This window comes from Babylonia areolata, chromosome 12 (assembly GCF_041734735.1).
Source record: "Babylonia areolata isolate BAREFJ2019XMU chromosome 12, ASM4173473v1, whole genome shotgun sequence".
Classification (NCBI taxonomy): Eukaryota; Metazoa; Mollusca; class Gastropoda; order Neogastropoda; family Buccinidae; genus Babylonia; species Babylonia areolata.
Genome location: NC_134887.1, coordinates 9,512,726 through 9,584,814, shown reverse-complemented (window position 1 = coordinate 9,584,814; position 72,089 = coordinate 9,512,726). Strand labels below are relative to the sequence as shown.

The 72,089-nt window shown below is 44.1% G+C and overlaps 1 protein-coding gene across 2 annotated transcripts; it reads right to left on the bottom strand.

The window, feature by feature from the left end:
• Nucleotides 1–17,595: 17,595 nt before the first annotated feature.
• On the bottom strand, nt 17,596–69,083 carry LOC143288378 (transcription elongation factor SPT6-like). Of its 2 annotated transcripts, none has more exons than XM_076596778.1 (37): nt 69,035–69,083; nt 66,337–66,517; nt 65,266–65,474; nt 64,321–64,528; nt 63,718–63,799; nt 62,915–63,008; nt 62,004–62,093; nt 56,224–56,310; nt 55,600–55,701; nt 54,643–54,756; nt 54,107–54,196; nt 53,173–53,312; nt 52,332–52,564; nt 51,287–51,416; nt 49,929–50,079; nt 49,139–49,234; nt 48,754–48,858; nt 46,830–46,973; nt 46,156–46,289; nt 45,282–45,399; nt 42,507–42,719; nt 41,052–41,189; nt 39,893–40,060; nt 39,340–39,467; nt 38,372–38,579; nt 36,809–36,956; nt 35,665–35,813; nt 35,102–35,242; nt 34,526–34,632; nt 32,389–32,477; nt 31,725–31,840; nt 31,115–31,237; nt 29,034–29,191; nt 28,144–28,334; nt 27,358–27,426; nt 20,666–20,808; nt 17,596–19,755 (listed from the first exon to the last, which is right to left on the bottom strand). In XM_076596778.1, the coding sequence occupies exons 2-37, from the start codon at nt 66,506–66,508 to the stop codon at nt 19,165–19,167; spliced, it is 5,379 nt and encodes a 1,792-aa protein (XP_076452893.1). In that variant the 5' UTR covers nt 66,509–66,517; nt 69,035–69,083; the 3' UTR covers nt 17,596–19,164. The 2 variants fall into 2 exon arrangements, with proteins under 2 accessions (XP_076452893.1, XP_076452894.1); XM_076596779.1 differs by lacking the exon at nt 69,035–69,083 and adding an exon at nt 68,829–68,849.
• Nucleotides 69,084–72,089: the final 3,006 nt, after the last annotated feature.

Sequence of the window (72,089 nt, the reverse complement as noted above, 5' to 3'; positions counted from 1 at the left end):
AGCTTTCAATGAAAGATCAGGTTTAAAAAAAAAAGAAGAAGAAAAGAAGCCAAGTTGCCTACCTTGAAGTCCACAGAATCCAGCAGCTTATATCAGATCATTTTTGACTGTTGACGCAACAAAGAGCCTGGTTAAATCCCTTGTTCCCTCACAGTTAGATTACTGCGATTCTCTGTTATCAGGTCTCTCCCAGAAGTACGTTGAAAAAATTCAAAAAGTGATGAATTGTGCTGCCCACATTGTCTTCAAAGAAACGCAAACTTGACCACATCTCTCCCCTCCTTCCAAAACTGCACTGGCTGCCTGTTTCTTTCAGAATTCAGTACAAGATTGCCACTATTTGTTATAATGTTGTCTCTGGCTCTGCTCCTCCTTATCTTCAGGAACTCCTCCAGATTTATGTTCCGTCCCGGTCTCTGCGTTCCTCCTGTGACACTCGCATTTTTCGCATACCATGCAGGTGAAAGAAACTCCATGGGGAACGTGCTTTCTCTTTCATTGGACCTGTCATCTGGAACAAACTCCCTTATTCTGTCCGACACGTTCAGTCTTTGTCCTCATTCAAATCAGCTCTCAAAACTGACCTTTTCCACTGTTGTTATGATAAGTTTTTTTTCCGCCCTGTGTGTCTGCGATTGTTGGTGGGTGGAGAGAGGAATGGGGCTGTATCGGTATGAATGCCTGGTGTGTGTGTGTGTGTGTGTGTGTGTGTGTGTGTGTGTGTGACCTGTTTATTTTGTGATGCGTATAGGTAAAATGAATGTTATGAAGTGTATCTGCATCAATATATGTACGTGTAACTGTATTTGTAAACGCTCTGGGCTCTCTGGAGATAGGGCGTCCAAATATTCATTATTACAAACATTTCGCATCCAGCTCTATAAGACCGTGTTCCGGACGTCCCCCCAAATACTCTTTTTTTCAGTTCCTTCAGGAAATCAGTATCGTACACTGAAATTCTACTTGGGCTGAGCTGAACCAGACGTGGATAAACTGGCGTTTTGCGTTATTTACATACTTTTCACTTCATGTAAATTGTACGTATTGTCAGGTCAGGTCATTAGATTTGCTACTGGTAATCCATTACAACCTGTTCAGGGTCGGGGTGCCGGCGACTAAACCGGCACTCCCACCGCTCCCTTGCGGGACTGGTGAGGCGGGTGGCTAGACACCCTTATGGAATTAAAAACGAGATCCATAAAAGGGCGTCGGCTCAGGAGAGCCACGGACGGCCATCTAGCTCCACCGTACTGTGTGCATGCCACATGCAGTTGGCCCCCGGGGTGTGTCTACTCATGCACGTGAAGTCTGGATCCGGCAGAATCTGCGGAAGAAACCTATCAGTTCAACGGAGAGGAAAGCGGTTACAGCAACGCACTGTGGAGTGCAGAGAGCAAGATGAGACACCGAAAGGATATCTTGGTCATCCACTGCATTCGTGCTCATCCTCCAGTCGTCTCGACTTAGTCTTGCCACTGGAAATTGGTGGACCCGGACGAGAGAGTGAGGTCGACGTTGCGCAACTCCTCTTCACTTTAAACAAACTCATCGTGCAAGTCATCAGTCATCCTTAATGACCTTTCATCCTTCAACCTTACATCACCCCCAAGTCCTGTGGCGACAGGCCAGCGACGAAACGACAGGTGTGGGTACACTGGCAGTCGCAGCCGCAGACTTGCATGCAGGCGGCTCAGGCCATAGGGTCGTTCTTCATCGACAGGAGCAGCGATGGATCTGAGCGTCTGAACAGCCCTCTTTAGGAATGCACTGCTCACCTCCCTGGCATGAGGAAGGGGCTAGAAAAGGTGCCCTAAAAACTGCCTGCTCCATATCACCCTGGCCAGCATACCGCGGCTGGCGGGGACCCTACATCAGCGGTCGAAACAAAGAGAAAGAACAGAAAAAAACAAGGATAGTTCCTCTCACCATTGGTGCTTGGAACATAAGGACTCTCCTGGACAGAGATAACGCGGACAGACCCCAAAGGAGAACGGCACTAGTTGCATCCGAACTCGCCAGATACAACATTGACATCGCAGCCTTGAGTGAGACTCGGCTTGCAGGCGAAGGCGAGCTCATTGAACGGGGATCTGGTTACACCTTCTTCTGGAGTGGACGAGGAAGTGAAGAGCAACGTGAGGCTGGCGTTGGTTTTGCAGTAAAAACAGCATTTGTCAGCAAGCTAGCTGGAATCCCAAAGGGAGTCATCGATAGGCTTATGACCATGAAACTCCCACTGGCATCTGGCCAGAAGCACCTCACCATTGTCAGCGCCTACGCCCCAACCATGACCAACCCGGATGAAGTGAAGGCGAAGTTCTACGAGGACCTTCACTCTGTCATTGCTGCTATCCCGAAAGCAGACAAGCTCATCATTCTTGGGGACTTCAGTGCTAGAGTTGGCTCTGACTACATCTCCTGGGATGGAGTGATTGGAAAGCACGGCGTGGGCCACTGCAACCCAAATGGATTGCTTTTGCTTCAGACCTGTGCAGAGCACGAACTGCTGATAACCAACATAGTTTTCTGCCTCCCTACCCGTAACACGACGTCATGGATGCACCCTCGCTCAAAGCATTGGCATCTCATCGATTACGTCATCGTCAGGAAAAGGGATAGGCAAGATGTACGTGTGACAAAGACCATGTGCGGCGCCGAGTGTTGGACAGACCATCGCCTTGCAGTCTCGAAGCTGAATATTCAAATCCAACCCAAGAGACGCCCCCAAGGGCAGAAGGCTCCAAAACGGCTCAACATCGCTAAGCTGAAAAACATCACCATCAAACAGACCTTTGTGGAGCTGCTGGAAGATCGTCTGGAATCCGCCTCTCTGGACAACCAGAATGTGGAGTCTGACTGGAGGACCCTGCGTGAGCTGATCTATAGTACAGCTTCAGAGACCTTGGGATCCATGACCAGAAAGCACAAAGACTGGTTTGATGAAAACTGTGATGAAATCAAGCAGCTTCTGGATGAGAAACGCCGTCTGCATCAAGCCTACCTGAGCAACCCAAAGTCCACATCAAAAAAGGATGCGTACAATGCCATCCGCAAGACTGTTCAGCAAAAGTTACGTCAGATGCAGGATAAGTGGCTGAGTGACAAAGCTGATGAGATCCAGGGATATGCTGACAGGCACGATATGAAGAGGTTCTATGATGCCTTAAAAGAAGTCTACGGCCCCACATCCTCAGGATCATCCCCCCTCCTCAGTGCAGATGGGAATACCTTGATCACCAAGAAGGAGAAAATTCTCAAATGCTGGGCTGAGCACTTCAACAGTGTCCTAAATCGCCCTTCCTCCATAAATGATGAAGTCATAGACTGTCTCCCACAAGTCCCCATCAACAAAGCACTGGACGATCCGCCAACACTTCTTGAGACCCAGAAAGCAATCCGTCTGCTATCCAGTGGCAAAGCACCTGGCTCAGACTCCATACCAGCAGAGGTCTACAAGGATGGAGGCACTGTGCTGACTGAGAAGCTCCATCAGCTGTATTCACTCATGTGGAAAGAAGAGACGATCCCCCAGGATTTCAAAGATGCATCTATCATTTACTTGTACAAGCGAAAGGGGAACCGGCAAGCCTGTGATAACCATCGGGGCATTTCCTTGCTCTCCATCGCAGGCAAGATACTTGCCAGGATCCTACTAAACTGCCTCACAGCACACCTTGACCAAGGTCATTTGCCTGAGAGCCAATGTGGATTCCGGAAAGAGCGCGGAACCACCGACATGGTGTTTGCTGAAAGGCAGCTGCAAGAGAAATGTCAGGAGCAAAATGCTGATCTGTTCTCCACCTATGTCGACCTCACTAAGGCCTTCGACACCGTGAGTAGAGAGGGACTGTGGAAAATTATGGCCAAGTATGGATGCCCGCGGAAATTTATTTCCTTGGTCAGCCAATTCCATGAAGGCATGCAGGCTCGAGTCCAGGACAATGGCGAAACATCTGCTCCTTTTCCTGTCACAAATGGTGTCAAGCAAGGCTGTGTCCTGGCGCCAACACTGTTCAGCCTCATGTTCTCTGCAATGCTTACTGATGCCTTCAGAGATGGCGATGTTGGAATCAGCCTAAAGTACCGAACAGATGGCAAGCTGTTTAACCTCACAAGGCTTCAAGCAAAAACGAAGGTCATGACAGACATCATCAGAGACTTTTTGTTTGCTGATGATTGTGCCCTCAACGCTGGATCTGAAGCTGACATGCAACTCAGCGTTGACAAGTTTGCCACTGCCAGCAGGAACTTCAGCCTTACCATCAGCACGAGGAAAACTGAAGTTCTCCATCAGCCAGACCCAGGGAAACCCCACGGTGAGCCCAACATCACAGTCAACGGTCAGAGACTCACTGTGACGAAATGCGACCATCGACGATGAAGTGAACGTCAGGATTGCAAGAGCAAGCGCAACCTTTGGCAGACTCTATGCAAATGTCTGGAACAGAAGAGGCATTGGTCTTGAGACCAAGCTAAAGGTCTACAGAGCAGTAGTTCTCCCCACACTACTGTACGCCTGCGAAACTTGGACAGTGTACCAATGACACGCCAAGAAGCTGAACCACTTCTACACAACATGTCTCAGGAAGCTACTGAACATCAGGTGGCAAGACAGGACCCCAGACACGGAGGTGCTTGCAAAAGCCACCCTTCCCAGCATCTTCACCATTCTGATGCAGTCCCAGCTTCGCTGTGCTGGACACGTGGCGCGCATGCCAGACCATCGGCTGCCCAAAAGGCTCTTCTATGGCAACAAGGGAAGAGATCACATGGAGGGCAGAAGAAGCACTTCAGAGATACTCTGAAAGTCTCTCTGAAAGCGTTTGATATCAACCCTGACTCCTGGGAGGAATCTGCAGTGGATCGTGACAAATGGCGTGCTGCTGTGCACAAAGGCGCCATGTTGTGCGAGGCCAACAGGACTGCTGCAGCTGTTCAGAAGAGGCAGGCCAGAAAGTCACGGGCAAACAAGCTCCCTGACAATGATATGCCTGTCTTTGTCTGCCCCAACTGTCAGCGAACATTTCGTGCGCAGATTGGACTATTCAACCATCTGCGCATTCACAGATAGATTCATGAGCATCCCCCCCCACCACCACCCTACCCCCATCCCCCAGCTGGATGACAACGATGGTCATCATCGATCTCGATGGACACGCACCACCACGTGAACTCAGCGAGATGTGGGTGGAATGGTCTTTTCATCGTTTTTTTCATTGATCTTTATCGTTATTTTCGCTTTCTTAACGACACTGAAGATCGGCTGGCCCAGGAGCCTTGATTCAGACAGCAGTTCAGTCAGTTTGATATTAAGTCTTTGCCAATAGGGTAAGTTTTGTGTACATGACATGGAAACTAATAAGACATCTTTTTTAGCACTGTCTGTCCAAGATTTCTCGAATGATCTTTTTGACTCTCCTGCACTCAAAATGTTCATCTCTATGAAAAGACTTGCTTTTGTCGAGCAACTCAATTTAGTTTTGAGAATCTAAGAATATAGTGCAGTTGATTTCATTGAACTTCTACCCAAATTTTGTATCTCTATACATGTAAGTTTCCAAGCACTGTACCCTCTGTCCAGATTTCTTACACAACTAAAGATACAGACATGAGATATAAGAGGCCCCATTCTCCATTCGGCGGGTTCAGAAATATGAATTTGAACGACGATGATTTGCTTGTAATTGTGCTTTTTTCTGTTTTCTATAATGAAAATGCACAAATGATGCAAGCAACGTGAACGTGACACTGCTGTCGAACTACAGGGAACGATAATCATTCTTGGCAATGGTGATAGCCTACTTTTCTATCTAAGACTCTGGTTAGACTGCCAAACTGGTGTGTGTGTGTGTGTGTGTGCGCGTGCGCGTGTGCATGCTGGCATTCCTTGTATGTGTGCAAGAAGAAAGAGTAACATCCGTAGGTGCTGAGGAGGACCCAGAGAAGCACTGTCTCCACCTGCTCTTGGAACAATCCTGCATCACCCTTGGAGGTCTGCGCTGTGTTCACAATGGGTGCAGGCACGCACAGGACACTCCATTAAGAATTCAGGGGACATAACTGCTCCCGAACAGAGGCAAAAGAGACCACAGGATGCAACTCGCGACAGCCTTAAAAGAAGTATCCCCATGGATGTACCAGCCAGTATTTCATGACTGCAGAGCCCACCAGCAAAAGACACCACCTTCCAGCTGCTGAGCACACCCCACAGACCAAACCGCCCCTGTCCGCAGACAAATGAAGACAGTGCCACTCCAGACACAGCCATACAGTCTTGTGTGCTCTCAAGAGAGAATCCCAAGCTGTAGTCTTTCCCACTGTCAACTTTCCCTCTGGTCAGGCATTCCTTGTATTTATGCAGTCTTTCTGTCCGTTTGTTCTTGTGTCTGAATGTAGGTATGCATGTATGACTGTATGTGCACACGAATGTCACATCAGTATGGTCAGCTTGTTATGTGATCATTGTTTTTTAAAACTCACTCCATGCCAAGAGTTTTTGCCCTTGCAAATCCCTGAAAACCCAGGGTTTGAAAAGGATGGGAAAACAATTCTCAAAAAAACAAATAAACACCCAGAGAATTGAAATTTACTATGTGTATTCAGTGTATGTTGTTCCATATTTGTGCAAAAAATTAAATTATTTACTCACCATCTTGTTGTTGATCACGGTATTCATTTTTTGTGTATTTTGCAGCATTTTTGCACCCATCAGAAAGGTATACCAAGTGTCCTTGAACAGCTTACAAATGTTCCACATCACATCCTAACACTATTTGAGGAACTGAAGACCTAGAACATGCAATGAAGTATGAACAGATGGTGGAGAAAGTTGAAAATCACACACACGAAAGAAAATATTGTCTCTACATAAAAAAGGGAGTTCACTGCACACAAAAACCTGATGTATTATCACTGACAATAGTCTTGTCTGGAGTGAAAAAGCTCATGGCAGGTGATGTTGAGTCCTGGGCACAGCTTCACACACAGTGGAACTCCACATTTTGGAGACCAGTTGGCAGTTTGGTGTTTTGGTGTGTTGTGGCGCTTGAACAGGTCTTCACAGACCTTGCACTTGCAGTAGCTGGTCACTCATATCCACTCCAGCCATGTTGATGATGTAGTCATGTACTGCATCTGGCTTCTGTCTTTCAGGACGGTGTCGTGTTGTCACACTGACCATGGTAGTTGGCAGCATGACTGTTGTCAGCACATGAACTGGTTTTTTGTCCTGCCACTTCAGCACAGCAACATGCCCTGCAACCATACACACACACAAATGATCATGCTGGTCTGACTCTTTCTTCTTATTGTTGTTTAAATTATTTGTTTGCTTATTCTCTTGTTTATTCTAAATATTTATGTGAATGGAAGCATAATGTGGTAAGATTTTTTACATGTAGTCATGGAAAACCACTTTAGAATTATTTATTTATTTATTTATTTATTTTACAATATTACAAACAATAATGACAGTATTATCAGTATTAGTACTATTACTGTCATTTCTACAGCACCTTGTTCTACAAATGAACAAGTAAAACAGAAAATAAGTAAACATAATTATGCATGCAATCACACACACACACACAGAGTTGTACACCTGAGCATGTGACATTGTTTTCTTTCACACACACACACACACACACACACACACATATATATATATATATATATATATATATATAATACATACACACTCACCATTTTCAGTCCAATCACTGGTAAAAACACCAGCAAAGTCGTCCGTTTCCTCAGTGATTAAAATTTTCGTTGTCAGTGTCGGTCAGCTGGCCATTGGTCAGCACTCGCTTTCCTCTCCACTGTAAACACCCTCTTCAGCGGCCGAATCTATTTCTAGTTCATCGGGATATGGTTCAAAATCACTGTCCGACGAATCAACATTATCTCCTTCAACATCGGAGCCTTCAGTTTGGATCATTTCCAGAGTAGCTTCAACGCTGTGTTGCGTTTGACCCCTCCAACCGTGTCGAACACTTCGACGCGACGCCATCTTGTCAAACAACTATGCTTCGTTGTCGTCTGCTAATGAGCGTGTCACTGCACACACGCTGTGTGTGTGAATGAAAAGTTGGCCGGAGATAACTTAAGAATCAGTTCTGCTTTTAAATTTCGTATCCGACACGTCACTCCAACAGCGTGACTTTTCAAAATCCAAATCCGCATATGCGGACATTCGCATCGAACGCTTTGTCCGAAGACATCCGCATATACGGACAATGGCAGCGAATGTATGATGTATGTTTTGAAAGAAAAGAGCCTTCTTTACAACTGAGAGAAAAAAAACGACACGTTTTTCTTCAAATAATTTTAAGAACTGACGGATATGAAATGACCAGTTTTGCAGTCGGATGGGTTGCAACCACATGACTTGATTTTCCTCGTGATTCAAGTTTCACAGTGGTAACTATTTAGAAGTACTGTCATTACAATCCACACATTTATGGACCCGGCAGGGGGGAAAATGTAGAGCTTGACATTTTGAAAATCAAACGGTATGTATACCCAGTGGTTTCACTACCAGTTGTGCCGGCGACTTTGTGTGTGTGTGTGTGTGTGTGTGTGTGTGTGTGTGATTCTTCTATACAGGTGAGACACCCGTCGAAAATAATGGCCATGTCCAAAATCGCGGCCATGCCTGTGGGGGCGATAGTGGTTGCCGGGATCGTGTCCATCCCTAACTACAACAGCCTGTTCATCTCCTTGGATGACCAGAAGGCAAAGCATGTCCCTCTCGTTTTCCTGAACACTGAACGGTGCTCGCTCATAGCTGGGTGAGATGGTCTTAGAAAATTGTGTGCCGTTTGAAGGTAGAGGGCCAGTCATTGTGTGCCGTTTGAAGTTAGAGTCCCAACCATTGGGTGCCGTTTGAAGATAGAGCCCCAACCATTGTGTGCCGCTTGAAGATAGATGCCGCAAAAGAATTGAATAGTTGTATGCTTGTGCAAATATGTATGCAGTGTCAAATGAATCAGAATAAGAAATTTGTTTTACAATGTTTGAATTTCAAACATCATGAAATAATTACGTGTAAAGTGTTATATATTATCACATGTATCTCTCTCTCTCTCTCTCTCTCTCTCTCTCTATATATATATATATCTGTGTGTGTGTGTGTGTGTGTGTGTGTGTGTGTGTGTGTGTGTGTGAACTACAAACGTACATTGTTTCAGTTTCATGGAAACAAGCACTCTTGTTGGCAGCATATTTTGAAATTTTGTGGACAGCCAGAAAATTCCTTGATTGTACTTATCAAATGTTAGTTGTTGTTTTTCATGAATCAAAAATGTGGCTACAATCCTCTGTTCCAGGTATGAACATTCTACATTGGTCAGGCTCTATCTGTGGGTTTTCATTACACTGTATTCATCAGCCACTGTACTCACCGTCATAATCTACGTATTTACCTTGAGGAAAATAAAACCGATAGGCACACAGTCATCCAAACCGAGTATTCCCATGTCAGATGCGTGTTCGTTGCGGGTTACTCCCAGTTTCGCGGACTTACAAGAATGCATGCAGACCTTGAGCTCGGAAGATGTTTACAACACCTGGTCGGACGTGCTGGAAAGGAGTGAGACTGAGTGGCACGATCAGGACGCTCCCCCCACCTTCATCGCCAAACGGGGCTCGGAGGAAGAGTGTTTTAAAAGATTGGAAGATAGTTTCCCCAGTGACGTGGATAAGGCAGATCTAGGGTCTGCGGGTCGGGGATCAGGTCAAATGCAGTTTGTAGGAGATGCCACAGACGGTACCGGTTTGCACGAGGAGAACAGTTCTCTTGGAAAATTCTCAGCAAAGCCGTTCTTTAATTTATTTGGCCCAAGCATACAGCAGGTTTCCCAGGAACCTGATGAACATGCAGCCCCCCTGGGAAAAAAGGGTTCATGTGACACTGGCTCCGTCTTCGGTCTGAAACTTGACAAGGCTGAATCTCTGAAGAGTAAAACACGACACTCCGAGGGAAGTTGTATCAGTGTGCCGTCTTTACTCCTCCAAAGGACGTTCACTCCCCAGCACTCTGACACAGACGATGCAAGCTCGACAGACCCAGCAAGGTCAGAGCCAAAGGACAGATCCAACAGTGCCGACAGTGAAGAAAACGACACGCACTGGGCAACAACGAGAAAGAAAAACCAACAGCCCTTGAGCTTATTGCTGGCCACTCCAGAATCAAGAGGTTTGCCTTATGCTTCCCTCACCAGACCCCAAAGGCCTACGTTGGCTGGACGTTGCTCACAACAAGGGCGGCATTATTCTGACAAGATCAACAAAGAAGAACTCAAGTCAACCACCCTGTCGAAACAACTTAGAAGACAGTATCACACAGCACACATACCACGGCACACAAGGTCTTTCACATTCGCTATGGCCCACTGCCCAGAGGATGGGGCGATTCCCGAGGCGATGGCGATGGGAGCAGAGAACAACGATCTGACACAAACAGACTCCCAGCAGCCTGCCAGGCACGCGCGATGTTCCCGAAAGAGAGCCGCCGGGAGAGAAGCCGCCCTTGTGTTGGATCCCACCATTGTGACTCAGAACGTTTCCCAAAACACGAGGACAGGCGAGGAGCCGCCACCCAGCAACGAAGAGGGTCAGGCCTCTGCAAATGTGGACACATTCGACAATGAAAACAAACTTCAGCGCACTGTGAGTTGTTGTCCTTTGTTTGTTTGTTTGTTTTTGTTTGTTACAATACAATACACAATACAATACACACAGCCTTTAGAACAAATTGATGATTAAGTGATTTAGTGTGGACTAGTGAGGGGGGGGGGAGTGGTGGTTAGGAAGTCTGTGAGTAAATGCCAGGTATCTGTGAGTATGAGTGCATGATCGAACGAGTGTGTGTTTATGCGCGCGCGCGCATGTGTGTGTGTGTGTGTGTGTGTGTGAAAACAGGCTGTGCAACAGTGCATCTTTATGACAAGCACATGACTGATACTGGGGGCAAGGGGGGATGGGGCAGAGGGAATAAGAATACTAGTGCTTATCAATCATCCTAAATTTTTTTTTTTTTTTTAAATGTTTTTGCTTTTTGTCATATCTTTTTGTTGTTGTTGTTGTTGTTGTTGTTGTTGTTCTTGCTGGACTGTGTTTCCAGGGCTCCACCAACCGGACGACGAAGGAACAGCCCGCCAGCGAGGCGAAAGGCGAGCACGGTGGGGAGACGTCTGCCAGCACCATGTGGAATGCGGTGAAAAAGGCGCGTCGTGCCAGTCCGCACAAGGCCATATCGTGGCGCTACTCCCTGACCTACCACCAGGAGAGCCGAGGGGTCATGCCCTTCATGCGCTCGCTCCTCTTCTACCTGGGCCAGTCTGTGGGGTTCTTCATCAGCTACATGGCCATCGTCCTCCTGTTTCTCAACGAGGTCTTCGACCTGGAGCTTTCAAGGTTAGTAGTGGTTGGATGTTTTGACAGTGTATTGCTTATAATAATTATTATTAGTAGTAGTAGTAGTAGTTCAGCCGACTGCGCGCATGCACGCACATTGACACGCGCGCTTGCACACACACACACACGCACACACACACACACACACCACAACTTTACACAGGAAATGCGATAGGGAAAGGGGATGAAGGGGGCGGAGGAAGAGAGAGCAAGTGGGGGTAGGGGGGGTAGAACAGAGAGCGAGTGGGGGTAGGGAGGTGGAAGAGAGAGCGAGTGGGGGTAGGGGGGGTGGAAGAGAGAGCGAGTGGGGGTAGGGGGGGTGGAAGAGAGAGCGAGTGGGGGTAGGGGGGGGGGTGGAAGAGAGAGCGAGTGGGGGAGGGGGGTGGAAGAGAGAGCGAGTGGGGGTAGGGGGGGTGGAAGAGAGAGCGAGTGGGGGTAGGGGGGTGGAAGAGAGAGCGAGTGGGGGTAGGGGGGGGGTGGAAGAGAGAGCGAGTGGGGGAGGGGGGTGGAAGAGAGAGCGAGTGGGGGTAGGGGGGGTGGAAGAGAGAGCGAGTGGGGGTAGGGGGGTGGAAGAGAGAGCGAGTGGGGGAGGGGAGGGGGGGGGGAGAGGTTGGAGAGGAGTGGGTATCGATGTCGAGGGTGAGAAGGAAAGAAAAAAGACGGGGCGGGGGGGGAGGATATGAAGTTTAACACCGCAACTCACACCTCGGCGATGATAAACCCAGAAAGAAAAAAAAAGATTACTTGTTACACCCGCAAAGAATGCAAGCAGCAGCACACTGGAGCAATAGACAAAATGTGTACAGTCGTGGAACATTCCTGGATCCCACTCCGCAAGATACCCTCGGGCAAAATTAATGATGCGCCAGATAAAAGGGGGGGAAAAATGAGCGAAAGCTGTTTGTTAATGTGGGTGTGAAGACCGTGGTTAAAGTGTGTTGACAAGTAAAAGAAAGAAAGAGGAAAGTTCGGGGAAAAAAAAAAAGATGCAGCCCCCCCCCCCCCCTCCCAAACAACAAAAACCAAACAGGTCTGTACATACACGCTTGGAGTGTCAAAATAATGCATACAAAATGGCCACCATGAAACACTGTCATAAGTCTGTTATGTTGTTGTTGTTGTTGTTTTTTTGTTGCTTTTTTTTCAAGCTCGTTTTCGTTCTTCGTTCTCGTACTTCATTGTAAGGATACTGCTTTGAAGCCTTTGGGTCGCCTTCATTGGAATATCTCTCCTCTGTGACTCCAGTTTCGTCACCGCTTTGTTCAGCATATCTGACTGATCGGTTACAAGCCCTAAAACATACATAGTAGTCGCTCATTTCAGACTGTAGTTGTCCTCCAAATCAAACCCAATTTCCTGTCACCTCCTTTTCACTTTTATTTCAAGGACTTGCTCCATCTTTGATTACCAGCAGAGAGATACTCGAAGGATTGCCATCTTGCTGTGGTGGGTGTGGGGAGAAGCTTGCGGGCAATAGGATTAAATGTTGGACTTTCAATCTGAGGGTCCCGGGTTCGAATCTCGGTGACGGCGCCTGGTGGGTAAAGGGTGGAGATTTTTCCGATTTCCCAGGTCAACCTGTGTGCAGACCTGCTTGTGCCTAAACCACCTTCGTGTGTATAAGGACGCAGAAGATCAAATACGCACGTTAAAGATCCTGTAATCCATATCAGCGTTCGGTGGGTTATGGAAACAAGAACATACCCAGCATGCACACCCCCGAAAACGGAGTATGGCTGCCCACATGGCGAGGTTAAAAAAAAGAAAGAAAAAAAGGTCATACGCGTAAAATGGTACATGTGTGTCTGAGTGTGTATGTGTGCGTAGCTGAAATCTGATTGAATGGCACAGGAAACGAATGATGAGCGCCTGATGGCAGCTGTCAATCAGCTCTAGCTAGGTATGCAGCCTGCTGTGCAAATGACTTCGTGTTTGTAAAGCGCTTAGAGCTTGGTCTCCGACCAAGGATAGGCGCTATAAGAGAGCCGCCGGGAGTATATAAGTATCCATATCCACATCAATCAATTGGCAATCAATATCATGGTGCTGGCTGTAAAGATTCTGGGATGGGAGTTGGTAGCTAGTGAGAATCAGGGGAAACAGACAGCAGATTTGTTTTCTTGTGTGTATATTAGTCCGTAAAACCGTAGTTCTATTTCTCTCATTTATCGAAAACGCACGGCTCAATTTGAAGAGATTTATTCACTCTCAAGGCCTGACTAAGCGCGTTGGGTTACGCTGCTGGTCAGGCGTCTGCTTGGCAGATGTGGTGTAGCGTATATGGATTTGTCCGAACGCAGTGACGCCTCCTTGAGCTACTGAAACTGAAACTTATTCACTTAGTGATGTGTTCTTCAGCTATATTCATTATGCGGTTTGAATTCAAATATAAATAAACACGCACAGTTTTATAAATGCGAGTGTGTTGTGTGATTTGTAACTTAAAAAAAAAAAAAAAAAAAAAAAGGAGAAAAGATTCAGTATGCGGTTTGAATTCAAATATAAATAAACACGCACAGTTTTATAAATGCGAGTGTGTTGTGTGATTTGTAACTTAAAAAAAAAAAAAAAGGAGAAAAAATTCAGTGTGAGATCATTTGGTCTGCATGTAATCTTTTTTTTTTTTTTTATCTAAATTTAAATTTTCTTTGGGAGAAATCAGCGGATGCGTAAAATTTCTGCAAATGAGCAGGATAGTTTCAGAATTCTTGGAAGGCTCTTTCCCGCTTTTTTTTTTTTTTTTTCTTTTTTTTCCTTTTCTTTCTTTTTTTCCTTCCTTTTTTTCATTTTGTTTTTCTTTTTGTTCCTTCCATCATCATTTTTCTCCTTTCTGTTCTCTTTTAATTTCTTTTTTCTTCTTTCATCTCTTTATTCTGTCTTTTCTCTCTCTTTTTTTTTCCCCATTGTAATCTTGTCTTCTTCCCATTGTCATGCTCAAACATTTTCAAGGCCATGCAACATATAAACACATACATGGTAGTTCCACGCACAATGTCTGAAAGAGGGGAGGTAGACGCGATCTTATTCCCCCCCCCCCCCCCCGGCCCTCTATCTCTGTGGAGGCATTAGTTTTATGCAAGTTCTTTAAGTATGTGTACATTTGATTTTACCACTTTGCGTGTAATCGTTTTGATTTTCTTTCTTTCTTTTTTTTTTTTTTTTTTCCAGTTCAACGATGTACACGTTGTTCTTCAAGGAAATATGTTATTTGCTTTTCTTCACCTGTGATATTGTGCAACCCGCTCTCTTCATCATCTTAAATAAGAGTTTTCGCCGTGAACTGCTCGAGATCCTCTTCGATATTGGTGACAGGCTTTCCCGAAGAAAGACTCCTGACAAACCAAAGGAAGATGCAGAATCATGACGATTTCATTATCTCAGCAAGAAAACTGAAGTGTGGTGAAGTTACTTCAGTTGTGGGTTTTAAATATTGTGCTCAATTAAGATATCGATGATTTTTACATTAAAAGAAAAAAAAAAGTTATGACTCTTTTACATGTTTCTACTTCATCTTATGCGCTTACTCGATTCATCTGAGTACTGGATTTGTAAAGCGCTTGTAGCTTTCTTCTGTTTGTATTATAGTACAACAAAAAATATTATTTGTGCAGATGTCGGTGGTGTGGGCGACTGCGATAGAGAGAGAGAGAGAGAGAGAGAGAATCTCCACAGATACAGAGCTCAAACGGAACAAAAATCTTGATACCAACTGTTGTTTGTGTTTGCTTTGGTTTGGTGCTAATTATTTCCATTTCGGCCTAGTAGTAGTTGTAGTAGTAGTGTAGGAACTGGAACTGGCAAGTTTATCTGCCTAGACCTCTCGGCCGTTTTATGTCCCCATCGAATCTTCATTTCTTCCATCTTATTTTATCTATTTATTTTCTTCTTTTGTTTGTTGTTGTTGGGCTGGGTATGCAAGTACACTTCTGTAAGAAACTTTGTTTTATTCATCATAATCAAAAATTTTTTTTTCCTGAAAGGCATCTTACGTGGCCAGCCAGTTTTCAAGCACCCTGCATTTGATTTTGTTTTTCTCAATGTGGCATTTTCTGGTGTGTTGTTTTAGATGGCGGAGGATAAAATCCAACAATCTCTGGCTCTAGGGAATGGCTGTTATGATGAAGGTTCCACTTACTTTTGTGACAGTCACTGGCTGTGAGGCCTTTCTCCCTATCATTGCTGGTACTGGCTGTAAAAAGTGACTAGGTAGTGGGCATGACCTGTAGGTTTTGCTGGCCGTGGATTTACGATGCATGATCTTAACCTGATACATTGTTTGCCTCAACATCTTGCCATCAAGGGAATACAAGATGTCATGTCTCATTTTGATGGACAGCATGTACAACATGACTTGCCAAGGCCGCTTTCATCTTGCTGTCTTTAACTGTTGGCCCTGTCAGAGTTTCCGTCCGAGGACCCATTTCCCAACAACCAACGTTTGCTTTATGATGGCTGTGGCACCTTTTGTGATCACTTTTCTGTCTATCCTATGCACTCTGCAACTGTCTTTCATGACTCTAGACAACTTCTTGATACTGAACTCCACAGCTCAAGAGAACGCATAACAACAGATCAGATGAACATATCTTATGATCTATTCATCATGTAGAAACACACTGTTTTGGGGAGTGTTTTCTTTCTCTCCTTAGGTCTTTTTTATTTTCTCTGCATGAAATGAGTGTTAATTTTCTAATGAGTGTGCTTTCTTCCTAGAAAAAAAAAATCCACAGGGAGTGTTTTTCCCCCCCCAAGGCACAAAACACTGGGAATGTTGTTTTGTTTTCCCCGAAGTCTTTTATCCTACCATACCTATCAACAGTGATACCACACACAGAGTTCTTGATTTAAATTGTGATTTAAAAAGAAAAAAAGAAATGCTTGCAGATGTGAGCTGCTTCAGATGATATGTGTTCCATTTCCACCATACTGCACTTGGCCTCAGAACTATAAAAAACAAAAAAACAAAAAAAAAAAAACCACATCAAAGATTATAATACTGTTAAAAAACTTCATGTATCTTTCAAAACAAGGTGTTGGCATTTCACAGACTTCCATGCTCAGACTTTTGTGTTTGAAATAATTTTCCAGTTTCTGAACTGTTACTTTTGACTTTCAATTTGCAGTGTTTTGAACTTGTCCAAGTGATTATAAAAAAAAAAAAAAAATGAATACTGTGCCCGACAATGTATTGTGATTTTGTTACAACTTACTGAAGCCTAAAGTCATGATGAAGACAGGGAACGTTTGAGACTTAGAACTATACTGTGACCATAAAACAACAAAAAGCTGATCAATGTGGGCAGCTCAAAGATGGCATTGTTTCACTTCCTGCATTCAAGTTCCTGTTCGACAAACTGGTGAGCAAAAACCTTTGGATTATCTATGAATGTACTGGTAAACATCCCCCCCCCACCCCCCAAGCCAACCCTCTTTCTTCCCCAGGCATTTTCTAGTGGTTTTTTTGTTGTTGTTGTAGTAGCAGGAATCCCATGTGCAGATTGATGCTGACACCTCCAAGTCAGGGGAGTCTGTGGTGTTTACACACACACACACACAAAAAAAACACAAATATTTATCAACTACTCATTGCATGAAAAAAACGTGCACACAAAAACATGCAGCCAAAAAACGCACCTCCACATATGACTTACAGAAGCCAAATAAGCACATTACTAAAAGTAAGAGGTGGATGACAGAATGGAAGAGGTGTGTTTTGAGAGAACTGGGGAATTCATATGACAGACTAAGAAGGGAGTTTGTTCCATACAGTACCACTGGGCCTAGACAGACCTTGGGATTTTTTGTTTCTTTGAGGAACTGTCTGCACTCTACCATCAGCAGCCAAGCGCAAAGATCCAGGGGTGTATAGTGAGTCACAAAGGTGTGAGGGTGCAGTATGATTTATGACAAAAAATTTGGTATCTAGTTTGTAAGCCATCCTGTGTGAGATTGACAGCAAGTGTAGTTTCTCAAGAAGAGGGGTTATATGGGTTTTTCTGCTTGTTATAATGCATAAATACTAGTCTTGCAGCACAGCTCTGGATTTTCTCAGAGTTTCTTTTAAGAAAATTATTAAGGATACCAGCTTGAAGAGATTTTTCTTGATTGAGGTAAGGCTGCACAAGAGACATTACTCTTTTGTTCTCATGTGTACAAAAAACATGCCAAATTCCTATGAAATGTTCAGTTTTTGTTTTATTCATTATCATTTTCACAATGAGATTTCCACAGCTTCAAGTCATTTTCTTCAATATCAATACACTTACACACACACTCATGCAGAAACTGCTGAACATGAACACACACCAAAAGATAAATTACATGCGGATAATAGTGTTACACAATTGAGATACCAATGCATGTTTATAACAGTTTGCACATGAGGCAAAGAGTATACTGCTGCTGTCAAAGAATGACCCGAATCCCTTTGTTCTGCCTTCACATAAAATTTGCTTCAACTTATGCAATACTTATGACCAACTGCAAAATAACAGAGATGATTTTTTTTCTCTGTTGAGAAAGGGTCAGTTATTTCATGCTAGCACCATAGGTCCCCCCCCCCCCCTCCCCTCTGGACTGACTCGTCCTAATCCCCACATCAAACAAACTGACTGGCCTCCCCAGTCTGTGTTCAGATCTGAATGTCTCTCACATTTTCTCCTTTCCCCTCCATACCTTCTCTTTTGTTTTGGAATGTAACATATCTATTCATTCTTTCAGTATTAGCAATAGCATAGCAGTAAAGTCCTTATCGAGTGAGGAATTTAGAGACGAGATCTATCATTGCAAAAAATTATCTGAATATTAAGAATACTAAAATTGTCACGGTTAAGTATGTGTAATTAAAACTAAAATTATCAGAATACTCAGAACCGCAGAGACTGAGGTTGTCCATCTAACAAAGAAGATGCTCCTTAGAACAATACTGTGTATGCACTTGCAACCCAACCATAACCATAATGTTTCTTCTTTTTTAAAAGCTTGAATTAGTGTAACTTCTGATTTCCTACAATCATACACACAAACCTCTGCTTTCCTACAATCATACACACAATCTCCCTTTAGGTTCAGTTAAGCTGGCTGATGTCAGCAGTTCTGTCTAAATGACTCTTCGGCAGCACTAGAAATAGGATAAGCATACTGCTGAGTGGGGACAGACGCCAACTTTCAGACATTATGGATATGCACATCCAACAAACACAGGCACATTCAACACATGCAAACACCAGCACATCCGACACATGCAAACACAAATTCAGATGTCATAGTTTTATGGTAGTAAAGTTGTCCTTTGACATGAAGTGACTATGCTCTGGTAATGCAAATAAGTTGGTCTACAAAACAAGAAAAATGTCTTTGCAGTGCGGGTATCAGAAATGTTACCAATACCTTGTTTAACGTAAGATTTCCCCTCAGCTTCCAGGGGAAAACAAACTCACAAAACAAGTCAAGTTTCAGCAAACCAACCGAGTAGTCCCAATCACATTCTGCACATTTACCAAAGCGTCCTTGACCATTTTAGCCACCAAGTCAGCTGGTCAGTTTCATGCCATCACAAAAAAAAGAAAAAGAAAAAAAGAATCCACATCAGTCACCTTTAACAAAAGAAAAAGAAAGAAAAAACAAAAAAACACACAAAAAACAAACCCACTTACACCATGCACTCTTAGAGCAACACTCGCTTTCGCCTCTCACATTCAATATGCACAATCAATCGCACCCCCATACACACGCACAAGCACACAACTAGCGTTCATCGATGAGCGGCGTGCCGTCCCCTTGCGGCGAGTCCCCTCCGCCGTACTGGCTGTAGGATGTGGACGCCACAGGTGCAGGGGAAGCGGAGGAGGAGGCGCGGGGACTCTTGGAGCGCGGCGTGGAGCGAGGGGTGCCCCGGGGGGTGCCCCTCGGAGTGGCGGAGGAGCCCCGAGGGCTGCTGGTCCCCCCACCCAGCTCCGCCAGCTCACTCTGACGCTGCTTGGCCCACAGCTCGGCTGCACGCGCCCAGTCCGTGCCCGCACCGGATGCGCCCGAGGACGACGATGTCGGCTGCTTGCCCATAGCTGGGGAGACCTCCGGCAGTGGGGTGCGTGAAGGCGTGCGGGCCATGGGGGTGGGCAGGTTGGCCGGGGTGCGTGAGGCGAGGGCTGGGGTGCGGGTGGCTGGCGTGCGGGCGGCCGGAGTGCGAGGGGTGGCCCCAGGCCAGGCGTTGCGGGGGGTGGGCTGGTAGGACGGGGTGGCGGCCGAACCGCCCACCGGGGTGGCCAGGTGACCTCCCCCGGGAGGCACGAAGGATGAGGGGGTCATCATGGGCGTCATCATTGGGGTGGCCACCGGCTGTATGCGCACACAGAGCAACACAGTGAGGATACTGGGTGTCAGTGGTGTTTGTTGATGTCAATCATTGTTGGGTATCGATGGTGTTGGTCTGTGTTGGGTATCCGTGATATTTGTCAATGTCAATCAGTGTTGGGTATCAGTGTGATATTTGTCAATGCCACTGTTGAGTATCAGTGGTGTTTGACAGTGTCAGTGTTGGGTAACCGTCATATTTGTCATGTCAATTGGTGTTGGGTATCAGTGACATTTGTCAGTGTCTGTAAGTGTTGGGTATCAATCAGTGTGATGTCGGTCAGTGTCAATCAGCGCTGGATATCTGTGGTGTGTGTCAGTGTCTGTAAGTGTTGGGTATCAGTGTGATGTCTGTCAGTGTCAATCAGTGCTGGGTATCTGTGGTGTGTGTCAGTGTCTGTAAGTGTTGGGTATCAGTGTGATGTCTGTCAGTGTCAATCAGTGCTGGGTATCTGTGGTGTGTGTCAGTGTCTGTAAGTGTTGGGTATCAGTGTGATGTCTGTCAGTGTCAATCAGTGCTGGGTATCTGTGGTGTGTGTCAGTGTCTGTAAGTGTTGGGTATCAGTGTGATGTCTGTCAGTGTCAATCAGTGCTGGGTATCATCAGTGTGATATTTGTAAATCTAAACCAACGCAAGATTTCAGAATCACTTGTAACTATGTGAAACAGTTTATCATGGTCAATACTTTACTGTTCACTTATTTCTGTTCACATTTTTCTAATTCTACGGACATGTTCTAACAAAACCCACATTGACAAGAAACAATAAAAGTAACACTGAATACATTACAACACAACCAAGAATAAATACAGCAGCATCACGAAACGCACACACTAAAAAAATCACTTCTACACACACACACACATATAAGCAAACAACCAGAGCAGCACTCACCCCTTGGAAGCCTGAGTGGAGGTTGGCGCCGTAGGCCCCTGGGAAGCCGCGGGACGAGAAGGACGGAGTGGCAGCAGCCTGGGGCGTGGCCTGAGGGACACTGCCATACATCTGTCGTCCCTGCGACCGGCCTGGCGTCATTCCTGTCAACAGTTTTCAGTTTCTCACCATCTGTCGCTGTGCTCTTGCAGTTTGTCACCGAGTTCTTTCAGACACACCACAAAACCACATCTGCTTGGCAGATGCCTGACCAGCAGCACAACCCAATGCGCCTATTTAGTCAGGCCTTGAGTGCATGGATATATGTACTTGTGCAACTATCAGAGAGGATCTCTTCCACAGAATTTTGCCAGATGACAACACTGATGTTGCCATGGGTTCTTTTTCAGTGTGCCAAGTAAATGCTGCACATGGGACCTTGAATTATGTCTGATCTGAATGAATAGATGCTCAGTTTGATTTTTCCAGTCAAATTTGGGAAGAAGGGCAAGACCAAGACTTGAACGCAGACCCTCACAGTTGAAAAAAACTTTAAAAAGGCATGCCATTTTTTCTCTCCTTCAAACAAATTCTTAAAAACTGTTAAAAAGGAAATTTTCTATCTAAAATTACGTTTAAATAACATACTTACCGTGACCCAACTAGTGCAGACTCCGGCAGGGGTCTGACATTCCTGTCCTGTGCAAACTACTATCCGCCTATGCGGAGAAAATGAGAGAACTACGGCCGATAACCTCCCGGAAGTAGGTAACGTCCCCTTTGTCCCCCTGGTTATCGCCCTCTTTTGACGGCAATATGCCATCAGCAGCGCAGCGAGCAGGGAGAACAGGAAGCGGGGAGGCCGGGAGGGTCTTAAATTTGGGTCACGGTAAGTATGTTATTTAAACGTAATTTTAGATAGAAAATTTCCTTTTAATCACACATACTTAACCGTGACCCAACTAGTGCAGAATAGCGCGACAAGGTGGCGGGCTAGCCTGTTCTACTGTCTATGTGCTGCGATAGCCTGCTGTGCAACTACCACAGAAGCGATGCCTCTTGAGCCATCATCCCGCAGGCGTGCGACGTCTCTCAGGTAGAAGTCGATGAAGGTGGCAGGATTTTTCCAGTAAGCGGCATCTAAGATGTCTTGTAGCCGTATTGAGTGCGCCAGGGCAAGAGAGGAGGACCACGCTCTGACTTCATGCGCTCTGGCTGAGGAGGCATCGAGTCTCAAACCTACGTCTGCATATGCACCTTTGATCGCATTGACTATCCATCGAGACAGCGACGTTTTGCTAATGTCACGTGGATGGTCTAGGTTCCAGCTAATGAAGAGGCGTCGCTTGGACGCTCGGAAAGGACGCGACCTTTTGAGGTATATGCGCAGGGCCCTGACCGGGCAGAGGAATCTATCCTCGTCATCATGGGCTAGAATGGAAGAGAGCGGTTTGATGAAAAGAATGGGAGAGGGTGTATCGGGAGTCTGATTTTTGGCAAGAAATTCAGGGAGGAACCTAAGTGAGATAGATCCGTCCGGCTCAAAGGCTATATCCTGTGTGACGCCACTGAGGGCATGGACCTCACTACAACGTCTGCCTGAGGCGAGTGAGACGAGAAAGAGTGTCTTCATTGAGAGTAGCTTGAAGGGAGCTATAGCAAGGGGTTCGAAGGGTGCCTTGCGGAGGTATTGTAGTACCAGAAACAGGTCCCAAGAAGGGGACCGAGGGGATGTACGTGTGTGGCTGAGGGAAGCCCCTCGGACTAATGCCCTAAGCAGGGGGTCATCTGAGAAAGAGGGTCCGCCTAGTTGCCGAAGAGTGGAGCTGATTGCAGCGCGATGGACGCGTACTGCAGAGGCGGAGAGGCCTTTGGAGGAGGAGAGGAAAGCGAGAAAGTTGGCGAGGTCCATGTTGGATGGGTGTGTGGGATTGACTGAGTGGGTAGAGCACCAGGAGAGCCAGCGATTCCAGTGTGCAGAGTAAACGCCTTGAGTGCCTTTGCGATGTGACCTGCATACGAGGTCGGCTGTGTCATCAGAGGCGCCTAGTGCTGACAGAGATTCCCGCACAGTAGCCAGGCGTGTAGGTTGAGAACCTCTGGGTTTCCGTGGGGAATGCCTGAGCGGGGCTGAACTAGGGAGTGTCTGCCGATGTGAAGGCGGAGTGGGGGGACGTGAGTGAGGTGGAGAAGGTCGGGAAACCACGGCTGTGCTGGCCAGTGGGGTGCGATGAGAATCAGGACGGCACTCTCCAGCCTTGCCTTTCTGAGGACTTTTCCCATGATTGGCAGTGGGGGGAAGGCGTACCCCGAAAGGTTGGACCAGCTGATCGACAGGGCGTCCACGGCCCAGGCCTGCGGGTCTGGGACTGGGGAGACGTATGTGGGGATGCGGAAGTTGAACCTTGTGGCGAAGAGATCCACATGTGGTTTGTGCCAATGGTCCCAGATCGGCTGAAGTGTTGAGTGTGACAGGGTCCACTCCGTCTGAAGCACTGTGTGGGATCTGCTGAGGTAATCTGCTAGAATGTTGAGCTTGCCTGGGACATGTCGTGCTGTCAGGTGGATGTTGTGCTCCTGACACCAGAGGAGGACTGTCTCCGCATGCAGGGACAGCTGGTGAGAGTGAGCTCCCCCCTGTTTGTTCAGATAACATGCTACCGTCGTGTTGTCTGTGCATAGCAAGATCGACCTGCGCGAAACGTGGGGGAGGAAGTGCTGGAGGGCAAGGGAGACCGCCTCCAGTTCCAGTTTGTTGATGTGCCATGATTGCTGCTGTGGGGACCAAGTCCCCGACGCTGTGTGGTTCTCCATGTGGGCACCCCAGCCCATGTTGGAGGCATCTGTGTATAGTTCTGCATCTGGAGTTGGGTTCGAGATGGGAACCCCGGCGTTGAGCCATTGCATGTCCATCCAGCGCTGGGTCGACTGTGAGAACCATGTGCCTAGAGGAATCTGGGTGTCCCACGTCTGAGAAGACTGGGACCACCTGTTCTGGAAGTGGCGCTGAAATGGGCGTTTGTGTAGTCTGCCCAAGGGGACCAGTGCAGCAAGAGACTCCATGAAGCCCAGTAGAGAGGCAAGCTCCCTGGCTGACGCCGAGGCTGCCTGTGATAGATGAGAAAGGAGGCTGTGTAGCCTGTGGAGGCGAGGCATGGCCGGACGTATGGTCATTGATACCGAATCGATCGCCATACCCAGGAATTCGAACTGTTGAGAGGGCTCCAGTTCCGATTTGTCTGTGTTCATCAGAAAGCCCAGTGCTTGGCACTGGGTCCTGACGAGGTTGAGGTGATGCTGGCAGAGGGCCTTGCTCTCTGCGAGGATCAACCAGTCGTCTAGGTAGACCCTCAGGCGTATGCCCTTGCTCCTGAGGGCCAAACATAGTTCCCTGACCACTCTGGTGAAGACCCACGGGGCTGGAGCCAGGCCGAATGGAAGGGCTCTGAACTGGAAGGACTTGCCTTCCCATGAGAAGCGGAGCCACTTGCGGTCCCTGGGGTGAACGAGGACATGGAAGTAAGCGTCTGTGAGGTCTATGGAGACTGCCCAGTCGCCTTGTCTGATGGAGTCCCTGATTGACGCAGGTGATTCCATGCGGAATGATTTGTGCTGGAGATATCTGTTTAGGGGCGAAAGGTCTAGGACTGGCCGCCATCCGCCGGATGTTTTGGGAACGACGAAAATGCGGCCGAAGAAGCCCGGGGAGAGAGGAGGAGCTTCTTCTATGGCCTCTTTGTGGAGAAGAGAGAGTATTTCGTCCCGCAGGGCTGAGCAGGCTGTGTCGCCCTGAGGGGGGGGGAAGGGAGGAGGAGAGAGAGTGAGAGGTGCCTTGGAGGAGAGCCAAGGCAGGCGGAACCCCGACCCTATCACCCGGAGGACCCACTCGCATGCTGGGAGAGACAGCCACGCTGGCATGTGCCTGGACAGGCTTCCTGCTGGCTGTTGGTGCGCGAGTGGCGGGTGAAGGGCGGGGGCAAGTCATTGGGGGTGGGCCGGAGTGGAGTTGGTTGCTGGCCTGCGTGGAGGGCGGAGTGAGTGCGGCTGGCGCCTGTACGGTCTGGGCTGACCCCTGGGTTGTGGCCTGGGTTGTGCTCTGGCGTTTGAGGTTGTGGATTGGCGCGGGCGCGGTCGGAAGGAGGTAATGTTGCTACGCCTTAAGGTGTAGGGCTGATGCCGTTGAGCATGCCGTGGGTGTGCCTGAGTGCGGAGAGGGCCTGCGCCGAGGGCAAGGTCCCTACCCAAGTCTGCGCGGCGTTTGATGGCCGCAGTGGGGAAGCCTTGACCAAAAAGGGAACCGTCGGCGGGAGGAAGCGCTCTGAGGGAAGCATGTTCTGGCAGAGAACGCACGTATGGAGAGTGGTCGAGCACAGCGTCCCTCCTGGCCAAAATCACGTCCATGTAGGCCTGCGCTTGTATATTGGCAGAGCGCATAAGGAGCTGGGCGATCTGCTGTACGAAGGGAGAGAAGACCGAGATGTCAAGGCCGGCTGGTGGGTCAGCTGGCGTTTCCATCAGTGCTGTGGCAAGGCCCGCCAGGAAGTTGTCTATGGCTGCAGTTGATTCAAGGGACAACCTTGCAGCTTCTTCCAGGTCCATCAAGAATCTGTCTGTCACTGTGACTGAGCGATTGGCCTGCGAATTGTTTGGGAGTAGTAGTAGGTCCTCCTAAGAGGCAGGGGCCTTTGCGGGATAGGACCCGGAGCTAACAGTGGGGGTTTTGAAGTGGGTCTGGGTTGGGTTTTTAAGAATTTGCCTCGACCCATTGCTGCGGGGAAATCGGGTACAGAATCAGAGGGGACCTCGCTGATGGGTTGGCCCCTGATGCGTGCCAGCGTACTATGCAGGGCATCAAGTACCATGGGCGACTGTGTGAGGGCATAGTGAGGGCCATTGGAGGATCTGTGGATGCCCATGATTTCCATAGCACCGCAAGATTGAGGCGTGCCCGGTGCATGAATTGTCTCCACCCTGTCTGGAGTGTAGGAAGCTAGGTGTCCTAGTGCTTCCTGCAGGGAAACCAACTGGTTTTCTTCTGAAGGTGGTTCCTCTGAGTCTGTGTCACCATCAGAAAAAGTCTCTTCAGTGGCATAGGGTGATGGATCAGGCTGTGTGCTGGGCACGTGGCCAGTGTGGCTGTCCTGGGTGCTCTGAGTGTGTCCTGCTGAAGTGGAGGGTAGCTGCTGGTGGGTGGCAGGGGGTGGTGGTATTGCATTAGAAGAAGGAGCAGAAGCAGGAGAAGGTGTGGCACCAGGAAGGACAGTGGAGCATAATTGCTGCAGCAAGCTGATAATGAGCTGCTGATTGTTTGTTTGAGCAGCTTGCTGTGAGACCGTTTGTGGCTGGGAAACAGCAGCAGCTGGAGAAATGGCAGATGTGGACATCACTGCATGGCTTGGTGGAACCGTGCACGCGCCTGCACTGGAGGCAAGGGGCAGTGACGGTGCAAGGGAAGTAACTGCGGCGGTCACCGATAAGGGGACCGAAGCAGGAGTTGCCTCCCTTGGATTGGAAAATCGTGACAAGGGGAGGGGTGCACGCGTATGGGCAAGCGTGTCCCCTAGTGGTCCACCTTCCTCCCTGCACAATGGGAGGGCATCCCTACACGCCACGGTCGCCAAAGGATCCGAGACGGTCGAGGCATGCCGCGTGGGGGGCTCGTGATCCGATGTCACGGCCGCCACCACGGACGCATCGCACGTAGGGCCCAGACTAGTGTGCGGATCCAGAGCAAGTGACTTGCGTTGTTTCCCCAAAGGGTTTGTGCAAAAATCCCTTGAGACTGAGGGCATGGGGAAAGGGATAGAGGAGGTCGACTCGGGTACTGCCGACTGGCAGAGCCGAGAAATCGCGGATCGCGACGAGTCCGATCGCGAATCGAAAAAAGGATTGTGAATGGCACCACTGACCTGTGTATTGGTAAGCAAACCTGTAGAAGTCGCCGGAGGAGGCGTAGTGGGTAGTGGTGGTCTGGAGTCGACCGGAGGTAGCGGAGGAAGTGGGGGTGGCGTAGGGTTGGCGTTGCTGAGAGCGGCAGAGGTAGAGGGCCCAGACTGATCGCGAATCGATTGCGATCGTGCCTTAATTTTAGCCCGATCTCCCAATCGGGCTACATAATTGTGTGACCTGTTTGAAGACATAATCGGACACAAAACAGAAACGCCAAAGAATCGATAGACAGGTAGAAAATGCGAAAAACTTAGCCGTATGAAGTGCACAGGTACAGGTGTCGAGATGGCTGCCGGAAAAAGAGGGCGATAACCAGGGGGACAAAGGGGACGTTACCTACTTCCGGGAGGTTATCGGCCGTAGTTCTCTCATTTTCTCCGCATAGGCGGATAGTAGTTTGCACAGGACAGGAATGTCAGACCCCTGCCGGAGTCTGCACTAGTTGGGTCACGGTTAAGTATGTGTGATTAAACCTGTATGAACGCTGTGTTCTGATGGCCTGCGTTCCTTGCAGGGCCAACATATGATCCTCCACTCTCTGAACAACTTTCCCGCTTTAGCATTTCTGACAGTGACAAATGCATAATTCTGAAATCGCACATGGACAATGTTTTAAGTTTTTATGCCTGTTCATTGTAGTTTACCAATCTCTCTCTCTTTTTTGTTGTTGGTTATTTGCCTGTCCAGGAGTCTTTTTCAGGGAGGAGAGAGAAAAACCCCCAACAGTATTACAAACACATTCACAGCAGTGACACAATACTCACTCTGCATGCTCAGACTGGGTGTGGCGTAAGCAGAGGCAGCAGCCGGGGTGCGAGTGCTGGCTGGAGTTCCTGAAACCACAGTCACCCATTCCTTCAGTCTACTTCTCCTTTCTTTGCCGTCACTTTTTTTTTTTCTTCCCAATGTTTCCATTGTTTGTAGTTCTCTGCCTTGTTCTCAAATCAAATTGCCCACGACCCCCTCCAACCATGTTCCCTCCAGACTTTTTATTTCATTACTAGTTTGTGTAAACAAAAAGGAAGCAGATAATTCTTTAACAAGCATAAACAAAGCTGACGGGTACTTACTGGGTTAAATAATTGAGCTTCAAGACAAAATTCATTCTACACCACCCTGTTAATCCCGTTTTAAGTTCTTTGCTTCCTAAAAAAACAACAACCGTCACTTAAAATAAAAGGTCAAATATTTGACATTACTGCAAACAGTCCAGCCAACCACATAAGGCCGTATCAGGATTGTTCAACTAAACAAACATTCAACTGCATTAAACACAAAGCTCTGATATACATCTGATCCCCCCCCCCCCCCCCCAACCCCCTACCTTTGCAAAACAACACAGTTCAAGACAGTCTCTTATCCACTATGCTCCTTAAGGCAAATAAGACTGTGGGCTGTGCTTAGGACGTCAGCCATTCCACTTAATATCATCCCCAGATTTAAAAAAAAGAAGAAGAAAAAAACAATAACCGTAAGCAAATATAACAACAAAAGAAGAAGAAGAAAGGCCCTGAGCATGTTTAAAAAGTCACCTCACTGTCATCACTCACCAGGAATAGCATCCCTGAAGTGCTCTTTGAACCAGCGGAGCATCGTGTTGAGGGACGAGAAAATCTGCTGGCGATACTTCAGGCCGTCTGGGGTGACGGTGAAATACTCGTGTCGTGTGGTGTCACGAGGCAGGTATGACAGCAGAAACTTGCCAGGTGCCTGGATACTGGCACTCAGGTAGTACGGGATTCTGAAAGGTAAAAAAAAAAAAAAAGAACAGGTATAATATACATGTGTGTGCATGCACATGACTGAAGCCCAACTGACTGATACGGGAAACAAATGATGAACCTTAAAGGCAGCTCTGTCAGCTCCATCCAGGAAAGCAGCCTGTTGTGCAAATGACCCCGTGTTTCTGAAGCGCTTAGAGCTTAGTCTCTGAAGATTGGCACTATGTATAATAAGTACCAATAACACAATAAAAGAACTGACAGACAAACTGAGGGTGGTGTTTTTACAGCCTTCCAAAGAGTACAGGATATTCAGAGACTTCTTAATCCCAAAAGCAAACAAAATGTGCCCCAGTATATTTCTTTGAGTGCTTGAAAGTCTGTAAAAAAAAAAAAAAAAAAAAAAAAAAAAAAATCCAGGTTTCTAAAAACTTTTTGTCATTCATTTTATTTCATTTTGTTTTGCTTTGTTTCTCTTTGCTAGAACAAAAAACAAAGTCAAACACATGAACCATGGTCTTGGTGTAGTAAACTGTACAAACCCTGTGAATATAATAATCATACCAGTTAAAAAAAAAAAAATGAGTGAAAAAAACAAACAAATTTTTAAACCTGTACGAACCCTGTGAATATAATATCTATACTGGTTAAAAAATAAATGAATGAAAAAAAAAAACAAAAGGAAAGAAAAAAAGCGAAGACAAGAGCTGAGCACTGACTTGGAGGGGGTCTTCTTCTTGTCCTCCTTGAGCAGCTTGTCCACAGCCTCCCGGTTGTCCCCGTTGGGACGGTAGTAGCGGTAGCCGATGATGTCGCGCACAGAGCTGGCCATGGGCTGAACGTGGCGGGCGATGATCTCGTCCAGGTCCTCAAACTCCTGCAACACCAGTTTCAGTTACTCAGGGAAGGTGTCACTGCGTTTGGACAAATCCATATACTGGTACACCACATCTGCTTGAAATTGAAATGAAATGAAATTATGGTGCTTAGAGCCTCGCTGACCATGAAGGCCATCTCAAGGCTATCGCCACATTAATAACTACTACAAGGATAAAAAAACAACAAACAATTAAAACGAGTCACCACTTCAAACTTTCCACTCCAAAGTTTAAAAAAAACACTTCCACAGTTTAGAGCCTTCAAATCTGGTTAAAAATGTTCACTTCTTTTAAGAAGTCCATCAGCGCCCACGGAGGGACATCACGAAACAAAGTCTTCAAAGAAACCGCCGTGTAATGTCTGTGTCTAACGTCATGCAGATCCCAACAGTCAAGGAGCACGTGTTTCACGGTGAGAGGCTCATCACAGGGAATACATCGAGGGGCCTCTTCCCCCTTCAACATGTAAGAATGAGTAAAAAAAAAAGTGTGCCCCGCATGCAGTCTGCACAGCACAGACTCCTCCTTTCTGTTCTTCACTGTTCGGCAGACACCCGACACAGCATAACCGAACGCACTTGTCAGGCCTCGAGTGCATGCTTATATATTTATGTACCATTCAGAGTGGATTTCTTTTTACATAATTTTGCCATGGGTTCTTTTTCAGTATGCCAACAGCGTGCTGCACACAGGACCTCTGTTTATCGTCTCATCCCAAAGACTGGACGCTCAGTTCGGTTTTCCAGTCAAACTTAGGAGACAGGGCGAGAGCAGGATTTGAACACACACCCTCATGGACTCTCAGTATTGGCAGCTGAATGTCTCAACCATTTTGCCACCTTCCTCCTCACACCAAACCACATCAACTGAACAACGAGTAAGCGGAAAGGTGGGTGTGGCACATTAGCAAAGCGTCTGCTCAAGCGATGAGAGAATCTGAGGGTCCAGGATCGAATCCTGCACTTGTCAAGAGTGTCTGACACCTCCACGTGACCTCGAGTGATAGTCTAAACACTAGCCAGCCATTCGATGTTCCATGTTAGTGCATTTAAAGAACCCACAGCAACAAGAGAGTCTGACATTGTTGCTTACAGAACAGAGTTGTTCCTGGCAAAATTTCCATTAAAATCCACTCAAATATATATGTGTATGCGGGCGCGTAACTGAATAACACAGGAAACAAATGATGATCGCCTAAAGGCAGATATCAGTCAGCTGTACCTTAGGTAAGCAGCCTGTTGTGCAAAGGACTCTGTGATGCGCTTAGAATTTGGTCTCAGACCAAAGACAGCCGCTATGCAAGTATCAATAATAACACTAATCACTGCCAGATGTCCACAAACATAAAAGCAGTGACGTGATGTTCATGAACTTGTGGCCATGAAGAGATGGGGAATTCTGCTTTGGAAAATATCACTGTCCTTTTGTCATTTGATCAGCATTCCACACCAGCGGTATTAAATCATGCACCTTCCCCGCCCCCTTCCCGGAATAACCCATGACCCCCCTTCTCAATACCATTCAGGGAAATGAAAAACTGTGCATTTCAATGACTACATCCTCTCACTCCGCTTTCTTGTGAATTATCTTTTGTGAGGGTAGGATGAAAACAGGTCATTGTCGACTTATTCCTTTTCACGGAATAAAAAAATTTGGACTTTCCTCCAGTCCACCCTCATCCCTCTCCATCACCTGAAGAAATAATTTTACAATTAACTTCCAGCTGGATGAATAAAAAATTGCACTGTGTTTTATTTTGCTGCGCTATGCTGTATTGTATTACCTGTGCTGTGCATTATTGTATCCTATAACTCCTCCATGCCCTCTATTCACTATGATCACCACAAACACCCCCCCCCCACTCCACAAAACCCCACACTGCTGGAGTGAAAGAGAAAGGGAAGGATTCCCCCAGAACTGACCTCATCCCCGATCAGGAGGGACTTGCCCAGGGAGAAGGCGTTCTCCTTGCCTTCCTCTGTCACGTCGATGTGCTGCAGAATGCCGTCCGCCACTTTCCAGGTCACTGTCAGGTGGTCAGATCCCTGCCCACAAACAACACAGTCACAGCCACCGTTCATACACTTTTTTTTTTTAATCACAAAAAATTAATCAACCTTTCAAATACCTTTGAAACACCACTGCCATTTTCCTTAAATATTCCAGAAATATTCCATAACTGTGGCGCGGTGGCCTAGTGGTAACGTCCACTTAGGAAGTGAGGAATGTGATCACACAGGTTTAAATCTCTCTGTCACTAGACTTTCGACCGGTGGTCTGGACACTAATCATTCGGATGAGATGATAAATCGTAGCACTTTGCACACGTAAAACTAAAAGAACCCACCACAATAAAAGGGTTGCCCCAGGCAAAATTCTATAGAAAAACCCACTTTGACAGGAAAATAAATACACTTGCAGAAGAGAGAAATCTATCAAGACAAAGATAAATGCAATACACTGCAGTGCAGGGTGATGGCACAGTGACTCAAGGGAAGAAGACAGGACCGACCCATGGTGACTGACGCTCACCTTACTGCTGGGGCGAATGACGACGTCCCCCAGGTCCATGGAGGCCATGGCCTTCTCACACTCCTTGTAGGCGATGTTGCGGAAGTTGGGGTGAGCGATGACACGCTTGATGTAGGCTGCAAGAAAGCCAAACGTATATACTTCTATTGTGCAGTTTTGTTGTCGTTGCGTTTTTCACAGTTAAAGCAACTAAGCATATCAACTTTTATGCAATCTCATTGGGGTTTTTTCCCCAGCCATTAATAAATGTTTAAACCAATAAAACATGTCTATACATCAGAGTCCATACCAGACTGAACATTTTCCAAGCCAAACACAAAGCCAGACTTAATAGGAAAATTTTCATGGTAAAGTATGTGTAATTAAATAAAAATCTGAATGATACACTAATGATAAAGAACTTGGCAGATATCCTGCTATCAATGTTTAATTTTCACTTTTTATTTGTTCATTATATTTTTTATCTTTTTTTTTTAATATGTATAAACTCTTTGTTGAAAGACTGAGGGTTTTATCAGAATTCCAAGACCCCAAAATGGGCAAAACATATTTTTCCCCCAAGACTTAGCCCTGGAAATGGCAATCTCATTTTCCCTGGACTTTTCCAGATTTCTATGACTGCACAAGACCCCCCAAAATAGTCCAGGAGCCAACAACCACTTACTCTGTCTGGCCTGCTGCTTTTTCTTCTCCTGCTCCTTGTCCTCCAGAGACTTTTCATACTCGAAGTCGTAATACAGGTCCTTCTGGGGTCTGAAAGCAGAGACCATATACCAAACTGTGACGCTGCACGAACAAGGGCACCTTAAGTCGTTGGGAGCGATTTGGCCTGTGGGCTTGAAAACCTGCTGGTGAGCTATTTTCATCAATTTCCGGTTTTTCACATTTTCAGTCAGTATAAACATCTTAAGATTCATATCTTGAAGTACTTATGGCTTGACTCCACCTATGAAGTTGTTAAATCTGTCATTTTATAAAGCTTGTGGGCAAAAACTTGACTGAAATTTGTTGAAAAATCGGTCAACTTTGAGAAAATGTTACTACAAAACCTGACGAGTGATGCATACACATGACCTATCAATAGAGTCAGCAGTTTCCCATCGAAAAGGTTCACTCAATCATTACCATGTACAAGTGTAATTTTTTGCGTAATCTTCCTCCAAATATGGTAAACAAACGCTACCCGTTAAACCAATCCGACTAAGGGATTCCTTGACCAAGCTGGCAACACTCATTTGATTGGTTAAAAACACCTCAAGAGAAATAACTCGAAGTTGTTTACCACAAGTCTTCTCAACTCATCATCACAAGTCAGTCATGGAGGATAGATGAGATAATCAGGGTTTTGCAGCTGGCATGCCAGCAATGCAAGGCATTACTGATATAACTCATTATTTCCTTCAGGCATCGGAAAGTACACTGGACAGTAACAATGACAGCAACAAAGTCACGAAGGAAGACGAACAAATCGAGGAAGAACTGGATCATGTGCAAGCATTGCTTCCAGAAACACTGACGAACGTGCAAGATTTAGACACGGACACCGATTCATCGTCTGAATTAAATCTACCAGAGTGCGACAACAAAGAAGACACACCCCTCGTCCAAGATGAATATACTTTTGGCCATGTTGAAACAGAGGATTGTGCTGTGGACAGGCTCTACCCTACACATGAGATGGCAGCTGCTTTTGCTTGCAGATGCACCCAGATCAAAGTAATTGGTGAACCAGACCTTACTCTACAACAGAGAAGGTGTATTTCTCAGTTCGCTCTAGAAGAAGTGATTTCTGTTCACCTGAGAACTCAGGAAATGACCAGAGGTGAGTTAAAAACTTTGCCAAGTTTTTTTTTTTTTTTTAAGTCATAACTGGGAACTGACATACATTAGTTGTCTTTAATTATTCATTTTTAACACATGTTCTGTAACCTAAAAAATGAACATGTATGTGTGACTACACGTAGACACTAATGCAGTATGTGTGTGTGGCAAACTGCTCAGAAGCATGAGTACAATTAACAAATGTAACACGAATATTGTGCTAATATTTAAGTGAAAGTGATTATTGTATCGACTATTCCATTAATATTTTTTTTAGTTACTGTGACCCACAACACTCTATCATGTGAACACTTGCAAGGGAAGAGAGATGATTTGTTTGAGAATATATGAGAATATACGTGGATCACTCTGTTGAAACATCAAGCATGCAAATAAACAGCACTGTTTTCAGTGACCTTTTTTTTCTTCTTTTTTTAATCTGCTAACACATGGTATGTTGTCCTTGGATCGCTGTGTCCACATATCAAGCATGCAAATAAACAGCACTGTCCCTGGTGATCAATTCAAAGACCTTTTATAATTTTGAAGTGAACACGTAGCTTGTAATTCCTTTTCTCACCATTCAGGACCCGCTCTGATATTTCGCTCTTTTCTCAACATCATTTTCTTTACAAAAGAAAGTCAGGTTAAAGGTCCCATCACCTTTTTACCACCACAGGGGCAGTGAATTCATATCCACTCTGTATAGGACTCGACACTGGGAGGTAGCGCCAATCCTCTCTTGCTGCATTCAACCTTTAATGATCGACGTCAGCTAGCCATTCACTCGTGGGTGGAGTGAGGAAATAGCTGTAAAATCAGGGTAAACCACCTTCCACAAGGACACAACGCTATGCAGAACTGGGGCCTCGAACCCTGACCACTGGACCAGAAGTCCAACCCCTGATTCTGCCAAGCCCCCCCCCCCCCCCACAAGGCATTCAGTTTAGTTACCGTGTTTCACCACAGGATCCACTTACTTCCAATGCGCATCAGCGTCGACAAGGTCAGAGGTCTTACTGGTCAGTTCCACTTGATAGCGGTCAATGTCGATCTTGATAATGCGAGCATGAATCGTCATACCGTGCTGCAATCAGAGGGAGGGAAGGGAAAAGTGGTAAACTAAGACGCTTGATTTAAACGGACACAAACACAAAAAAACAACAACTGTAATTGAGGTGCATGTCCACTAAAATTGATTACACACTTTTTTGCATGAGCATTTAGCAAGAGTGACCCATCCTCAAATTCAAGAGAGAAAACATGTATCTTGAAACATTATGTTTGCTAAAATCATAACACGCTTTCTGCACAGACAAAAAAAGCACAGTGCTCACTCCTCAAATTTCACAGAAATGCAAAAAAGATTCATCTGAAATGTTATGCCCACCAGAATCAAAATACACTTTTTGCATGAACATTAGGAACAGTGCTCATTTCTCAAAATTACTTTTTATTTTTTCTTCTTAGTCTGCTCATAAAACAGTACCCACACTTTCATGCACACACACTCTCTCTCTCTCTCAAACACACTGATAAAGATAAAGCTCTCTCACCTGGACGCGTGCCTCAGGGTTGGTGACCTGCTTGTCACTGAGGTTCTTGATGTGGATGAAGCCCGACACCCCATTGTCCAGTCGCGTCCTCACACCCACGGCAGACCCCGGGCAGTTGCCCCCGTCAAAATGGCTCCACACCTGGGGTACCACAACAAGGCAATACGGATCTTAAGACATTTTGTTGCTTAATGCAGATTCTTATCATAAACCTTTTGTTGCTTACAATTTAGCCGACCACACAGGGCCATAGCAGGGCCGAAAAAAAACCAACTTGTTAAATATTCGCCCTGTAGAACCTGAAAAAACGCACCCCCCCCCCTCCCCCCCCCACACACACACACAAACAACCAAAAAACAAACCAAAGCATACATGAAAAAGAAAATCAGGCACAAGTACAGTCACATTCATGCACATAAACCTTGAACATGCCTCCGACGCTGACCATTCAGTTTTTTTTCATCAGACGATTAAGAAAACCTAACCTAAACATACACATAATTATACATAATAAATAAAATTATACATAACACGACAGAGAGGGAAGGACACGACGACGCACCTCAGAGAGTTCTGGGAAGTCGTTTTTGTGGCAGAAGGGGCACTGCCACAGGCCGGTGTCCTCGTTTCGCACAGGGTTGGCCTGGTCCAGCTGGTCCCCCTGAGGACGCTTGTGAGCGATGCCCACCACGCGCGTCATCACCATCTTGCCTGCCACACCACACACACATGCAGGTCAGTTCAGTTTAGTTACTCAAGGAGGCGCCGTCACTGCATTTGGGCAAATCCATATACGCTATGCCACATCTGCTAAGCAGGTGCCTGACCAGCAGCGTAACCCAACGCTCCTGGTCAGGCCTTGAGAGAGAAGAAGAAACAAAGGAAGAAAAAAAAAACGAAAGAAAGGAGCATGAACAAATAAGTGGATAATTCATTAAATGAATGAAGAAATAATTAATTAAAATAAGTATAAAAGATAAAAAGAATATACAATGAAAATATGCAAATAGATAAAGAAATAAAATCATATGTAGAAGAAAAAAAAAAGGAATAACAGTGACAATAATAAAAATAATAAATAAGTAAACAAATAAGCACATACACACACACACACACGCACAACAGACATGCAACAAATATGCTGTTTCACACATATGAAATCACAAACATAGGTACACAGGCCCAACACTACACATAAAAGCACAAGAGCCCCGACACACAAACACGCACACAAACCACGGAAACCCATGAGCACAGTTCCCATATGTGTGGCCACACAAATTCTATCCCTACTTCCCGGACCAGACTGGACATTTTCCACACACACCAAAAACAAAGCCCAAAGGAATAAAACAAATTCCTCTCGCTACAATGCTCGACTGGTTGTTTTTGAAAATGTATCAAGCTCTTCGTTATATGGTATACTGGTCACTGGTATTATCAAATTCTAAGACCCTCAAGGACAAAACATATTTTCCCCCCAAGACTTTTCCATCCCTGGAAATAGTTCTCATTTTTCAAAAACTTTTCCAGGATTCTACTCGCACACAAAATCCTGAGCCTCTTTCTGTACTCATTCAGTTCCATATCAAACATCCAGGTTTTCCTACAGTATAAAGCACATACCAGCACAAAGTCTTCACAAACGTCAATACAAAAAAACGTGTCAAATTTCCAAACAATGACGAATCAGCTTCAGTACATACCCACGTAGAACGTCTCCGGAGTTTCCTTCGTCAGCATGTTAAACCTCTCCTCATTGGTCGGGGAGCGGTACGGGACCCTCATGTCCTTGTAGCGTTGGTTCAGCTCGGCACGAATGTCGTACAGAGTGATGTGCTTGTCACCGTAACCCTAAAAAAAAAAAAAGCACATTCCAGGGTTCTCACAGATGTCACCAGAACAAAATTCCATACTTTTTCCCAGACCCTTTCCACACCAGACTGAAATCTTTCCACATACCCAGATGCCAACCCCTGTCAAGTGTTTGTAGGAACAATCAGGAAATTTGGTAGGAACACTTGGAGTCCGAGCCACATCAGCAAACTTACATGTGGCCATGCTAAGTAGTCGAAAATGAACTTGTCCAAACAATTTTGACACTGGTGAAACATCGGAAGAAACTGCGATTGAGCGTTAACAAAACACAGCGATATCAGTTGGCATCTCTGCATACCAAACACAAATCAAACACCACAAACACGGTCGCAACATCACAACTGATACTCACTTGGCACCTATCTTCCATCACAGACCCAAGCACTAAGCGCTTTATAAACACAGTCATTTGTGCAACAGGCTGCCATTGTGTCTCTGCTTTTGTGTTTACGGACCTCTGGCAGCGATTATCATTATCGATATTATTATTTCTGATACTTATATGGTGCCTAGCTTTGGTCAGAGACTAAACTCCAAGTCTCCTGGAAGGAGAGCACTGTGGCTCACCTAACTATGCCGAACCCCAGACACAGTGATTATGAATCCAGTGGAAGGAAAGCACTGTGCCCCACCTAACTATACCGAACCCTAGACACAGTGATTATGAATCCAGTGGAAGGAAAGCACTGTGCTCCACCTAACTATACCGAACCCTAGACACAGTGATTATGAATCCAGTGGAAGGAAAGCACTGTGCCCCACCTAACTATGCCAAGCCCTAGATACAGTGATTATGAATCCAGTGGAAGGAAAGCACTGTGCCCCACCTAACTATGCCATGCCCTAGACACAGTGATTATGAATCCAGTGGAAGGAAAGCACTGTGCCCCACCTAGCTATACCGAGCCCTAGACACAGTGATTATGAATCCAGTGGAAGGAAAGCACTGTGGCCCACCTAACTATACCGAGCCCTAGACACAGCGATTATGAATCCAGTGGAAGGAAAGCACTGTGCCCCACCTAACTATACCGAACCCTAGACAAAGCGATTATGAATCCAGTGCAAGGAAAGCATTGTGGCCCACCTAACTATACCAAGCCCTAGACACAGCGATTATGAATCCAGTGGAAGGAAAGCACTGTGCCCCACCTAACTATACTGAGCCCTAGACACTGTGATTCTGAATCCAGTGGAAGTAAAGTTCTAGGACCCTAGACACAGTGATTTTGAAATTATTAAAAGAAAAGCACTGTTCCGAGCCTAACAACGCTGAGCCCTTGACGCTGTGATTATTGATTTATTTGAAGGAAACCATTGTGCCCTGCTGAACTATGCTAAACAGCGATCATGACTTCACTGCCACACACACACACACACACGTTATGTACCTGTCTCTCCAGCTCCTCAGCAAAGGCGTCCAGGTCCAGGTCCTTCAGCCTCTCCGGAGACTCCAGGATCTCCTCCAGAGCCCCTGCGGGGTTGGCGTCCTCAGCCGTGTCATCGTATTCTAGGGCGTCCACCGCCATCTTGCGGGCCCACTCGTAGGCCTCGGGGTGGACCCGAGACCCGTCCAGCACGTCCACGTAGTTGTCAGTGCTAGAATTGACATAATTGTGACTGTCGTCCCTTTTCGAAACAAGAGTTGAAAAAGGTGACAGGTGGTATTAAAATCAAAGGTAACTTGATCAAGATGAAGATGAACCTTACTTTGTCAGTGCTCCAACAACAAGATTTGAACCCATGGCCCATCCAGCATGTTGACACAGTTGTCAGTGCTACAACACCACCAAGATTTGAACCCACGACCCATCCAGCATGTTGACGTAGTTGTCAGTGCTACAACACCACCAAGATTTGAACCCACTGACCCATCCAGCATGTTGACACAGTTGTCAGTGTTACAACACACCAAGATTTGAACCCATGACCCATCCAGCATGTTGACGCAGTTGTCAGTGCTACATCACAACAAGATTTAAACCTACGACCCATCCAGCATGTTGACACAGTTGTCAGTGTTACAACACACCAAGATTTGAACCCATGGCCCATCCAGCATGTTGACGTAGTTGTCAGTGCTACATCACAACAAGATTTGAACCCACGACCAATCCAGATGTTGACGTATTTATCAGTGCTACAACACACCAAGGTTTGAACCTAAAACCCATCCAGCATGTCGATGTAGTTGTCAGTGCTACAATAATAACACCACCAAGATTTGAACCCATGACCCAAACATGAAAAAAAAAAGGTATTCATGATCTATTGAACGACAGGACAAGGGAAATTCGTGACTTTCACAGATCATTTTTCAAGAGGCAGAAACTGAAAACTATAACCCTACAGCGCTTACCTGTCTCCTAGGCTGTTGGTGTCCAGTTTGATGAAGCCAGCACAGTTGATGAACACCTTGGGCCCCATGTGACACAGCTGCACCAGCTGGGTTCGATTCTCCAGGCGGCTGTTGCTCTGCTTTAATATCTGTTCAGACAGACCGCACACAAACACACATACTGCAGGGTTCCCACATATGCGAGCAAACAAATTGCACACTTTTTCCAGACCCGACTGAAATTTGTCCATTACCAAACACAGAGCCATACTGATAGGAAATTTTCTATCTAGTCTCTTTTTCCGGCAGGAATGTCAGACCCCTGCCGGAGTCTGCACTAGTTGGGTCACAGTTAAGTATGTGTAATTAAATCGAAATTTCTCTGCTTCACCACAGATGAAAGAGACTGACAGATATCCAGGTATTATGTTCATCAATTTTGTTGTTTTTTTTTGGTTTTTTTAACCAGTTTTTATTTATTTATTATTATTATTATTTTTATACTGCATTAGACTCTTTGCTGGTATGCATGTGTATCTGTGTGAGTGTGAGGGAGTGTGCGTATGTGAATTACCTTGAGGATATAGGAGGCCTTCCTGGGCCCCAGGCCGCAGACGAACTGCAGCAAGGAGGAGGTGTGGGGGAAGGCGATGCACTGGTTGATGTCCACCCCCACCTCGTTCACCCGGTTGATGAACACCAGGTTGATGGCGTTCAGCAACTCCTCCTTTGACACAATGTCCTGTGGAACACACGCACACACAAAAGTTACACACAACACAAAAGTCACACACAAAAGTTACATACACAACATAAAAGTTATAAACAAACACAACAACACAAAAGTTACACACACAACACAAAAGTTCAACACATAACATACAACTTCAACACATAACACAAAAGTTCAACACAAAAGTTACACACACAACACAAAAGTTCAAATCACTGACAAGAGATTGAGCAAAGCAAGCATGTGCGGGAGTTATGTGTGTGCGCATGTGATATTATGTATAAATTTGTGTGTGTGTGAGTGTGTGTGAGTGTGAGTGTGAGTGTGTGTGTGTGAGGGTGAGTGTGTGTGTGAGAGAGAATGCTTGTACAAGAATGAGATTATGTGTGTGTGTGTATATGTGCGTCCCCATGGTGCACACACGACACAAATGTTAGCTGCAACTCTTTTAACGTCTGTCATCCCAAGCTGTAGCCTCAACATTATCTCACTAAGACAACAGTCAGCCCTTCACTGATCTGACAAGCATACGTATCAGCAGCAGTCTAGGGGTTAAAGTCTAACACCACCACTAAGGAACAGACTTAAGACTGAACAACTAACCATCATGCACTGATACCCAATACTGTTGCTGGGTGTTCAAAACAACAGGTGCACTGTGGAATTCATGTCCTGACATTAAGAATAATAACAACAACAGCAGCAGCAACATTTGTGTATAGTTTTCCTTTTCACGGAAAATTTTCTTTTCAAGGTCTTCAATGTCAACAGTGAAAGACATTCTGTGAGTGAGGAAAAGGTGGAAGGCCCAGAACAATCAGAAAGACCGGACAACAGGAAGAGCGACAGCAAAAGAAAAGAAAAGTTTTTAACTCCACACAGACAGAACATCTCAACACACAACAGCACAGCAAAAGACACTGCACAAACGGCCGAGTGAGACAGAGACAGCACAGCATAAAACAACACTGTCAGCAGCCTTCTCATCAAAGGGACTTGCCTGCATGGGGTGGTACTTGAGGCACAAGATTTCTTCGTCCGAATTGCACAACTGGGCGAATTCCACCAGAGGATCCTGAATGCGCCTTGCGATGGATATGGCGTGCCGGAGTGGGCCTGGGTAGTCCCGGAACTCAGACTGTGAAACAAAGCAAACCAACAACACTTAAAAAAAACAAAAAAAAAACAGAAAAGTAAACCACCAACACTTTAAAAAAGCAAAATTCAAAACCAGCAAAGTAAAAAAAACAAAAAAACACAAAAAAAAAACAACAACACTTAATGAAAGCAAAAATACAAACCAAACAAAAGCTGAACAGCAAACTCCCCCCAAAAAAAGACAATACGTAACTGCTAAGATTAAATAAAGGTCCCGCAGCCTTTTGTCATCATCATCAGGGCAGTGAATTCAGATTCACTATGTCTAGGGCTCAACTTGGCATGGCAGAGGGCCTCATCCTCTTCTCCCGCCAACCTGACCTTCCCCAACAGAAGTTGGGGACCCAGGGGTGGAGAGAGGAAGACCACAGTGAAGCGCCTTTCCCAAGGACACAACACCCTGCTGAAACGAAGCAGCCCAAACCCTGACCACTGGTGACCACTGGATGAGAAGTCCGATGTCTGAATGACTCTGCCACTGCACCTCCCATACAGTTATAAAACTAATCAAACAAACAAACAACTGAGGACAGTAGTCATGTACCAATGCCACCATTTCCTCTGACAAGATCAAACTCTAGGACATTAGTACCAGAACAGACACCCAATAAGTGAACAGCAATGGCCAAACTGCCACAAACCCAACCACCAGTAAATCAATCAGCATAAATCACCTGAGCCCATCCTTGCAATGCCTCTTGAGTATATTTTACAGAAAAAGTGAACATCAACACTGGAGAATGCACTACCGTTTGAAGTAACACTTTCAAACCATGAAAATACTTATGTTGTATTCTGTCATAAAAGAAATTGTCATTAAGCTACTCTGCAGGTGAACAAGTGCATGTGATTCTTTTAATGCTGTCAATACCAATGTTTATAGAAAAATCATTCATTTATTCATCTGTCCATTTACCTATCTACTGTATTATTTGTTGACTGTTGTGTTTTTTTGTGTCAATTTTCTGCTGTAAAAAAAAAAAAAAAAACTATCTGCAATAGAACGAGCCTTCTCTGCAAAGGGTACAAAACAAAAAACAAGAGAACCTTCTCTACAAATTCTGAAAGGGTTCAAGAAAAAAGAAAAAAAAAAAATCAGCACCAAAAAAGAAACCGCTGCAAATGGTACAGACCTATTTGCCACAGCTTCTTTTGATTTCTCCGCATAGTGGACTAGTAGTTTGGACAGGACAGGCAGGAATCCAGATCCCTGCCGGGAGACTGCACCAGTGGGTCACGGTGAAGAATGTGCAATTAAATGGTACGACAACAACACTACCAACAAACCAAATCCCACCTGGGCCTTGGTGCTGTTCTCGAAGATCATGGCCACCTCATTGTCGACAAGCTCCACATTGATGGGCGGGATCTGTTCCTCCTGCTCCAGCTCTGCCAGGATGTCCTTGATGTCGTCCATCAGCATGCACGATGTGCGCGACTCCGCCGTGATGGCGATCACATGGGGTTTCTTGTTCAGGATGAACTCCTTCAGCTTCTGCAGGTCGTTCTCCTGGTCACCGCAACAAGAAGAAGAAGAGTTTTCAGTTTCAGTTTCTCAAGGAGGTGTCACTGCGTTTGGACAAATCCAAGTACGCTACTACACCACATCTGCTAGACAGATGCTTGACCAGCAGCACGACCCAACACGCTTGTCGGGTCTTGAGTGCATGCTTATATATCTGTGAACCTACCAGAGTGGATTTCTTTTTACAAAATTTTGCCAGTGGACAACACTCTCGTTGCCATGGGTTCTTTTTCAGTCAGCCAAGTGCGTGCTGCATATGGGACCTGGGTTTATTGATTTTCCAATCAAACTTGGGAGAAAGGGCGAGAGCGGGATTTGAACCCACACCCTCACAGACTCTCTGTATTGGCAGCTGAGCATCTTAACCATTCTGCCACCTTCCTCCACATGACCAATAATCAGTATGTATTAATATATATCAATGGTGACAGTAACTGTAATAATAAACATTTGGTACACAAAAATGGCTAAACCCAACAGACTGACATAAGCTTACAGCTGGGCCAGCAACAAAGTGAGAGCTGTATGACTAATGGTTTCTCCACTGCAACAGGAAGTCATTTTTGAAAGACGACAACTCTCAAACTAGGAGGCAGGATTGTGCCCGCTCTTTAGTGCTGCACCTTGGGGACGATGGAAGTTGAAGCCGTGACACATGCCCTCCAGTGGCTATCGTCCTTCCATACGCCCGGAAACCAACATGCCATGATCCTAACCGACTCAATGAACCTCATACAGAAAATTGAAAACGGAATGGGAAGCCCAGAGTGGCATAACGCAATGCGCAACTTTCAGATTAAAAAACTCACATGGTCATACTGCCCGGGACATGCAGGTGTTAAGGGAAATGAGCGAGCTGACAGACTTGCTGGTAACGCAACACCAACGAGCAGCCTACATCTAGGAAAATCGGAAATCCTCAGAAAAGTCAAAGAATACCAAAAAGAACAGGTACAAGGCCATCACACCATTGATCGCCTCAAAGAAATAAAAGCAGAGAGAGGGAGCGGCCGCAAATCTAACATGAAAGGTAGAGCACGATGCTTTGCAAATCAAACAAATATCGGCATCATTTCCAAACCAACATTGCGCAAATTTCTTCAAAACGGAACAGAGTCTCTGTGGGCCTTTCCAAATACAATAGACCGAGCAACACACTAGATGCCACGTTCTTGGCATCAGAGATCTTTTCCCATCCCTCTTGCGGCCAGTCAGTGGCGGCTGTGTGTGTTTGTGTGTATGTGTGGGTCTGTGCTTTTGAGTGCGTTTGTGAATGCGCGAGAGTGAAATTGCACACAAGTGTCAGGAGAGATATGTGTACGTGTGTGTGTGTGTGTGTGAGGGGAGGTGGGAGTGCGGAGGGAGGTGGGGTAGAGGATGAGGTATGTGAGTGTATACATGCCTACACTGTGGGAGCAACAGGATATTGGAACGTGTATATATATATATATATATATATATATATATATATATATCTTTGTATGTACGTGTGTGGGGTTGGGGGTGGGAGATATGGGCGTATGTGTGTGTGCTTGTACAAGTAAGTGTTCATCTCTGTGAGTGTGTGTTTGTGTGTGTGTGTGTGCCGTGGAAGCTGCGATACGTAGACTAGAAATAAGTGTGTGGAGGAGGGGGTAGAGGAGGTGCAAGGTAATGTGTGTGTGTGTGTGTGTGTGTGTGTATGTGTGTGTTGGAGCTCATGTACGTTTATATGTATTTGACTGTGCTTTCATATGTGCTTGTACAAGTAAGTGTTCATCTCTGTGAGTGTGTGTTTGTGTGTGTGTGTGTGTGTGTGTGTGCCGTGGAAGCTGCGATACTTAGACTAGAAATGAGTGTGTGGAGGAGGGGGGTAGAGGAGGTGCACGGTAATGCGTGTGTGTGTGTGTGTGTTGGAGCTCATGTACGTTTATATGTATTTGACTGTGCTTTCATATATGTGAAACTGCATGTCTGGTGCATTTCTGTTATGCATGTGTGGGTGTATGTGTGAATGTGTGTCTTCATATTTTACATTTATTTGCTTATTTATCACCATTGTTGTCTTATTTATTTATTTATTTATGTTTTATTATTATCATTTTATTAGTATTACTAATATTATTACTACTACCTTTTTCTATATTATAATTATTATTTATTTATTTATTTATTTATTTATTTATGCAAGCTTATCTATTATTTATTCCCCCGTTGGTTTTTTTTTTTTTTTTTTTTTTTTTTTTTTTGTGTGTGTGTGTGTGTGTTCTCAAGGCCTGACTAAGCGCGTTGGGTTACGCTGCTGGTCAGGCATCTGCTTGGCAGATGTGGTGTAGCGTATATGGTTTTGTCCGAACGCAGTGACGCCTCCTTGAGCTACTGAAACTGAAACTGAAACTGGACGAGTCAGCCTTTAGGGATCATCCCAACGCCGACTGTCCTAAAGCCCTCTTGGCCGAGAGTGGGGGATGCAACGTGGGCAATAAATTCTCCACAATAACCACTATAATCTTGCAACACAGACAAACACACACCAGTGGAGAAAAGAAATAAGACAAGCTCGCTCACCTTCCAATCGCGCTCCATGGCACGTGGTGACTTTCTGCGCAGGGTGAAGTAAGGCAGACGCACAAAGTCCGAGACCAGACCGTCCCCATCGATGAGGGCACCAAAGGCACATGTGGTTCTGTGCACACACACACATCACAGGAAGATGCTGTTACTTGGTGATTCTGCTGGTGCACAATCTCATTTATTTATTCATTTAAGGATACCTCTACGAGTAACTTCAGAGCACTACAAGCTACACAGTGAAACTGAAAAGATTGAAAGATGCATGTACAAAAACCAAAATAAAAATACAACAATGCACAATATATCAAAAAAACAAAAACACACACAACCACCTCATCCATAAAATACCAAGGCACACACACACTGTACACATGCACACCCACATGCAGGCATAATAACATACAAGTATCAAGGTGCGCAGATTAAGAATAAATAATGACACCCCAATCCACCCTGAAACCCCCAGCACTCACTCCCCTCAGTATCCCATTTCATACTGCGACAGTGGTTTTGCTGAAGCGCGCTTGATAAAAATCACGACTAGCCTATGTATGGATGTTATGCACTTCATTCTTCAATATATCTGACACCAGACATCAATGCCTTTGTCAGAAAAAGTGATGTAATTCACAGACCTCTTTCCTGGCCCAAAAGTTAGTCATTGTTTTTTTTCCGGAAACTAAAGACTTTCCAGGTCACAAAAACGTTATTTTTTAACTTCATACACCCTTTCATTTCTCCATGACCTGTTCTAAACCCTGCGAGTTGCACTTTGGTGTTGTATCTCCCTGTGTCCTTTCTTGGCAACATGCGCACACTGACGAGTTGTTCCCAGAGCGATGCCAACTAACACAACGTCCACACTCACTTGTTCTCGGAGTAAGAGATGCCCAGGACACGAACACCGTTGCTGATGTCATCGTCGTCATAATCGTCATCCAGCTGCTGCTCTGGCTGGTACGGAGCGATCTTGAGCCAGCCGTACAGCTTACGACTGCATGCCTGCAACACACAACATAGTTCTATTACTGACATATCTAGAAAGATTCTGAAGAATCTTATATGACATAAAACCCAGGCAGAACTGCTAAAAACAAGCAGAAATACTCAAATGATTTAAAGGAAAAATTGTGCAAAATACTGGACCAGAACCCCTCCCACCCCCGCCCACACACAGACATATGTATATACACCCCCAAACCGACACGGCCCCACTCACACGCATATATACTTACACACACTCAACCTCACACACAACCCACCCTCCCAAACACTCTCACTCACACATACACAGAGCCCCCACCCTCCCACAAGTTTTGATGAGTGTTCAAAGCAATTTCTCGGCACATTTTGGCTCTATTTTGATGTTTTTTTGTTGTTTTTTTTTTTTGCATTTTATAAAGCGAAAAACACACCCTACCACACACTCACACTCTAATGTACACCCACACAGACCCCACCCTCCCACACACACGCACATTCACCCACACCCACAGTCCCCCCCCCACCGTCCAACCCAATTGACACAGCCCCCAAACTCACAGCCAGGATGCCTTCCTTGGCCTCAGCCACCATCTTCTCCCGGAGCTCCTTCTCCATCTGTGGGTACAGCACCTTCTCCAGGGCACGCTTCAGCGCCTCGCTTCGCTGAATGTTCCACTGCTGCACCAGGTGGCTGAACTCATCCTGCCACACACACACACACACTCACCACAGTTATTATTCGTCCTGTCACACACACACACCAGTTATTATTTGTCCTGCCACACACACACACACACCAGTTATCATTTGTCCTGCCACACACACACACACACCAGTTATTATTTGTCCTGCCACACACACACACACCAGTTATTTGTCCTGCCACACACACACACACACCAGTTATTATCTGTCCTGTCACACACACACACACCAGTTATTATTTGTCCTGTCAGTGTCACACACACACCAGTTATTATTTGTCCTGCCACACACACACACCAGTTATTATTTGTCCTGTCACACACACACACACACAGACACCAGTTATTATTTGTCCTGCCACACGCACACCAGTTATTATTTGTCCTGTCACACACACACACACCAGTTATTATTTGTCCTGCCACACGCACACCAGTTATTATTCGTCCTGTCACACACACACACAAAGTTATTATTTGTCCTGCCACATGCACACCAGTTATTATTCGTCCTGTCACACACACACACACCAGTTATTATTTGTCCTGCCACACACACACACCACAGTTATTATTTGTCCTGTCACACACACACACACACACACACAGACACCAGTTATTATTTGTCCTGCCACACGCACACCAGTTATTATTTGTCCTGTCACATATACACGCACACACACACACCAGTTATTATTTGTCCTGCCACACGCACACCAGTTATTATTCGTCCTGTCACACACACACACCAGTTATTATTTGTCCTGCCACATGCACACCAGTTATTATTCGTCCTGTCACACACACACACACACCAGTTATTATTTGTCCTGCCACACACACACGAGTTATTATTCGTCCTGTCACACACACACCACAGTTATTATTTGTCCTGCCACACACCACAACACATCACAGTTATTACCTGTTTTGTCACACACACACCAACAAACCTCACAGTTATTTTATTTGATATCTTAATTCTGAGGGTCAAGGGTTCAAATTATGGTAACAGTCCTGGTGAGTAAAGGGTGGAGATTTTTCCTATCTCCCAGGTCAGCATGTGCAGACCTGCTTGAGACTGAAACCCCTTCGTGTGTATACGCAAGCAAAAGATCAAATACACAGGCTAAAGATCCTGTAATCCATGACAGCGCTTGGCGGGTTATGGAAATAAGAACATACCCAGTGTGCACACCCCCGAAAACAGAGTATGGCTGCCAACATGGCGGGGTAAAAACGGTCAGGCACATAAAAGCCCACTCGTGTACATATGAGTAAACGTGGGAGTTGCAGCCCAAGAATTCAGGTATCAGCTGGAACATTTTGTGGCTGTGCTTCATCGCCAACAGAAACAATGAGTATTTTATTGGGGAGGAGGGGGCGGGTCAATGGAAGGAAAAAAAAAAAAAAAAATTTTTTTTAAACACCTAAAGACGAAGTATCTGGGTTTGTTCCAATGTACCTTTTATTTACCTTTGTGCTAGCTGAATCAGTTGCATAAGCAGCATCCACTTGAAGTTGTGTATCTGGTATATATAAAGAGTTACCCCTCTTAACTGTTTGTTTACCAAAAGGCCCAAACATTAAAATGTCAAGAACCCAGATGAAATAGACTTTTGACATTTTGAGTAGCCTGCATCCCTGTCATGAAGATTCGTTCAGGGGGCATTATCTCTTTTAACAAATCATTATTTTATCCAGTGCTATAAATATTCTTTTTTTTTTTTTAATTACTATTACAATAATAATTATCATTAGTGTTAATCAGACAGTACCCTGTAGTACAGTTGTCGGACTTCTTCAAAGTAGGATGTGGTGTTGGCGCTTGGCTCTTCCTCGTCAATGGAAACTGATATCTCCACCAAGCCATCAGTTTCGGCCTGAAAGCACATTATTGAACACAAACAAGAATAAAATTGAACAGTGAACTACCTGTGTGTGTGTGTGTGTGTGTGTGTGTGTGTGTGTATGTGTGTGTGGGTGTGTGTGTAAGTGTGTGCGCACACTTCAGTGTGCTTTTGTGTGTATGTGTGTACATATATCAGGGTAATTCTAGCCCTGATACAAGAAAGATTCACCAAGTATACAGGCATGCATTATCCTCCCCACCCTCTCTCTCTCTCTCACAAACACGCACACACACAGACAACTTCAACTTACCTGCACAAGCTTGAGGAACTGCTCATCTTTGAGATCCTTCACGGGCTTGTTCCTCATGTACTTCATTGGGTAGCAGGCATGACCTTCGTCAATCATCTGAAAAACAGAGATATATATATTCAAGTCCTAGTCTTGGTATGAGTTCAGTCAGCCAGCTCACTACTTAGCTGACTACAGTAAAAAGGTTAAAGGCCCCAGCATTGGAAGGTAGCACCCAATCCTCTCCTGCCTTCATTTTAACCTTCCCCACCACCAAGTTGGGTAGCCGTTAACATCTGTGTGAAGTGAGTGAAATCAGATTAAACGGCCTTTCCCAACACCAAGCTAAAATGGGCCCTCGAACTGATCACTGGTGAACACTGGATCACAAGTCCAAAGCCTGACCGACTCTATCATGGAGCCACCCTCGGTCTACAAGCAAGAAGCAAGAAACCAGCAGAAACACTGAAATCAAATGATGGATATGCCACTTCTTTTCTTTATCTCTTCCAGTCTATTTTCTGCAATACTGATAATCATGATGATAAAGTTAAGTAAGTATTATATTTCCTGTATGCAAACCCATCACAACTGATTCAAAATGTCTATTACAAAGTCCAGATGTAGAAGAAAAAAAAAAGTTTGCCTGGAAACAAAACACTGAAGAAATAAGCAGACCAGCAGGCAGTTTTCACACATTCTGTCATGGCACTCATGTTGTCTGCATGTGCATGTGCGTGATGCTAAGTGACTGCGAGTGAGTGTGTATAATCATGTGTGTACGGCAAGCAAGTGCGCTAGGACCACCTACCTTCAAGCCCTTCTTTGTTGGCTGCACTTTCAGTTTGGCACGCTCGTAGTAGGTCTGCCGCACAGCCTGACGCACCAGGGGGTCATGGGAAATCTGCAGGGCCACCATATATCGCACTGCCTCCAGCACGTCTTGCTCGCTGTTGAACTGCCTGCAAGCACATAACATTTTATGAGTTACTAGTTGTTGTTTTTTTCCTTTCACCTCTCGACTGCTGCTGACCAGTTAAAGGCGAGTCACCTCACGGAGGTGAGGAGGAGCTTACAGGACAGGTTGTTGGTCACCTTGCTGACCAGTACGCTGGTCATGAGTTAAGGGCTTGTCACCTCATGAAGTGAGGAGCTCACAGGACAGGTTGTTGGTCATCTTGCTGACCAGTACGCTTGTCACGGGTTAAGGGCTTGTCACCTCACGGAGGTGAGGAGGAGCTTACAGGACAGGTTGTTGGTCACCTTGCTGACCAGTACGCTCATCACGAGTTAAGGGCTTGTCACCTCACGGAGGTGAGGAGGAGCTTACAGGACAGGTTGTTGGTCACCTTGCTGACCAGTACGCTGGTCATGACCTAAGGGCTTGTCACCTCATGGAGGTGAGGAGGAGCTTACAGGACAGGTTGTTGGTCACTTTTCTTTAACTCATTCTGCCCCACAGTCACATGCCTGCTACAGCTCTCGCTGCACCAGCACTACATGAGACCATAGCAGAAAAAAACATATCCATTAAAACGGCGACAATCGATGAAGAATTGTTGATTTTATTGGTCAAACAAAGCTTTGTTTTCATGCTTCCTGAATCCATAAATGGTTCAGTTTAGAATGCCAACAGTGCCAAACAAGAATAAATGAAAATTGGAAAGAATGTTGATATGAGAATACTCCAACCTGGTCCACAGGGGAAGTAATCATGGTATGAGTCAACTTGTAACTGGAGTGGAATAAGTTAAGCTTAGTCCAAAAGAGTTCCAAAGGGTTTGCACTGATAACGCCGATATTTTGAACATGAGCTCTTAGTCCAAAAGAATTCCAAAGAGTCCCCACTGATAACGCTGATATTTTGAATGTGAAAGCTTAGTCCAAAAGCACTGCAGAGAGTCCCCATTGATAACGCTGATATTTTGAACATGAAAGCTTCGTCCAAAAGAACTCCAAAGTATCCCTGTTGATAAGGCTGGTAGTTTGAATGTGAAAGCTTAGTCCAATAGAATTCCAAAGTGTCTGCACTGGTAACACGGATATTTTGAACATAAAAGCTTGGTCCAAAAAGAACTCCAAAGTGCCACCTATTGATTCTCCTTGAGCCAGGACAAAAACCCTTGAACTTCCAGACACACCCCAAGTTAAGTTTCTTCCCCCACTCACGGGCAGACGTAGTCCTTGGCAAGCTCCCCGGGCTCCACAGGGCACTGCTGCACGTCATGACGCTGGTAGTTGTCCCTCAGGTTCTCACCCACCTCTGATGGCTTCAGACCAAACTGCCGGGCAATGTCGTCTGAAACAAAAACATGTTAACACATGTCTTCATAAGACCAAACTGCCGGGCAATGTCGTCTGAAACAAAAACATGTTAACACATGTCTTCATAAGACCAAACTGCCGGGCAATGTCGTCTGAAACAAAAACATGTTAACACATGTCTTCATCAGACCAAACTGCCGGGCAATGTCGTCTGAAACAAAAACATGTTAACACATGTCTTCATCAGACCAAACTGCCAGGCAATGTCATCTGAAACAAAAACATGTTAACACATGTCTTCATCAGACCAAACTACCAGGCAATGTCATCTGAAACAAAAACATGTTAACACATGTCTTCATCAGACCAAACTGCCAGGCAATGTCATCTGAAACAAACACATGTTAACACGTCTTCATCAGACCAAACTGCCGGGCAATGTCATCTGAAACAAACACATGTTAACACATGTCTTCATCAGACCAAACTGCCGGGCAATGTCATCTGAAACAAACACATGTTAACACATGTCTTCATCAGACCAAACTGCCGAGCATACTGTCAGAAACAATCATGTCTTCGACAGACCAAACTGCCAAGTAATGTTGTCTGAAACAAAAACATGCAAAACAAAAACACCTACAGACCAAACTGCCCAGCAATTTCATCTGCAAAAAACATGTAACACATTACGTCTTTATCACACCAAACTGCTCAAAATCTCAATGACATTATAAAACACATGGCAGCAAGTTTATGGAGAGGTCCGATGATGTGCCAGTGGGTTACAGCCATTAAACGATAAATAAGAAAGAAGCTGTGTTCCAAAAAAAGACCGTCTGATTTTTACTGCAATTTCAACCACATAAAAAAAAAACACCACAAGGTAGCTAAGTCAGTCCGCAAAATCTTGTGAGAGCTAGGCAGCCAGAAGAGAAAAAGAACTGACCAAGCTTGGCGTTCAGGCAGATAGAGTAGCCGCTGCGCCGGGTGGCCTGCTTGGTGAGGTTTTCGCGGGGCTCCGGCTCCGCGTTCGCCTCTTCCCCCGGGGCTTTTTCAGCCAGCTCCTCTGCCCTCCGCTTCTTCTCCGCATTACGCATGGCCGGAATCTCATGGCCATAGTACAGCAGGAAGTGCTGGTAAACGTCACGCATCTCTTCCATCGTTTGGACGTTCTTCACTCTGGAGGATTTCAAAAGACAAGCGTCAACATGTGGGTGATACAAAGCACGAACTCAAAAGCCCCAGGAATGATAGCAACAAACTGTTGTAATTATAAGTCAATCCCCAACCTGGAGCTGCAGAAATACAATCAAAAAGAAGTCACCCATTCGCTGTGTGATTTGTTTGAATGCGTTGGTACATGCCACTCAACCATGTGAATAACTGTACACACATGTCCCTCTGTTTGTCACTGTTAAAAATGAAAGGCCTTGCAGCTTTTTTACAGTCACTGTGGCAGTGATTTCATATTCACTGTCTATGGCTTGGCACTGACAGGGCACAATCTTCGTTTCCAACATTTTAAACTTTCCCCTACCGAAGTCAGGTACAAACCAGAGTGGAGTGAGGAATAAAGTGAGTTTCCTAAGGACAAATCATGATGCTGAAATGCGGACTTTAAATTCGGATCAATGAATCTCACCTGACCTTTTTCTCACCTCTAGAGACACCCCCTAATCCACCCCCCAACCCCTTATAAAGCAAAAACCAGTCTGTCTTTCCAGGGGCGTGACTTCTTTACCAATTCATTGTTAAATGGCTATGACCCACTGTCGCCATCATCTTACCTGTCCATATCCTGCTCAGTCAGAGGGCGGATGTTTCTGCCCAGTCCTTCAGTCTCACTGCCAAGCAGCTCCCCCAGATACATCTGCATCTTCTCAAACAAGCGGGTCAGGTTCTTCCTTCGCGTCGTCAGCTGAGTCCACTGCAACAAGGAAACAGCATTCATCAGTCGATAAACCCCTAGTGCAATCTGACCAAAGTCCAGTCAGTTATGCAACAGGATGACTGGTAACTTTAAGATAAGAGCTGTTCTGACAGAGCAGACAAACTTGCTTGATGTTTGCTGCATATAACATGCACACCACATGTACCATCTGTTCAATTTGATTAACGCAGGCCTGAGTCTTCCAGTCCGGATACCATGTACCCAGACAAGAAATTAAAAGGTCCCACTGCTTCATGCAACCATAAGAGAAGTCAATTTAGGGCTTGGCACAGGAAGACAGGGTCTAAACCATCTTCTGCTGTTTCAACCTTCCCCAACCGAAGGTAGGTCCCAATTCACACCTGGGAAGAGTGAGGAAAGTGGAAATGCCTTTCCCAAGGACACACTCACAAAGTTTAAACAGGGCCTCAAATCATGATCACCAGGGAACACTGGATAAGAAATCCAACATCTAATCAACTGAGGACAAGGGGAGAAGCTGACAAAGCCCAAGTGCGCGACTGCCTGTAAGTGAGAAAGAGGGTATCCTGGGCCATATCTAAACACTCAAACTGCCTGCCTAAGTGAATCTACACTCACAAACATCTTTCGATTTTCCTATCTTCACATGTATATTCTTTACGGGTTTAGACAAAGGACTCCCTCTGTCAATCAGACTCCTGGCAGTGTCTAGTAGGTGTCTGGAAAATTTACGTAGCATAATTTCAAACAAATTACCTACACACATACATACACAGCGTAACTCCTGTAAAGGAACAAATTTCACACACCTTTTCATCCCAGTGATATATTTTCCACAGATCACGGATGTTCAGTTCCGGTTCCACGTATTCCTTGCGGTAGAAGGCAATGAATGGCACCTGTACACAGACGGAAGCTATGTAAAACCTCTCAACGATACAGCCACTCTGAAAAGGGGCATACACACGTCTTCTCAAGGGTCCACTGCCTACACATCCAATGAAATTCACGTCTTCCTTTTCAGTCTCTCCTTTTCAAAAGCAAACTAGAAAGAATGGAGTATAACATTTTCCAGTAAGAAACTAATCCAGTGTTTGTGGGGCTACAATTCCCATGTTCACTCAAACCTATAAATGGGCTGTCATGTGTATGATCAGTTTTAACCTTGCAATTTCTGAAGACTTTCTCCTTTTTCGGTGCTGTGCATGCTGGTTATGTTCATGCTTCCATACCCTGACTGATATGTCAGCAGCGTTCTTTCTTGTTTACTTTGTACATTTTATTTCACTTTCTACGCCAGGGGTGCATTGCGTGTGTATGGGGGTGCGGGAGTGGGGTGGAATACCTCTAGGCGCTGATTGCGCATGAAGTTGATGGCTTCCTTGATCTTGTTGATCATGCTGGTTCCACGTCGGCCTGAGTAGTTGTACTGAGCTGTCTGGTCCTGGTCAATGTAAGACTGCAACAACAGAGCCAACATAAGCTGTTCAGACCATGCACAGCGCACCTGCTGTTCTAAACAGACACCACACTGCCTGAAACGCGTTCAGAAACATCATGCATCTAAGCTGTTTTTCGAGAACACTTTATTTAAGGTTATGCTCATACGAAAACATCTTTGCACAGCTATGGAGATATTTGCATTTGACACTCTGAAAAATGATTCCAGGACTGTATATAGTGACAAGTCACCTTCCACAGAAATGAACGACAACAAAATTCACCAATCTTTGTAAGCAATCTAAGAAAGAATAATCTTGAGAGCAGGTCAGCTGACACCCATACAATCGCAATGGTCGGTTTGTAGCTCTATCATGTTTACTCCCAATAAATTTCCAGCATTAAAAAAGTCTAATGTTATATATACTCCCAATAAATCTTTTCTTTTTCTTTTTTCCAGCACTGAAAAGCCTATATCATTGCTAAACTTTGTTCTCACCCCAAGATTACATGAGCTTCAAATTAGTTGATAAATTCTAGAGTCAAGTAAGTGGGTGTGCCTGACAGAATCTTCGCTAAAGCTATCAGGTCAAAATGAGCCCTCAACAAAAAATGAAAGCACTAATAAAGTCTTCACTGAAAAACACATCACTTCTAGTTTCTTTCATACTGAAGCATTTTGTAACAAAACTGATGTTGCCATTCTCACCCCCAACAAAATTTCCCATCTTAAACCATTCATTCTGCTGGTGTAACGTTCCTCTCCAAGACCTGATCCTGCCCTGGAAATGGTTCTCACATCATTATAAGACTGTTCCAGACTTCCATGCTAAGGCACAAACTGTGCATAAGCGTGTCCTACCTGTGCAGTGATGGTGGGCGTGGCAAAGGCCTGCTTGTAGATCCAGTCAGCCTCCTCCTCCAGCTCATGCTCTGCTGTGCTCACCAGTGGGATCTGACGAAGCTGAAACACCCCCCCAAAAAAAAATTGTGGGCATGTAAAAACAGTAATAAAAATCTAATATAAAACAAAAAATGGAGTCGACCAGAAACTTGTTTTTGCTTTAGTGATTAAAGAAAAACAAGAAGAAGAAAAAAAGATTTCAGTTCAATATCAACAAAGTTAAATCAGAACCTAAAGTCATTCACAGCCCATGAAATCTAAAATTTAAATAAAATTAAAATTACTTTTTATATGTAGGTAACGTGAAATACATTTAGTTTAATGAAATTTTTAAAAAATATTGCGTTTAAACGAAAAGGAAGGGGTGGAACTGATGACTGGACTCAAACATACAGAATGAGAAGTAAAGCATTTGTGCAGGTACTCAGAAATCCCAGGCATTCAAAGACAGACTGGTTAATACATTGCTGATGGATCATCACCAGCCTTGCATCACGGAATTTCCTCAACATTCCGAGGCGATAAGAACAGAATAACGTCATTAATAACAGCAAAGAGGCTGCACATCAACATTCAAATTACCTGGAAACGTTCAGGAACGTCCGTGGTCCTGATCTCATTGTCGGTTTCTGTGAAATGACCCCTCTCCAGCTCACTTGGCTCAAACACCTGGGGAAAAAAAAAGGAGAAAAAAAAGTTAATAAATGCTGCATGTCAAATAAATGTTACATGCTATCAGACTGGTGACCCACTAGAGTTTCATGCCCAATGACCACAGAGCAGTATGCAGACAGGTGGACATAAATGCATCATCTCATATGAAATGAAATCCAAAACAGCTGTCAATTCTGATGTGCTTTTCACGGTACTGAACCTTTACATTTAACGCGCAGACCATTGTGTTAAGTCTATCATCACTCACTGGCTCTGACCAATGTGTCAGTAAATTGCTTGAACATTTTTCAATGGCTTCTCCAATCACACACAGAGTACAAGCTTTCACCAATCAGCATACAGCACTCCTTGTCACGTCTCAGACTCCCCGTGTGTACTGTTAGGGCAGCTCCCATCTTCACTCAAACCAAAGTCCAAACACTCGTGTTCCATATGTCAGAACAAAAACGCATGTTCCTTTGCCTTCAGTCTTGATTATGTGCCCATGAGATATCCATGCCTTTAGTCTTGATTATCCTCCCATGAGAAGTCCACCATACACAGTCCACTTCAACTGCTGCTGCCTGCTTACACTGTGTCATCAATGCTGAAACTTACCTTTGAGGCTTTCCCTCCCTGATCTGCAGGCTGTTAAAGGAATGGAAATCGTTTTGTTTCGGGCTAAGTCAGAAAACCTTCAGAGAGAAAGGAAGACACAAGGGAACAGATGATCATGTCTTGTTTTAGTAGGCAGTGACACATGGATGGTTTGCAGAGAGTGTGTTGATCCACTAGTTCCCTTCAAATAACAATGAATTACAAGTGCACTCTCTTCACGTTCAAAGTGCAGGAAATCCACAGATGATGAGGCAGGTGGCAGTATGGTGAAATACAGATGATGAGGCAGGTGGCAGTATGGTGAAATACACAGATGATCAGGCAGGTGGCAGTATGGTGAAATACACAGATGATGAGGCAGGTGGCAGTATGCTGAAATACAGATGATGAGGCAGGTGGCAGTATGGTGAAATATACAGATGATGAAGAGGAAGGTGGCAGAATGGTAAGACACTCATCTGCTAGGGACTGGGTTTGGGTTGATTCCTTCTCTCACCCTTTCTCGTAAGTTTGACTGGAAAAATCAAACAGAATGTCTAGTCATTCGGATGAGATGATAAAATAAGGCCCCCTTGCTGCACACACTTGACGCACTGAAAAAGACCCCACAGAACAAAAGGGTTGTTCTCTTGCAAAATCCTGGAGAAGAGAGCCACTCTGATAGGTACACAAATATATAAGCATACACCCAAGGCCTGCTAAGCTGCCTTGCAGATGTGGTGTAGCGAATACGGATTTGTCTGAACACAGTGACACCTTGCTGAGAAACTGAAACTGATGAGAATGTCAATCAGGATGAACAGCCAAGAAGAAGAAGAAAACGCGTTCCAGCACGCACTTGCAGAAAGATGTTTTTCCAAGCTGAATGATGGTATTTACAACCTTGAGTATTTATATACCTGTGGCCCAGCTAGGCAACACTGAAGCCCGACTCTTGAAAGCTGGGGAGCGAGTGAAGAAATGGAAGGCGGAGGCTGCCAAGTACACCCCTTGTACCAGGCAGCAGGAATGGGGCTGTCACGGAGACTGCCGGGTGGAAAGCTGGGCCAGTCAGCACATGGATGCTGCTGAAATCCATCAAGTCTGGCACAGTGGAGGTGAGCTGTGGACAGGGGGCTGTCAACAGTGACAGGGTACCCAGCCTCCACTTGTTCTTGAGTACAGCATGGTTGCTCCAGACGAAGCCGGGACACCAGGCAATAGTGATCAGACACATTGAGGGTGGTATCAGCACTCGTGGACTGGAGCACAGGGTCGTGGGATCTTGTCACAACCAGGTCAAGGGTGTGGCCTTTTCGATGGGTTGGGAACCTCACCTTCTGTTCCATTCCAAACTCCTTGAGTAAGGCAGACAAATCCTGAGCAAGACGATTGGTAGAATCGTCCACATGGATGTTAAAATCACCAAGAATAAGGATGCTGCCTTCCAGCAAGTTGCAATATTCAAGCAACTTGCGGAACTCAGGAGAAAAGTGCGAGTCAGCATGTGGATTCCTCCTGTTGCGGGGTGGCCGGTACAGGCAAAACAGGTGAACATGGAGTTGTGGCAATCCCACGGACAGGTGGGCCACTTCAAAAGAAGTGTGCTGAAAACTGTAGCTGGGGTTCGACAAGTAGGGGAAGAGGCATGCGTTGATGACGAAGGCAATGCCCCCACCACGCGAACCTCGAGGAAATGATAGCGTCTTGTATCCCTGGGGTGTTAGGTCATAGCACTTGGTCTCATCTCCACTGGGTTTCAGCCAGGTCTCCGTGATGCAGAAGATGCCAAATCCATTTTTTTGAATGTAGTTTTTAATTGCAGAGCGCTTTGCTGTTTGTCCAACTGACCGAGAGTTGAACTGTGCAATGGTGAGAAATTCACGACTGGCACACTCTGGACAAGGCTGCATGGGAACTGTTGTTGAATTCAGAGGTTGTTTAACGGTTTTGGCAATATCAGCTACTGGTTGTTTAACAAGTCTAGCAAACTCGGTTAGCAACTTTGCTCTGATGGCAGAAGGAGATGCAACGGTGGGCTTCGTCAGTGTTTGTTTAACCGTACTGGCAAAATGGGCCAAACAATTTGTCTTGAAGGTAGCAGCAGGCATGTCTTGGTCAACGGCAAAGTGCAGGCAATCAATCCGTCGCCTTTTCCTCCGGCTTGGACCAGAAATGGTCTGTCAAAGAAAACTTGGACATGTTACGACTGAGATGCCTGTAAAAGAAAAGAACTTGTCACACATGTTTCAAAATCAGAACTGCCCAGGCCTGGGACTTCTCAGTTGTAGAACTGCAGTTTACAGTAGAACGTGACGGCACTTCCACAAATACACTCTTCATGTCATCTTCTCCCTTGTACTAACCAAGTCATTAGGGCTAATTGTCAGTAATCACATGCAAAGATGCCAATCTCCAAGTCCCAAAGACAAAAAAGAGGAGGCACCGACACATGACAAACTCACCAACATAAAAGGGCTAACATTGACAGTGACAATCATTTACTTTATTCATGACATTTCTTTCCCTTTCTCTCTTAGTGCTTAGCTGTTTGTAGAGATGCCCTGTCAAGTGTTTGTAGGAACATTCCGAACAATCAGGTTTGGTAGGATCATTCAGACTCAGAGCCACATCAACAAATGTGCATTTTCTCTATCCGAGCACCGACACTGACCAAGACACAACATGATTTAGACACGTTCTCATGTTCAGTAAAATGATTATGCTGACTGGTCCACTCAATGCGGTTTTAATGTAAACACACACGTGATTAGCTGAGCATCATCACGCGAGACCAGGCAAGCCTACCACCAAATCTGATTTTAAGGAACAACACACATTAGAATCAGGGGCAGGGTACTATTTTCAGGAACTGAGAACTCAGTTCCCGCAGTTTTGTGTTTTACATATGCTCATCTGTTTCAATATGGCGTCGGCAGTCATCTCGGCCACTCAATTTTACAAAAAAAAAAAAAAGAAAAAAAGCCAGCAGCACAGATGTCGCAAAACATGTATGTCTCCTTTCCTTCCTTCTTGAAGGTCTGTGGACGCTTCACTTGCTTTTTCATCGGGCTTGAAGGATCATCAAAGTCTTCAGTCTTTCTCTTCAATGCCATCATGCCTCCACTTTCAAATGATTGTCTGCGTTCAAGAAGTCGGTGCTTACCCACACGCGCATTGGTCTTGTCGAAGTTACTTCGCTGGTGACAGAAATCGAGCGGACTTCCACAAAATGGCTTTAGTACTGTTCGGACAGTTCCTGCTTTTCAGTAAGTGGCTTCGGTAATATTCAGCAACATTTCCGTAAGTCTTGATGGTCTTCAGCAATGGTCGGAAAGCCATCTATGGGTACACGTGTACCCACCAGATACTTTGGGGGAAAAAATGTTACGGTTGGATTTTCTGGGACATGCAGCAAATATCCATATTTCTGGGACACCCTGTCCATTTTATCAATTTTCCTGGACAAATACAGGCCCTCAGTAACAGTAGGCATGTCTGTGAGACCAAGATAAGTAGCAACTGCCCTAGCCTTGTGATCAATAGGTCTACAGCATCTGGGTAATGTTACGACAGGAAAGCATGCGACCATGCTGTGTGGTCAAAAATGAACTTGTCGGAACAATTTTGATGTTTTTGTAACATCAAACAAAATGAGAGAGAGAGAGAGAGAGTTTATGTGTGCATGACTGCATACATGTGTATTGTTATCAATGAAAGCCTCTGTGTAAGTGTGTTTGTGTGTGCGTGTGTTCAATTCAACCCTGTGTGTGTGGTGAAAGAGAGGCAAGGATGGGGAGAAAGAGTGTGTATTTGTGTACGTGCATATGTAATAATGTATTGCTTTTAATAAAATACTGTGTGTGTGTGTGCGTGTTGTGTGTGCACACTTGTGAGTGTATGTGTATGCGTGCGCATATGTGTAGGCATGTGAGGAATGGTAAAATGTGTGTGCATATCTGCGTGTTTGTGCGTCAATCTATGTATGTGTGGTGTCTGTTACTGCGTGCCTGTGTGTGTGATAAAAAACAATGGTGATAGTGAAATATACCGATATCCAAATGACAGACAGAGGTCGCATGCATGTTTGAACAAAACACGGTACTACATGCAAGAAAAGCAGACGAATCTCTGCAACGTCAGCTAATATAAATAATGTGTACTAAGTGCAGCTAAAAAACACTGACGTCAAAAGTTTATCTTCAGTGACGAATGTGTGCGGTGCTTTTTAGCTTTCGCTGTATGTACTCACACACACACACACAAAACATGCAAAAGGACAAAAATTCTTCAAAGCCACACACACCAAAAAATGCCACACAGGCAAATAACACTGTGGAATGGATAGACAGCCTGTGCCCATCCCAGTATTACCAATATCACTACATTATCACCAAAACAATACAGCACAGACAGTACATCATAAGACAGCAGAAAAGAGTGAAAAGCAGACGATGGTGAAAAAAAGAAGAAGAAAAAAGCAGAAAGAAAGAGAGCAACAGAAAAAAGGGTAAATTTCTAGCACAGAATTTTTAGGTGGGGATGCGAATCGACAGACAAACAGAAAATACGAAAAAACTTAGCTGTGTGGAGAGCACAGGAACAGGAGTCATAATGGCTGCTGGAAAAAGAGGGCGCTAGCCAGTGGGACAAAGGGGAGGTTACCTACTTCAGCCATAGTTTCGTTTTCTCCGCACAGGCGGATAGTAGTTTGCAAAGGACAGGAATGCCAGACCCCTGCCGGAGTCTGCACTAGTTGGGTCACGGTTAAGTATGTGTAATTAAACTCTCTTGGGCTAATGCAGTCTTCGCACCAAGTGTAAAACTCAGCAGACTTTCCATGCCTCAAATCTTATTGTTTTGGATGACTGAGATCTGTTACATAAATTGTTTCTAACAATATATTCAGATTACAAAAAATGCCTACACAGCGGGATAAAAACGGTCATACATATAAAAGCCCACTTATGCACTCATGTCCATACTGTGAACGTGGGAGTTGCAGCCCACGAATGAAGAAGAGATGATTAAAAAAATGGTAAGAGACAAAAAAAACAACAACAAAAAACAAACAAACAAACAAAAAAACAACACAACAAAAACAAACTTACATCAAAGATGCTCTTCTTTGTAGCCCGCTTCTTTTGCTTTTTAGCACGAGCACGAGGCTCTCCGTCTTCCCCAATCTCATCGTCTTCATACTGAAAAGAATACAGACAACCCTCACATATAAAACATGTCCAGAACCCCACATTGCATTCACGGTTTGTCCATTCATACTGTAAACAATAACAAACGAAGCTGACAAACATACAAAAGCATCAACAGTATATAAAAAGAAAAAAAAATAATGGTGGTTAAACACATAGATAACAAGCGATACTGGGTGGTTATCATACAAAAACTCTATGTAAATACAGACCTAAATCTGAAGCTTAACACGAACATAAATTCAAACTCAGTTTTGAACAACACTTAAGAATGGAAATCTATGGAGGCAAAAGAACTATGAAAGGTAAATAGCAAACAACAAACCACACTAATGTACACTCTTAGAAATCAGACACAAAAACACATCACCAGCCTTTGCTGTTGACCATTCTCCACCAGTTCGTGTACAGGTAAACGACCCCAGAATTTACCTTCTTCACCTGTTCACAAGATGGCTCCAATCGCAAAGCAGGAATAGCTGAAAGTTGTCAGCCTTAGTTTAAACTTACTGAGAAAAATATGCATATGACTGTGCTGCTTTCGTATTCAATACTCTTTGTGAAATAAAATCACTCTGTGCTTCCTCTTATCCAACTACTTTTTCAGTGCAAAAATACAAAGACAAAAACCCCCAATAAAACAGAGGGCCTGAATGCCACATGTCTAAACAGTAACTGTTCAGGAAAAAAACAACATACACTGCCACTTCATATGACCATCCACAATGATAATAAAAATGTAAATATCTAAATGTATTAAAAACAACAACAACAACAAAAAAAACCAGAGGAGGGTGATAAACCTGCTTTACCTCATCATCAAAATCTTCTTCCCCATCGCTGTACCCTTCAAATTCTTCGTAATTGAAGTCCACGCCAAAGATGTCTTGTGCCTCTTGCAATGCTCTGAAAAAGAATAGCAATAATATATAACGTGCATGGATGTCTGCAAATGTACAATCAGAAGAAATGTGTGAACATTTGTATGCATATGTTCATTCATGTGTCTGTGTATTCTACCTCTCTGTGTGAGGGGAAGGGTTCTTTATTTATCAACAGTCCACTGAAACTGACAACAAAAAAACTGAAGTACCCAAATTTCTGGTTGTCCAGTTAGGAGTAGTCTGGGGTCCCCTGTTCCTTTTATCAAGCCATTGTGTACACAGCTCCGTTATTTCATTGTTTTAAAAATGCAATAGTAATCTTTAACCATCTTTTTTCCTGCTCTGAGTAAGTATGTGTGACTGTGTTCTGGAGGGGTGAGGTAAAGAGCTGGGAAGGATGGGTGAAAACACAAACTGCTGTTTCAAGCACATGTGTACCATGGACAGCTTGAAAAACATGTTTCAAAAATGAAAAGTTTCAGCCAAAATGTTAGTTATTCAGGGGTTTATAATCATAGCTGTGGTTTTTCATTGGGCAAAAAACACTACACGTAAGTGTGTAAGAAAACAACTTTGGTTATGAATGGCGCATTCACCGCTGCTTGTCAAGAATTCAGCATCATTTCACCAAGCCCTAAAGATGAAAACTCTGCAAGTTCCCAAGTGGTTCTCAACTTTGTTTTTAAACCCTGTGTATGCTCTCTGTGTTTATAGAGTTTAACACCACTTACTTGTCACTGTGGATAATGTGTTTCTTTTTCTTCCCCTTGCTGATTGGTCTGCCCTCATCATCCACGATGAAGTCGTCAATGTCTGAAACGTTTCAACAAATTAATCAGTTTCTCAGACATAAGCGCCGCTGACATTCTTGAAATTTATCAAATATATAAACTGTATGGATATGGAACCCCACTTACAAAATCTTCAAGACAATGAACAAGACATTTTGATTCATTTTCCTTCCAAACCAAATGCAAACACACACACACACCTCAACTTGTAATAGAACACATTCTCATCCAGTTCTTTTAACGTTACCCAAACGCTTGATCTTATCATACCATGCTCAAGCAGAGACAGACCTATTCAACAATATAACACTCACATACACCGACAGTAACTTCACGCCTACATTCACATTTCAACTTGATCTATACATACCCACCCTCACACTACCTTCCAACACAAAACACACATAAATCTGATCTATCACTACCTTCTAACACAAAACACACATAAATCTATCCATCATTGCTTTCTAACACAAAACACACATAAATCTGATCTCTCACATGATCAACTCACACCTAAACTGAAAATTGAAACTGACGTACCAGACTCCTCCTCTTCATCCAAATCGCCAAACTCATTCCTTTCCTCGGCATCTCTCTCGCGTGCCGGAGTGGCTGACACATCTTCTCCAGCGTCGTCGTCGTCATCAAACAGGGTTTCCTTGATGGCTTGTTTGCCATCAATCTCTGCAGCTGACTCCTCGTCGTCACTGCCTTCATCAGACATCACCCTGATGCGTTTACGCTGATGCTGGAAAACAAAAGTCATACCCTTGTTGTTGGCATTTTTGTTTTTTTGACCAAGTTTGCAATGCATGTAAAGTAAAGGAACCCACCACAGCAAAAAAAAAAAAAAAAAAAAAAAAAAAAAAAAATTGCCTGTCGCAAACTTCTGTACAAATTCCACTTTGATAAGAAAACAAAATTTATACACTTGCTGACAGAAATAAAAGGAGTGGTGCTGCAGTGTTGTGGTGTGCTTTCTCCAGAGAAAACAGCCTGAATCCACACAGAAATATGTGTTGTCAGAAAAGGTAGTATAATACAAGGTACACTATTTTTCTCCACTGCTTCAAAATCGCAATGTCACTCAACAATATCATTTCATGAAGGCTCAAGTATAATCATTCTTCCTTTGTGGGTTTTTTTATTTTTTATTTTTTTTAAATTTTAAATACTAAGGTGGTGGAATGCCAGTTCAAGTCCATTTCCTTCAAAACTTTTCTTTTAAGAGAACTTTCGTAAATTCAGGTCAGTCTGCCCACAAAGAAAAATTATCAAAATTCACTCTTCATCCTAGGCTTGTTGTCAAAGCTTTTATAAAAAAACTACTTCTGATATGAAAAGAAAACTCATAAAACTGTACAAACAAATTTTACATTTCTGGAATGAACTTTAACACACTAAGAATCCCCTGAAATATTTTGATTTTGAATATCTATACATTTCTTAAAGGTATAGAAGATAAAAAAAAGACAATGACAGTACCTTTCGACTGACTTTGACACCCAAGTTTTCCTCGAGAAGATCATAGTCATCATCCTCAAGCCTGTCATCAAGTTCGTCGTCGTCGTCATCTCTTTTTCTCTTCCCATCATCATCCTCTTCACCACTATCATCTCCTTCTTCTTCCTCTTCATCAACCTCATCATTGTTTATGATGAAACCTTTCATTTCTTCATCTATTGCTGAAGGGTCTGTTCAAAGGAGAAAGAGAAAATAAATCCATTATAAATAAGGTCAACAAATAACAAAACATATCTACACATCAAAAATAAAATAAAGCAACAAATTTTTTCAATCCTTCATTGGATCATTGAAAGAGGCAGATTTCAATGGCTCTAGTTATCATTCCAGCTATTTGAGAAGAAAAAAAACACATTCTGACAGCAACCATCTAATGATCTATGCAAATTAACAGGATAATTTCTATTCGCTGCATATATCAACCCCGTTTAAAAAACCAACAACACAACAGCGTTTTACGACCAGACTACATCACAATCTAAAATATAAGCTGTCACAAATACATCTTCGTTAATCTAAAACCATTGTAATTGTGATTGCTATTTAACCTTAGGCAAAGGCTGACGCAGTGAAAAATGGGAACAACAAATACTATTAATAAACTAGTTAAGAAATAAGTCAGGCAGAAAAATTCTCTCACAAATCAAATATCAAAATATGCTGAAAACTATCTCAGTGTCTGGTAATCAAGATTTAAAAATGAAACAAACAAACAAAAAATGACACTGATTTTATATAATCATTCTTTGACAGGAATGTTTCTGATGCAAACATCAAGTAAAGTAAAGAGTTGAGCAATCATTCAAAGAAAATGTTCTAATTGCTCCTCCTTGAGTCCTACTCTCAATAATGCAGACATCATTAATTTTCGAAATAAACAGATTTCAGCTCATAATTATAATAAAGTCATTTATAACTGAGATATGATGCTCCAGACTTGAATGCATTTTATCACATCTGTTAAAAAATATACACTTATTCTTCCACGGATGCATTTTTCAAAATCTGAAAAGACTCCAACCATCCATTTACCTTCTTCCTCCTCATCATCATCCTCATCGTCATCCTCAATCCGTGCCCGAGCTTTCTTTTTCTTTTCCTTCTTTTTCTTTATAGGCATCGCTTCAGCTTCAATGTCAGAGCCTGACATCTCTTCTGAGCTCATGTCAGACTCTTCCGCCTCATTCTCAACGAAATCTGCCATGACGGACTACTGCAACAGAACAAAATTTTCAATATAGAAACAGTGCAGACCTTCATCTCTATTTCACTAACTGTGGTCGATCAAAAATGACTCATTCACTGAAATGGATAGACTGAAACTAAAGTGAGCTCCATTTACCCCTACAAAGCAAAACTGGTCATCTATTATTAATAAATTACACATCACATTTGATTTACATTCATCGGATGAATAGACAATCAGATAGTTACATACAGACGCACACAGCCACATACAAAATACACAGAAAAATAATGTTTTGAAAGTAACATCATAGTGCCTGTGTAATGATTTACATACAAATGGAATTTGTTTGAAATATTTTATTTTTGTTTATCTTTGCATGCAGATTCAAAGTATCAATCAACTTATAATATGGCATTCATATTGACATGATATTTCTAAAAATTAACATTAACTGGCCAACATTTGACTTCGTACTGGCTGATGCCTCTGGAAAGTTGCAGTTTCTCAAGAAGGCATCACTGCATTTGGACAATTCCAGCATCATTGCATTTGGACAATTCCATATAATATATACACTACACCACATCTGCAAGGCAGATCCCTGACAGAAGCATAACTCAACAAACTAGTCAGGCCTTGAGAGCAAGCATGTATATCTGAGAACCTTTCACTAGTTTCAGATTGGATTTCTTCTACAGAATTTTGACAGAGGAAAATAATTCATGTTCAATTGTTACTACTATGCTAGTTTCTTTTCCAGTGCATCAAGTGCATACTGCACACAGGACCACCATTTAATTTCATTTGAATGATTATATGTTATGTCTAATTTTCCAGTCGAACTTTGGAAAAAGGGCAAGAACAGAATCAGAATCAGGATAACTTTATCTCAGTAGGAGGAGGATTTGATCAGACCCTCAAAAATGATGAACTGGCAGAAAAGCATCTTAATCATTCTGCCACCTCATTTTTCCGCTCTAATTACAGTGCGTCTCCAATTTCCTATTTTAGGACCCTAAAATTAGGGACAAAATCAGGGACAAAGATGATGTGAAAAGATAATGCCAAACCCTAATATTGTTGCCTGATGACACTCGTCTTTCTTTTTCTTTTTTTAATTTGCTGCTTTCAGCTCTTTTTCCTCAAGAAAACAGACACAAAGTTGATTGAATAAGTGCTTAATCTGTAAACTCTATCTGACGTCTGTGCTGCAACTAAGACAACTGCCTGCTCATAAAACACAAGTGCAGTTAACATGTTTATTTTTTGTCATGCCTCTCTGTTAAGGTGTTTCTTTCAGCTGATCTTTGAAAAAACGGTCATAAATGTAAAATGTTACATGTCTGTATGGGTGTTAGTGTGTAACTGAAACCTGGCTGAATGATGCAGGAAACGAAAGATGAGCAGCCAAAGGCAGCTGTCTGTCGGCTTTATCCACGTGTGCAACTGGTTGTACAAATGATGCCATGTTTATAAGGCGCCATTACAGGTCATTTTGTGCCATTTTAACTTTAAAACAATGTACCACGCATATATGCGTGGAGGCCGAAGCTGCGCTGGTCACGTCTCACGCATATCTGAGTGGTAGCGCCATTTGTAGTTAAACACGCGGCACGCATCTGCATGCCAATTTTTGTTTTGAAACAGACTGCCTGTCAACAGTCTGAAAAACGCATGGAATTCCACATACCAATCATCCGCCTATTTTTAGACCAGTTTCTGCTGACCTAGCGTTATCCTGTTGAATCCCCAACTTGAAACAAAGGACTCAAGACCAGGCATTTTGCTATCAAGGATGGCATCGCAACAGACGAGGCGGACGGTCATGTCACTTAAGTAGTGCTTCAAGAAGTTGTTCAGAATGGCTCTTTCGATGAAGGTACTGTTCAGAAAATGAAGATGAAGACTGAGAAAATGAAGACGATTTACTTGAAGATGTTGTCGTTACGGATGACAGTGAAAATGACGAAGAAATTGACGATACTGCGGAAACAAGTGTAGATAATGGCGATCCTGATTTTCAACTCGAAAACGGAGAAAGCGACAGTGACAGTGATGATTCGTGTCTTTGCTTCCTTGCAGGGCTGATACAAAGGCGGTGATAGCATTAAAGCCTAATTCCTGTTCATATGGGTGAATTAAACACTCGCTGTCATTTCTAGTCGCAAACATGCCCAAATATGCACGAAAGGTTTCGCTGCACGAAATGTTTCATTGAAATATGTCCAAGAATCTAGGATATCAAAGTAGGAAATTCACATCTACAACCAATTACTATGACTATTACTGTTACCACATGTGAAAACGAGACTTCTCGATAAACGACATACTGTACCCGAAGTTCATAAGACGAAGGGATAAAAACGCCATGATATCGTACTCCGCGTCAACAGTAGCAACCACATTATGAACAAAACTGTGCCGTTCGGGGGGGCGTCTTTTCCTTTTTTTAAATTTTAAACCAAAATAAAACATCAAACCATTTATATGGTAGCCCTTTCATTCTTTCAGACCAGACACGGACATCAAGCAAAACCGTACCTTCTCTCTTCGCTCTGTCTCTGAAAAATGGATGAAAAACAGGAAGTTGATAGGATGATGGGTCTTTTTCACTTCAACGTCATTTTACCAAACCTTACTGTAAAAAGAGAAGGGAGGACCAAACGCATGGTCTTCTTTCAAGGGAAAGCTGTTATTAACGTGTCGACATACTTAGCAAATATCCGCATGAGAATTAAAATTAAAGATACAATAAGTAAGGTCAACGAGTGAGATGGATCATAGACTTGATTCTTCTCTGTATTTCATCACCCTACGTTACCAAACTGGGAATGACAGGGGTCAAAAGGGGAGGGAGTTGGCACTGAATAGAAAAGGAAATTTATGGTGGGGTGTTGTGGTGGGGAACAAACTACTAATGCGTTCCGTGATCATTTCAGCGCATGCGGTCTGATTAGTGATTATATTGCTGTTCAATACATTGTAAGATAATACAGTGCCTTGTTTAAGATAAGAAACAATAAAATAAAATAAAAACCATAAAAAACAACAACAAATGAAAAAAATATTGAGGCCAACAATTGACAAAACAAAACATACATTAAAACTACATAAGTATCCATATATATACAGAAAAAAGATCATCTGAAAATGTTTATGCAATATGTATATATATATACATACATATATATATATATATATATATATATATATATATATATATATATATATATATAATCCGATTACACAATCCCTAAACTTTGGAAAACTAACATATTTCATGCCATCTTAACTGAGTGCAGATGAATATTTTCGACTTGAATATTGAAAGAAGGGTTGGCTCTTGTGTCGAGGATGATTGTATTCATTCCCAATCTTTCAATTTGTTGTGGCTGATTGCACTGTTCTGATGAATCATTTGGCGTCTTTTTGTCAGCAAACGTGTCAATAATTTCCCTTGATGATTGAACCGCATTTTATGGCAAACTTATTGGAAAATAACAAGTATTCAACAACAAAAAACAACAACCAACAAACAAAAACAAAAAAAGAACGAAACCGATTATAGAAATATATACCGGAACTTGCAACCATTTAGAGCGCTAAAACAACATCCGGGTCAACCCCATGTTCCCCATGTCTGTTTCCCATGATTTCACAGAATAACAGAAATGTTTGGCTATAGGCTAAAAGCCTTTTGCCCTCATAATCAGTGTCCATTTTATGTGCTTTTGGATCACTTGTTGTGAACAGACCCTTGTTTAAATCTGGCACAGTGTATACTATATTTATCTACAGCTCAATAAAGATTTAACTCTGTGGAAAATACATGGTTCTTAAACTTTTTGTCAATGTGATTTTTGAAGGCGTTTACCGATGGTGCATTGATGGTGTCATAGGAAAGGTTATTCCACAGATTTATGATACGGTTAGTAAAGAACTTGCGGAACTGGTTAGTTACGAAATTTTGTTTATTTTAAGTTGTGCCCTCGAGTTTTATCATAGTTAGCCAGTCGGGTACCTCTTGGACCATGTTCCCCTTCCGCCAAATTTACGGGGTTTTTTTTTGTTGCCTTTGTTTCCACACTGAGGTCTTTGTTTCCCCAAGGTCTATGTTACTAATGTTACTATCAATATCAGATAGTTATGTTAGACAAAGATTCATGGGATAAGAACAGAGATTTAGAAAAGCAGTTTGCACTTCAAGAAAGTGCCCATGAGTGTAAAAAAAACAACAACAATGAACTCATACTGTATGCGAGTTCATTCTATTTTTCAGTTTTTACCCTCACGACAGTATATCAAAACTGAGGCAGATCATCTCACTAGCTTACAGGTTAAAACAAAATGCTTTTAAAACAAAATATAGCAAAATGTCACATGCAACTGTGGAAGACTACTCTCAAAACAATGCTCTTTACAATGTGAGGCCATAATGCTGATTGCTCTTTTTGCCTAGATTTTATGGAAAAATCTCATAAATTTTAGCGAAAATTTTGTACTGTTAAAATTTTCAGAAAGTTTGCTTGTGCAGTTGGACATTTGATTTAGATAGGTGTACAGTTAGATTTGTTCTAGGTTTTCGCTTCTTTGTACATACTTTTTTCCCCCTCTGAAATCACATGTGGATAGATGCTAAACTGAAGAACACACACACACACACACACACACACAATAAAGAATGAGAGTAAAAGAGAGTGAGGGAGAAAGACCAAGTTTTCTGCACAATATTCTCAGCAGAACAGCCATGCGAATGAGAAATGAAACAAATACAATGAGTTTGATATGTTTTATTCTGTTTTCACTGTACTTCATATATGTATTTGACTGGCATGCATATAAAGATCAATTGCAAATGAAACCTTAGTATGTAATACTTAACTGTCACACACACATTCAACACAGACACACACGCACACACACACACACATGCATGCATGCGTTGTGACACATATGCACATGTGCATGCATGTGTACATACACTTAAGTAGGGTCACAAATACACCCATTCAAAGTCATAAACACTGAGCACATGTACTCAGAATTGAGACAGAGAAGAGACTGGGACAAACAGACATGCAGTCAGAATTCATAGGCTGTGGTGTGTGGCATTAGCATTTAGCTAAAATACACATTAGTAATTTCACTACTGGTTGGTTTAAGTAACCATCTCAAGACATCTTTGTGTGAGTGGTGAACTCATGAGTAACTAAGGCTTCAGCCTTGAAATACATGTACATGATACTGTGATGAACCATGACACTGTGATGAGCACTCAGTCAAAATGTGGAGTGATGGCCTAGAGGTAACGCGTCTGCCCAGGAAGCGAGAGAATCTGAGCGCGCTGGTTTGAATCGTGGCTTAGCCACCGATATTTTCTCCCCCTCCACTACCTTGAGTGGTGGTCTGGACGCTAGTCATTCGGATGAGACGATAAACCGAGGTCCAGTGTGCAGCATGCACTTAATGCACATTAAAGAACCCATGGCAACAAACGGGTTTGTTCCTGGGAAAATTCTGTAGAAAAATCCACTTCGATAGGAAAAAACAAATAAAACTGCACGCAGGAAAAAAATTTAAAAAATGGGTGGCGCTG

Coding starts and splice junctions, on each gene's coding strand:
- LOC143288378 (XM_076596778.1), bottom strand. CDS start 66,508: ATGGCAGATTTCGTTGAGAATGAGGCGGAAGAGTCTGACATGAGCTCA. Junction 64,529..65,265: donor GTGTCAAAGTCAGTCGAAAG/GTACTGTCATTG, acceptor TTTGTTTTCCAG/CATCAGCGTAAACGCATCAG. Junction 19,756..20,665: donor TCCACTCAGGCTTCCAAGGG/GTGAGTGCTGCT, acceptor GTGCGCATACAG/CCGGTGGCCACCCCAATGAT.